This window comes from Chanodichthys erythropterus, chromosome 1, assembly GCF_024489055.1.
Source record: "Chanodichthys erythropterus isolate Z2021 chromosome 1, ASM2448905v1, whole genome shotgun sequence".
In the NCBI taxonomy this organism is placed as follows: Eukaryota; Metazoa; Chordata; class Actinopteri; order Cypriniformes; family Xenocyprididae; genus Chanodichthys; species Chanodichthys erythropterus.
In genome coordinates, this window is record NC_090221.1 from 641438 (window position 1) to 702385 (window position 60948).

A 60948-nucleotide genomic window follows, 5' to 3' on the forward strand; every position below is an offset into this window, starting at 1 on the left:
GTTGGAAATTAAAACTCAGACTCATAATTACTAGAGGCAACAATAATAATCAAAAGGTGAACATGTATTAATAAGCAATTTAATAAATGTTTGTTTAATTACTGTTCATTATTTCCAACATACTTTGGGTTAATTTTAAGCAATACAGTCATTTTTAAACAATAATTGAGTAAAATAAACCAACTCAGCAGTTTTGGTAAACATTTGACCCAGTCGCTGGGTTTGTCCATTTTCCACCCAACTTGGGTTGTCTTTAACCCAGCATGTGTGTACGAGAAAGCAATGGAGAGAGAAAAGGCACATTTAGCGTTTGATAATAGATCGCTTGGCCTACAGTAATTGCGACTCAACTTGAAGTCCAACAAGGACCCCTAGAGAGATTTTTTTAAACATTAAAAAACACTCAATCACTCGTGATGTGCTGCTGTGTAGCTGGTCATTAATCGCTTAATTCCAGTAAACCTTCGCTCCACACAATAGCCCGCTGTCTCGCGCTAATGCATGTGTGATTAAGCATTTATCTCCGCGCACGGGCGATATTAAGCCAGCAGGTCCTACAGAGACCCAGATGCCTTCGGGGGGCGACCAGCCTCATGGAGACGGGCGCTGGTTAATGACAGTGACCCGAGCTCGAGCGGCCATTCTATTCAACCATTAGAACGGCCTGCCGGCTGATTTATGAGATCGAGGCTAATAATTGTCAATTGCTTAATGTGGACAACAATGCCAGTGTGTTAAATAAAATATGCCCCCTCTCACTCGTTTGGCCTCGTTTGTACGAATGACCCCGCCGGCCATCTGAAGCCATGTTAAAATAAACAGCGATGCCTCCTAAACGCTGATAGACAACTTAAACGAGTCTCTTAAACGGAACAGAAACGCTGAAATAAACCACTTCAGATTTATGCATTAGCGTGCAACTAATGCATGTCGAATAATGCAGCATCAATAACATTCAAGGTATCGCGCAGGTGACCGTCTTCACAAGCAGAGCACAGGCCTCGGTCCGCCGGACGGTTCAGGATTCGGCGGAATCTAATGAGGTCACTGTTAAACCGGCGTTACAGCACGGGATGAAACGATGACAGGGGACTCCGATAAGAATTTAATTCCATCTCATTTTAGACAATTTTATGAATCAAATTCTTAAACACTGGCAAGAGATTAAATAATCACATCTTTTCAAAATCTTATTTGGGTCCGGTCGATGGCATTTCTTCTCCCGTTAATGTCGACTTAGAGGTTGGAGTAATTTCGTAATTGATTCCGAGCACAGGATCTCGGCGGGGCCAGAGCCGCGTTAGAGGGTAATATGTTTGCTAATACTGTCCCCGCAGAATAAGATTTTTATGCTAATCCGCTCCTCTGAAAGCCAGACATCATCGTGGTCACTCGGGAAGGCCGTGAGCGAGGAAAAGAGAAAGGGATCAGCATTATCCCGGACACACGAGCCTCTGGACCGCCGCGGTTCGGGTCTGTTCTCAGAAAGGCAAGTGATCGAATCTGCGATTGTCAATGTAGATTATTCTTTAAAATCAGCGTTATCAATATAATCGGTTAAATGTTTTAGGAAGATGTTTTCATGCTGGTTTAAAAACAACCCAAGTTAAATGACCCAGTGATTGGGTTAAATGTTTGACCCTGGGCAGTTTTATTTAACCCAACTATTGTTTAAAATTACTATATTGCTTGCTTAAAATGAACCCAAAGTATGTTGGAAATAAACATTAATCAATATGTTTAATGAATAATAATTAAACAATAAACATTAAATTGCTTATTAATAAATGTTCACCTTTTGATTATTATTGTTGCCTCTAGTAATTGTGTCTGATTTTTAATTCATTTTAAGCAAGCAATATAGTAATTTTAAACAATAGTTGGGTTAAATAAAACTGCCCAGGGTCAAACATTTAACCCAATCACTGGTTTTGTCCATTTTCAACCCAATTGGGTTGTTTTTAACCCATCATTTTTTGTGAGTGAATGCCTATATTTTATTGTATTTATATATCATCCCAGATCGGTCACAATTAACATGTCATTTATAAGAAGCTTGATTTAATGTGAAATTGTGCGCGTGAACAAAAAATCCTGCTGCGTCTCTAAATATCCAACTGCATCATCCCAGCGCGCGCTTTTCACTGTCATCCAATGACAATGCTCTCTATTTAAGTGTACATTGTAATAAAACACATTTTACAGGTGTGTCAGTATATTTGCCCTTTAATAAAGTTAGAGAAAGTCATTTTTATTTTTAGGCCTATTGCACTTATGATTGCCGGGTTGGTGAAGATCATTTAACCCACTGGTGTTTAGGAAAATAATGGCCATAAAACTTATTTACCGATGCGTTATTAATTTAAATGAATAGTTTGATCCAGGAACAAACGAAGACGCATTTAAAAATCTAAAGGCAAAATAAAAATTCAATCGGAAAAAAATAAACTGTTAAAATATCACAGCGCGTGCACATATTAATTTCCCTCTGATAATCCGAGGATTTCCTCAGCATTAAGTGAGACGTTATGTTCATCTGACAGCAGTCCCACCCCTCTGGCGTCCCCTCTTATTCACTCCTCTTTTTTCTATTCTTTTTCTGGGACTGATTCGTCTTATCCATCCTCACACAAAGGCATTTTGTTTTTCTCTTTGTCCTCCTGCCGACCCGCATTCCTCCAGCGCAGATCCTCGCGAACTTACGCCGCTTTTGTGCGCGGAGATTTAGGAGCTCGCGAGCGCTTTGATTTATTTAAGTGAAGCCATATGGACGCTGTTATTTATAAGTCATTAAATCACAAATTAACTTCTAAATTACGGCTACTGAACCATTATCGCACTGTTAATCACTAATAGCTACAGTTTTACGGTTTGCTGTTAGAATAGGGCTTCGCGCTATTGACCTGTTAACGATATTACGCTGATTTAACTGATTTATAACAGATTATAGTCAAGTGGATCCAAACACCTCCTTGAGAATAACGTGCGCGCGCGCGCGTGACTTTAAGCTCGGTCGCTCGTTCAGACAGTAATATCAAAGGTTTATCGCTGACATTTTAGTCCGCCCAACAGATCGCAGAACCAGTTGATAGTATGAAAGGAGATGTTGAAAATATAAAAGATGGGCGTTTCGGTGGCTGGTGGACCACAGAGCATGAGAATAAAGAGCTGTTTGAATGGGGGAAACGGATGGCAAAAGCTATAATTGTATTTGCCTCGGCAAAATATCAGAAAGGACTTTTCTCGGCCCTTTGTGTGTTATTAGATTAATTCCTCGCGATGCCTTCTTGTTCCTCTCCAGGCGCGTGGAGGGAGGACGGAGCACCAGTTGGTCTTTGGTTTCAATAATCAAATTAACCATTTGCTACATCTTTTAGTCACAACTCGCGTGTAGAAAGAAAATTTACATAATAGGGGCCGGGATGTATCAAGAGAGACTGAACTTTTTAATCGTCATTTATCTTTCTCACAAAAAAGACGAAGGAGGACAAAAAAAGAGAATTTAAACGGTGCAGAAATGGTGGAAAATCAAACTCGAAACGCTTGATGCTTTCATTCGAGTGACCTCATAAATTTCAATCATCGCTTTTATTGATGCATTTTGACACAAAGCGTGTTTTGTCGAGCATAACCACAGGTGCATCAGTTCTTATTATTATGCATTGATCATTTTTATGCTTGATCTTTAAATATAGAGCATTTGTTTTTGCTTCTTGCACACGATCAATAACATGAGGGCCTTGAATAATTTTTAAGGTGAGAACATTTATTTGGCTGATCAATTTAATTCTATATGCATTTCACAAGTCCGTCTTGTTATAAATAAAATATATATAGCCACAGTTAAGAAATAATTCTTAAAGGATTTTTATATAGTTTAATAATAACAATTAATTTAAACATCTGTACAGTCTTCTGTTAACATTGCGCATGATTTAAATATATTAAACAATTATGTTCTGAGGCAATTTTGCAAGATACGAGGGTTGATGAATAAACTATTTCGCGAATTTGCTATAATAAACATTACTTGCCCTTAAACAATAAATCACGGCAATAAAAACATTGCAGAATTATTTATACATTTCTCAGCATATAAACGAGTTTAATTTAGAAATTAAACATCTGCTGTAAACAAACCCTGTATTTAGTCAAATATGTATGATATAAGGATGTATTTACATGCAAACTTTTCACTTGCTCATTGCACGATATTATTATTGTTGTGCTATTACTAAAGCATCACGAACAATTGATTTCAGCAGTCACATTCTTCACAATGACCTGACTTATATAAGCATCCTGCCAAATTACGCATGCAACTTCTATGATAACCACAATCTAGTCTCTTCAGCTCCTGGAAAGAAAAAAAAAGAAAAAAAAGAAAAAAAAAAACACCCAGTGCCGAGTAAAAGAAGAGCGAAAACGAGAGATGAAAAAGTTAAAGGAGACGGGGAAATACTATCGAAAATTCAGCCCAAGGTATACCACCGGTTTAAAGGCTTAAAAGCTTGGGGAAAATTGGATCAGGGAGAATCGTCACCCAACTTTCATTATTTCCAAGTGGTGTGATTGAATTAAAGGGCAAGATGGCGGTTTGAGCGAGAGGGCTGCGCGCGGCGGAGGGGGCTGGCGCGTAATGGCGGGGTATTAAATTCTAATTAGAGATGCAGGGGATCAATGATAGGGAGGTTGGACAGCCCGATCCCCCAGTGCCAGCCCAATAGACTGATGAGTTATTGTCATGTAAAAAAGCGCTAGCAATAAGACCCAAACGCCGTGCTATTGTCCAAGCGGAAAGAGCCAAGTTTATTATGAGGACTATATGCTCTAGAGACCTGGGGCTAGGCGGCTCCTTGGGAGGCTTTTCATAAAACAAGGCTCAGCTCCTATAAAGGAGGGCAGTTTTTGAGCAGGCGCCGAGCAGTGCACATCTACCCACGGCACGAGCCTCCTTCAAACCAGTCAAAATTCAGCCGTCACGAGCTCCCCAACTCCGTCCGCGTTTCGGCTCGCTTCTTCTCTTTTTCATGTGCTCCTCGCCATTTTAATCCAATTTGAATTTGACGTTTGTGTGTCTTTTTCCTTGGGAGAGCAGCTTTCCTTCTCCACTGAGCCTTTTCAATGTATAAAATGGAGTATTCTTACCTCAATTCCTCTGCCTACGAGTCCTGTATGGCCGGGATGGACACGTCGAGCCTGGCGTCAGCCTATGCGGACTTCAGCTCCTGCAGCCAAGCCAGTGGCTTTCAGTACAATCCCATCAGGACGACGTTTGGGGCCACCTCCGGGTGCCCGTCGCTCACGCCGGGCTCCTGCAGCCTGGGCACCCTGCGGGACCACCAGAGCAGCCCGTACGCCGCAGGTAAGCCCGCAGTCACCAGCGGAGAGGCGCGAGAGCCCGGTATATAGGACGCCTTGATTGCTTTCGAAAATGGAAATGTGTTTAGTATTTACCAAACGAAATTTGCTTACACAAATGAAAGAATTTATCACGTTAGAAGCGATTGCAGGCAAGAGGTAATTCAGTTACGGGGTTACACTATCCCAGTCACACCCTAACCGCCAACAAAATTATCTTAAGCTGCCAAAATGATAGGCATAATTTATTTACTTTGCGATGAGACATAAACCTTGGAAAATAATGAAATAACCAGGGACTTAAGCTCATTATTGACAGTGAATTGAAGTTGCAGTAGCAACAATAGCAAGTATTTATGACAAGTTTCCAATCCAGTCTCCAATAACATTCAATTAACAGCATTTCGCGGATAACAGGATTACAGCTGGCTCGGGATTTTCATAACCTTATCTTTTATCACGATTTGATCTTATCTTACGACCACTGAATGCACTTAGTTTGGAAACTTTATTTGAATTATCATTTCATTTTCCTTTCTTGCCATTTGAATCAACAAGTTTTAGGCACATTTTCTTACAGTCACACCTGCACACATGACTTAGCCCATGTCTCATTTGAACAGTTCCCTACAAGCTCTTCACCGACCACGGAGGACTGAACGAGAAGCGCAAGCAGAGGCGCATTCGGACCACTTTCACCAGCGCGCAGCTCAAGGAACTGGAGCGCGTGTTCGCGGAGACTCACTACCCGGACATTTACACACGAGAGGAGCTCGCGCTGAAGATCGACCTCACCGAGGCGCGCGTGCAGGTGCGACACCCTCCACTCATTTAACACATTTACAGCAGAAAGCATTAAAAGTATTATATTATTATTATATGACAAGAGCAGCTATAGCTATTGTACAGCTTTATTTTTTCCCCTTCGTTTAAAAAATAATGTACACTCTAAAAAAAACCCAATGGGTTAAAACAACCCAATTTGGGTTGAAAATGGACAAACCCAGCGGTTGGGTTAAATGTTTGCCCAACCTGCAGCGCAGTTTTATTTAACCCAACTATTGTTTAAAAATGACTATATGTCTGGCTTAAAATGAACCCAAAATAGGTTGGAAATTAAAAATCAGACACAATTACTAGAGGCAACAATAATCAAAAGGTGAACATTTATTAATACGCCATTTAATACAAGTTTTTTCGTTTAATTATTATTCATTAAACATTAAAAAATTATAATTTCCAACATATTTTGGGTTCATTTTAAGCAAACAATACAGTAATTTTTATATAACAGTTGAGTTACATAAAACTACCCAGCAGGTTGAGCAAACATTCAACCCAACTGCTGAGTTAATACAAACCCAATCGCTGGGTTTGTTTATTTTCAACCCAACTTTGGTTGTTTTTAACCCAGTGTAGCATTTCCCAGTGTGAATGTAAAATGAAGTGCAATAGTAATAATGCCAACTTTTCTATCCTTTACGATAATTAACCATTGTTTTACTACAAATAAAAAACAAAAAAAAACATGGTTCCTGTAGTTATTCCATGGTAACCACGAACTTTTGCTACAAAATAACAGTTTAACTATGGTTTTGTTTTGGTTATACAAATGCCATTGTTTTACTATGACAAAATAATGGTTAATTATCGTAAGGGATATTAATATAAAGAGCATTCGTGTTAAATAACATTCATTTATGTATGTATGCAAGTAGCATGAAATAAAGTGTGACCAATGCGCAATCGTCCACAGGTGTGGTTCCAGAACAGGCGCGCCAAATTCCGCAAGCAAGAGCGCGCGGCCGCCGCCGCAGCTGCAGCAGCGAAGAACGGATCTGGGAAGAAGTCGGACTCACGAGAGGAGGACAGCAAAGAGGCAAAGGCGACCGATCCTGACAGCACTGGCGGGCCCGGGCCCAACCCTAACCCTACCTCCAACTGTGGTGGACCGAGCCCCACCGGCGGACAGGTCAGCGCCACGGGCAACGGCCCGGTCGAACAGGTCAAGACGTCAGTGGCCGGTATGGGAGGCACTGCGCCGAGTCAAGGCTGGGCCTCAGCCCCGGGAACCATCACCTCCATTCCGGACTCTCTGGGCGGACCGTTCGCCAGTGTTCTGTCCTCATTACAAAGACAGAACGGAGCCAAAGCCACTTTAGTAAAGACCAGCATGTTCTGAGTTCGTGCTCGATGCAGAAGGAAGCGACGAGCGCGAGATTCAACAAACCAACAAGAGTTTACTCTAGTGACTGAAGCGTGGAGAAAGATGGAGAGAGTCCTGTATCTCCACTCAAGAAAGAAGAGACCACCCGACTGCTTTCGATGCCATTGGTTTACACCACAAGCTGGATAATAATAATATCATACACATTATGTTAACATTGTGACCTTATCCGGACTGTTTAGTTTTGGCTGTGGTCAACTAATCGAGAGACTGCGATGCGCGCTCCCGCTGCAAAGAAGGACTCATGAAGATCAATGTCATTATTCAATGTCATTATACATGTCATTATATCTCGCGCCATGATTGTTTGTTTACATTGACTCTAGCGCAAGTTAATGTCTGTATTACAGAATTCTGGCACTCTGTTATATATTTTTACCTATAAATTGACAAGCCTTAGAGCCAGGGGCTCTGCAACATTCATCCACATATTTACTATTAATCCATGGCGAATTGTTCTTCAAAATGGCACAAGTACATACTTCATTGTTGACAGGAATACGTAAACGTTTTGTGTGTCTTTCTACAGCTGTGTTTTTGTGGCTCAAATTGTATAGTGTTAAAGCGTATTGACGTCCTAGATAAACATAGACCACACGATCCCCTGTAGTTCATTGAGTCTTTATAATGTTTTACAACTGGAGCATTCTTCGGAGGAAAAAGGGAATGGATGCAAAACACTGTATTTATTTTCTATATTATTTGCATGTCGTCTTCTCCGTCCGATTTTATAATGATTTTCACCTATTTTGTGAGCATAATGTAACACGTTTTTGTCCAGGATTTGAGAATTATTTATATGTAGGTAATGGATGCTTATATTTAAGAAGGAAATATTTCTACATGTGCACATAGTTTTTCAGGTGTACCATTGACATGCTGTTGATGATAAAAACGATTATGATGCTGAAAATAACACTGTCCCGTTTCTCTTTAAAGTGTCCGCTTCATTCAACAGAAAGTGGCTAAAAGATCTTTAGGTGTCTTTGGGCGAGTGTCCCGTTCAGCACCTCGGACAGCCGCGCGAGCGCGAGCGCGAGCACGAGCACGGATTCCCTCCGGTAATCGACGCTACTGTTCGGACTACTGCTGTTATAAACACAGACACACTTCATTAGAGTTTAGGCTACTTCATAATTCACATCTTTAAACATCCAGAACTATTCTCCTACATATCGATTAATTTCACACAATAGACTATTATAAAAGACAATCATGCATCCAGACTAAAGACAATTTGAAGCAATTTAATTCTTATTTTAAAAAGTCAGTGTCTGAGGCCTATTAAACTGTAGAAAAACAAGCAGATTTTATGCAGGCCCACAGGTATAAATTAAGTATATAATATGTTGGCTATACACTCTAAAAAAATACTGGGTTAAAAACAACCCAAGTTGGGTTGAAAATGGTCAGACCTGCTGGGTGATTTTATTTAACTCAACTATTGTTTAAAAATGGCTATGGCTGGCTTAAAACGAACCCAAAATATGTTTGAAATTAAAAATCAGACACAATTACTAGAGTTTACTGTTTAATTATTATGAATTAAACTTAATAAAGGTTCATTTATTAAACAATAATAAATGTTAATTTCCAACATATTTTTGGTTCATTTTAAGCAAGAAACACAGTAATTTTTAAACAATAGTTGAGTTAAATAAAACTGCCAGCACGTTGAGCAAACATTAACCCAATCACTGGGTTTGTTCATTTTCAATTTCAAACCAACTTGGGTTGTTTTTAACCCAGGATTTTTAGAGTGTATTATTAAATCATACATAGCTATTTTTTTTCGCAGTAGATACAGAAAATCTCCAAGCAATGTGCTATAACTATAAGACGATAACTATAAGATCAGTTTTATAATATAATTTAACAAAAAAACCAAACGTCTGTTTTACAAATCAGCATGTAGAAGACTTGTTATTAGGTAGAACTTAAGAGCAATAAAGTAAATGTTTGATGAAATAGCGATGCTCAACTTCATAAATGAAAGTGATGAAAAATAAATAGATGTAACTGTTTCATATACATATACAATGTATATGTATAATGACATGGCCATTATAAAGAGATCTGCAGTGACTGTTCAGATTCAACACTACAACATTATAATGATCATCAGCGCTATAAACCAATCTGAGCTTTCCATATTTACATAAAGACATGTTCATTTCTAAATCATCTGCTGTGATAAACACTATCAGTCATACAGTGTGTGTTCAGATTCTGTGAGAGTCTCTGTCTGTTCGTCAGGTGCTGAAGTCAGCCTTGATCAGCCTCATTATGGACTTAAACTTTGTGCGTTATGTCAAAAATACTCCTTATTTAATGGTCGGAGAACCATTAAAACCATTAAACCTAATTATCTAAATAAATATAATTAGAGATTATTCTATTCAAAGCAACGGGTCAATATTTAACTTTGCTACAGTGTTTTATTTTCACTCGTTGGTCAGTGGTTTGACGTCACTGCAGTGCATGAGCTGATGACGCGCTGATGACGCGCTGATGACGGAGACACCTGTGCTGCACGAGACTGAGGCGCGAGCGAGGAGGAGGAGGAGGAGGAGGTATAAAGGAAGAAAATGACCCAAGACGTGCAACATATGGCCGTTTTTCATACAAGGCAACAAACATCTCCGCTCCTCTGAATCGCGGTTATCTGCACAGTCAGCTTGTTTGTACTAATTTCGTGTAGGTAACTTTATTTACCAATCAATGTATTCGTTAATTTTCCATTCATGCACTTTATTCAGTTTAGCAAATTATAACATTAATCATCGAATAAAACCAAATAAAATATAAAGATCCTTAAATTCACAATGTATGCCAGAAAAAGCTTTAACCACTAACAGTGATAACTTTGTGTTAATTAACTCTTCAGGAGAATGAATTAATGAGTCGCTTCACAACAGCGGAGAATTCTGATTCATTTGATCGCTTTTTTATTTGCAGAACTATATTCTCTGAATGAAAATTTTGGTTAAAGTTGAATCTTCTGGTTCACATCAGAGTGTTTGCAAATTAAAAATGCTTGTCTGACAGAGATCAGATCTAAATTATTTCACAAATTTGTCAACACAAAATAAACACTCAAGGGCTTCAGGTCGGGATGGGCATTATTTCAGCTATTTGAAACACAAAATACTATTTTCTATTTAAAAGTAGGCTATTTTAAAATGTAAAATTTAGGCTAATCTGTATCTGAACACATTTAAGTTTGATTTTTTTGTATTTTCAAAAAGTCTGCTGATTTCTGTCTCAACACAAACGCTCGTGCGATATCAGTGACTGTGAGAGTGAAGCGAATTCTGTTTCTGAATATAGAGTATATGACTGCGACTCAATAAAGTGAACAGATTTGACAATTTTGAGTCATTCAGAATCGAAAGTCCATTCCAAAGTTTGGCGTGGATTCCATCCCAGAGAACAGAGTCATCTCAAATTACATCTACTCCAGACAGATAATTTCCCAGTTTGATTATCGATATAGTGTAATCTCTTATTTCACAGTGGGTCACACTGAGAAAGAGAAATGAAAAACTCTTTTTCTTTTCCCGTTGTTAAGCACTTGAATATGAGGCTAAATGTTCCTTGCATTCAGAACATGTCCAGATAAATATCAGTAGTGATACTTAAATGAATGACCATATATTCCACACATGATCTTTCATTTTATTTGGCTATATTTAAATTGGCGCAATTTGCATATTTTTATTTAAAAAAAATAGAAATCCTCATGTACTTGTGTCCATCGATCTGTGATTTCAGGCACAACAATAAATATATAGGACAGAGAAAACATGCATAACTCATGGTTTGGTTGAAAAATGTGTGTTTTTGCACTGATGAGTTTAGAAAGAACTATTAATGGCACAGACAGAGAAGGTGAAATAAAGCAAAATAAAGAAATGTAAGAATGTAGCACTGATGCTTACTGGGCAGTAGATTATTCTGGATTATCATGTTTGTTCTTATTCTGGTCGTCATCCAGCCATTAATTTCTTACAGAGAGACAGAAGAACAGAAGTGTATAAGTCAGTTTTCTCTATGGAGCACACACACTCTCTCTCACACACACACACACACACACACACACACACACACACACACATACTGGTTTTTGTGGTTTACGAGGACTTTGATGCTCAAACCAGTAGGATTGTGGTTTAGGGGGACACACCTTTCCCGATGCCCTACAGTGATGATAAAACTATCAAAAATTTTGTTTTGATCTGCAGATCACACATCTGGCTTTAAAGTTTCTTTACACACAACAGAACGGAAAATATGACAACATGACATATCAGTGGTATACAAGGACATTCCCGCCCATCCAAAAATGTTCCCGCCTATGACATAATTGTGATTTTTGGGTACAACCTGATTTATGAGGACACCTATTGTACAATACACAAAACATGTCATTTCTCTGGATTACAAGGACTAGTGTGTTTTACAGGTACATGACCACACACACACACAAACCTGACGATATGGTGTATTAGCAAGACTGAGGTGATTAATGAGTACCTGATCTTAAACACAATACACAACTGACACACTCCAACATTACAGGGACCAGTGTGTTTAATGGTACATGACCACACACAACACACAAACCTGACGATATGGTGTATTAGCAAGACTGAGGTGATTAATGAGTACCGGTTCCTCAATACAATACACACCTGACACACTCCAACATTACAGGGACCAGTGTGTTTAATGGTACATGACCACACACAACACACAAACCTGACGATAAGGTGTATTAGCAAGACTGAGGTGATTAATGAGTACCGGTTCCTCAATACAATACACACCTGACACACTCCAACATTACAGGGACCAGTGTGTTTAATGGTACATGACCACACACAACACACAAACCTGACGATATGGTGTATTAGCAAGACTGAGGTGATTAATGAGTACCTGATCTTAAACACAATACACACCTGACACACTCCAACATTACAGGGACCAGTGTGTATTAGAAGTACTTTAATTATGACTTAAAATAACAACATAAACATTGAGTTTTTCCGGTTTTAACCATGTAATACCATCATGGAATGGCATTTTAAGGGGAAAATGAAATCCACAACTAAAAAACTAGGTCAATAACACATGGACAACTGTGTAATCTGTGTAATCAGAAAGCATACAGCAATATTAATGTTTTGACATATTGAAATGGCAACCATTCAAAACTTTGAAAAAATGTGAACAGAATTGTTGAGTCAAGTCAAGTCACCTTTATTTATAAAGCGCTTTTTAAACTACATATTGTTTCAAAGCAGCCCTCATAACAGGAACATTGTTCAACAAAGATTGTTTGGGCTGTACAGCAGAAGAGTATTGTGTCATTGTTCAGCCAGAGTCAGTTCAGTGTTGATTCAATTACGTTGTAAAACTCATCAGTTATTAATTTAGTTCACTTCATCTATACAGCAGCAGCAGCAGCTCTGGAGACAACAGTCATGTCATCGTCCAGCTCAGTTCAGTTCTCATACAATAGTGTCAATGCAGTCAGATCAATAATAATGTTGAATATTAAATTGTCATGTTTTTGTGACAAACTACTGCTTTAAAGAACAGTTAAACTTTAGAGATTTACAGAGTGAAGTCTTAGTATATTCATGCTCTAGAATGAAACTAACATAACCAACAACTAAAATAATAATCCTTATACAACAGCATCAAATGAGACACAATGCAACATCACTTATTTTGTGCTTTTTTTTCAAGCTAATTCCTTGATTTCTTACAAAATCTCTTGTGTTTTGTCCACAATTTTCCTTTGGTCATATGTGCCTTAAAATGATCAATTACAGCTGTAACTTCAGCATCTGACCAGCAAACCTTTTGTCCTTTCCGTCTTGTCCTTTTCCTTTCCGTTTTTTAATTTCTGCCGAACTCTCATTCTCTGTACAGATACATACTTTATTAAGCTCCTACTCTATCAAAGCTCATGTACTTACAATGATGGTCGTACTCTAATTTAAACCTCAGGTACCTTGACAAACTCAGCAGTTTTCCAAATGGGCATCTTCTGAACATCTGCAAGAAATCAGTTACATACTGATCAGGAAACTAAGATTTAACTCTCAAATACCTAGAACTTAAAACTGGTTATACACCTGATATCTAAAAATAAAATTTCAAGTGACACAAAATATTATTCTGGAGATTAAATGTTATTAGCCTGTTAAAGGGATAATTCACCCCAAAATGAAAATGTGATGTTTATCTGCTTACCCCCAGCGCATCCAAGATGTAGGTGACTTTGTTTCTTCAGTCGAACACAAATGATGATTTTTAACTCCAACCGTTGCCGTCTGTCAGCTGTATAATGGGTGTCAATGGAAACAATTCATAAGAGTCAAAACATATACATAGACAAATTCAAATGAAACCCTGTGGCTTGTGACGGCACATTTATGTCCTAAGACACGAAAAGATCGGTTTGTGCGAGAAACCAAACAGTATTTATATCATTTTTTACCTCTAATACACCAGTGATGTCTGATTGCGGTCTAACAGTGGAAGTAATGTCTAGCACTCATTGAAGTATATGCTCGAGACATCACTGCCGCTGTCAGAGCGCGATCAGACCTCACTAACCGAGTGCTGAACGCAGTTGGACATGGTGTATTAGAGGTAAGAAATGATATAAATACTGTTTGGTTTCTCACACAAACCGATAGTTTCGTGTCTTAGGACATCAATGTGTCGTCACGAGCCGCAGGGTTTAATATGGATTTGTCTGTGCATGTTTTTTGACTCATAAATTGTGCTCCCATTGACACCAATTATACAGCTGTCAGATGGCAATGGTTGGAGTTAAAAATCATCATTTGTGTTCGACTGAAGAAACAAAGTCACCTACATCTTGGATGTGCTGGGGGTAAGCAGATAAACATCAAATTTTCATTTTTGGGTGAACTACCCTTTAAAAATCTCCAAGTCTTTTACCAACACAAAAATGATAAACTCATTTGTATCAACCAGATTTACAATGTTGGTGCAACCCTGATTCCAATAATATTCTTATAGAAAAGTTGCACTATATAAGTGCAAAAATCTCTGTATATAATAACTGATTATTGCTCATTAATTATTACAATTAATGGCAAAAGGAATGTTTGGAAATATAAACTGATATTTCCTACTGACACACTACAGCAATAGATAAAAATAACTGGCTTAAAACCATTTTTCTTTTGTGAAAATACAAATGTTAAGTTGAACTATAAATATATAATTGTATCTATGCATTGTATTTATGACAATAATCTAAAATAATAATGGGTTAAAATAATAATAAACATAAACCTGTTAGTTAACACATACCAGCATTACTGGAGACGCCTGCGCAGCTCCAGCAGGAACAACATCCTGAGAAACGCTTTCATCAGGATCACTGGCATTAGGATCCATCATACTGATCTCATCTTGAAGAAAAACAGAATTTTAAAACACAAGAACATCTTCAGTTTAACCTGTTTTCAAAAGTAATTTATGAAACTTTATGCTGTTTAATAATAAATAAAAATAAAAATAATAAAAATAATAACTAATACTTTTAGATGACTATTATTAGAATTATTGCCAAGACAGAAATATACTACTACTGTAAATGAAAAACTATTTTACAATACGACATTACAATACTTCTATCTTCATTTCTTCGCTTAAGCTGTTTCAGTGAAAACAGGTTTATAAATGCATCTTATTACAAATCAGGTGAAATACTTGAAACAACTGGCCACACAAATTTTGTAAATAATGCGAATGTGAAATGTGTAACTGGTGCTCGTTGCGTTCCCAAATGCATGTTAAACTGCTGAGATAGAGTTCACTACATTCATTCCCTGTGAACTGAGACATGGAAAACACCGAATCACAAGATGATCGAGTGAACAAAGTGTGATCTCCACTTTGAAACGGGGAGCGCAACGGACTACAGTCTTAATATAATTATCAAAATTACTTTTGCAATTTGATAAGGGCACAAAGCCACATTGTGCTGTTGATTTTAGTTTGTTTGAAATGCTTTGCCAAAGCAATGAAACAAAACACAAAGACCAAAATTTATCTTATTTTGAGGTAGTGCTGGGTGGTATACCGGTTCATACCGAATACCGGTATTTATTTTTGTTATGATATGAATTTTGATGATACCGCAATACCGGTATGTGTCGCTTAACCAACGTTCAGAACGCGGCGCAGCCCGTCACTGTTTGAGAGCGTCCCGTTTCACTTGAAAGAATGAATGAAAACGAATGAGTGAATTCGGATAGCCGTTGTGTGTGCATCGGCTGTACACTCATTGTGGTGCATTGTGGGATTGAACGAGTGCACTCAATAACGTCCACTATGGTTTCGGACGCCACTACAAATGGCTGTCGCCTCAAATAATGCCCTATTTGAGGTTATAGGGGGCGATTTCGGATTCAGCCCTTGATTACAGCTGAGAATTCAACCAGCGCGCGAGATAGAGCGGTTTCTGCGCGGAGCGCCGTGATGAGATTAACAACTTTCTCCACATGGATCATATTATATAGACCGGAGCGAGCCTGTTTACGTTTTTTATGGACCTATTTCATATACTCTAGTGCTCTAAACATGAGCCAGCAGCGTGTATTCGCACATATTTCATCACGTCTTCTTCAAATGAAATGTAACGTTATGCAAAGGACACTGAACTGTACGTCTGATCACGACCGCGATGACACGATGGGTTATTCTGCAACACAGAAATAGACTGACAATTCAAAGAAGAATGGTAAAAAAATGTAACTGCTTTATTTAACTGCTTTCTGTGTTAAACTTACGTGTGTTTTTCTACAATATTCACTCATCATGACAGTAAAACAGGGCATTCTAGTCAATCTACTGCAGTATTTCCTCTCTCAATCAGTAGAAAATGTGGTTAACGCCCAGTCATATATATATATATATATATATATATATATATATATATATATACACACACACACCGTCATATACTGTGAAACCGATATAATTTTGAAAAATACTGTGATATAAATTTTTGGTCATACCGCCCAGCACTATTATGAGGCATATAAAAATATTTTCAGCTCATTTGGTTTAAACGTTTTTTTTAAACCTGTTTACACCTGTTCACTTCATGCATTTTCTCTGAATGGATTGCTATGCAATAATAGAAAGACCAGGTGTAAATGCCCTCCAAAACGCATTCGAGACGGATTTAAATCCGATCGCTCAAATCACTTTGGACGTTGTCTAAAACAATACAGCTATGGAAAAAATTAAGAGACCACTCCAAGTTCAGAAATCAATGTTAAGTGGTCTCTTAATTTTTTCCATAGCTGTATATACATTTATACAATAATACATTTTACTCCTCCCAAAAATACTAAATAATAAACATGTGAGAATGTGTTATAGGCATGTTATAGAAAGATATGACAGCATTACTGCAGCATGCGTTGGCGCAGATGAACAGATGAGTATCTCTTCAGTAAGCTGACGTGCAAAATACCTCAAATGAAACTTAAAAAGTCGAAAACGCTCAACACACAATCATCTTCATTAAAAAAATGTGAGAATAAATGATTTGACCAGTGCTGATGCTGCTCATGATCAATAAAATGGAGCTCATAGCGGTAGCTTTTAATGATGTGAATACTGTTAAATCTGCGTATAGTACGGGAATTGAAGACAGATCGCTGTAGCGCCTCCGCTCAAGCGGCTCGTGAATCGATCATCTCTTCCTACTAGTTCATTTATAGCATCAAATAAACATGAATGAACATCAGAAGGAATGTTGTTTAAAACACAGAAAGACATCAGTACACCATTTTTCCAAGTCCACCGAGGTTAATCTTAAACTCCTGACAGCTTTGGTTGGATGGTGGATTTAGCGTTATAATTGGTTAGATTGTTTGTCAATCAAACTCCTGGTGAAGGGTCAATTAAACTAGTATACGTTCAGCTAATTGTCAGCCTCTTACATGTCTGCGTCTCGAGAGATTGCAGAATTCAAGCGTCAAATGATGTTTTATAAACAAAATTTGGGAGGAGCGTGTTCAAGCAGTCTAATTGGCTCGAGAGGAGGTATATATACACTGACTAGAGCCGATCTCACCTATAGTTTCCTCGACCGTTTTCTGCATCCCGTCGCCACCCCGTTCCTTACTCTCAGTGGAGATATGAGGAAGTAATATGGATTTGGGCTAAATTTTCAAACTCTGATCCCTCGACCGCCTTGAACAGGACGCCAAATACACTTATTACACTTGGTTTTTTACTCTATTCAATTATTTGTAAGTGTGAATTTGTGAAAACAACTGCTACAGGTAATTGGACTTTATTTATTTATTTATTTATTTATTATAGATTTTTGGCATTTTTTCATAAATTCAAATCTATAAATCCAAATATTTATTACATGTATGAAGAAAAGGTTCAGCACCCAAGGCTCTATCGCTATTGTCTCAATAGTGTTCAGTGTCTTTGGGCGGATTGGCATCAACGGCCATTAGGATTGTTTGTGATTTGGTCTTAGTGATTTAGGAGTCCTCTTGACTACTCCTAACCTTTTACAGATTTGGGAGCTAGTTTTAGCACTAAAATGTTTTGTGAAATACTCTTAAGAGCAAAAATTAGGACTGACACGCCGATTATAGAGTTTCTCATAAATCGGCATGTCAGGAGCTACTTTTAGCCGTAAGATGTTTTGTGAATATGGCCCCTGATTCTGTACAGACACATTTATGTGGCCAATCGTAAATGAAATTGTTTGAACAAATCAGTAAAAAAACACATGAAATGACCAGGTGTTAACAGGCCCAAAGATTATGTGAAAAAGTTCTCACTAGACTACCATTTTCTAAAAGGATGCAATGCTCTTTTTATTACCTTCTCCGTCTAACACCATCTTGATTGTCCATTGATAACTGGTCCTTCTCAGGGCTCACCTGAAAGCAAGGTAAAGAAAGAAAAATAAACATTCTACTACAGACAAAGGATTCAGAGATGATCCAAATGAAGCAGTACAGAAACTTAACACTGATTAACACTGACTGATCACTGTCAACTGAAAACATACAATGAAAACTATTTTACATTACAGGGTTTTCCACAATAAATGCGAAGAAAAAGTTTGGAATTTAACATATCCTATTCATTCACAAATGAAATAATTAATTCTGTCAGGACAGATGACAAAAGAAAGAGCTTAGAACAATTTTATATTTAAATATCTGTACATTTAAAAGTAAAAAGTCACTGAGTGGCCAGTTTGAACAAATGAACAAAATAATACATTACATTGCAAAAGTGGGAGGTCTATTATTTTTTTACATTTACACTCCAATACTTAATAAAAAGATCATTTGACACACAGCATCAAGATTATTTTGTTCCACCCATTGCTATGGTTATCAGCATCAATTGGATTTAATTGCACATATAAATACATTTGTCAATCCAGAAACTATGCAATGTGTAGTTAGCAGCATAAACAAATGTGTTATATAGGCCTACAGAAATCAAAGATCGCTGCCATATTAGCCACTGAAGCTATCGATTACAACACGAGAAACACAAAGCTGTACTTCTGCAGAAACGTCCGTTATAATAAATGAAGTTGTGTGTGTGTGTCTGTCTACGTTGTGCATCTTTTATTGGCATTGTGTCAATACTTTGTTGGTTATAATGAAAGGATTCAACATGCAGCACTCGCGCTAAGCAAAAACTCAGACTAACAAACGCATCCGATTGGCTATTGTGTTCACATGCTCAACACAAATGTCTTCAGGTATGATGGTACATTTTAAACCACTCCGTTTTAATAGTGATCAAACTAATGCGTTATAGTAGTGACCTACACATTTAAAACAGTGACAAGTTAACATTAAAATCATGCATATAGTTAAAACTCTATAAATATACTGCCATAACCAATCAGGGATTCATGATATATCAGCCACCATATCTTACTGGCCGATAAATGCTCATTTTAATGTTATCATTCTCAGTCCGAACTAGGCCGATATTTTAACACTGATAAATAATGGATTATATGATGTGCGTTGTTCTCCATGATAGTATTGAACTGCTTGAAGGAAGATACAGTTACGGTGAATCACAAATCTGTGAAATCAGAGCGTTGTTACACGAAGAGCACATCTGCGGAGTTACACCTTTATGACTAGCACAGTCAGTTTGCTTGTGCATTCGCAGCCTTTTGTGGAATTATAAGTTGAATTTTTTTATTTTGTGTATATATCTGATTAAACTCATATAGGATGCATTTGGTTGAGTTAATGAACGCGGCAGGAAAGCGCTTCATTGTAGGCCTACCGGTGATCATCTCTTCAGCATGCGCACTCAAACAGCAATGGATAACATTAATAACTATAGCTGGGACTGTCATATATACATAACATTATAATGAGAACACGACTGTAATAAAACGCTGTGAATTATTTTGGATTAGTTGCCGTTTTTTAGTGTGTTGTTGTGGGGAGCGTATCCAGAACACTTTGTGACTTAATTCATGTACATCTGTGCATGAGTTTGTGCAGGTATAAGTTGTAATTTTTTTGTATAAATATCTACTTTATCATATATAAGTTGCATCCCGTTGAGCGAAAACCATCTAACAAAGCGCTTTGGTTTATGGGTGTTCATTCAGCTCTTCAGGTTCATGCTAAAACAGTGTTATTTGAAACAGTAATGCTAAAGATGTTTAATAAAGATGTTTATATACACTTTTTTTTTTCAAAAACATTACAACTTGTATTGTTCTTATTTTCATCAACAATATGGTTTGAGTAAATCATTTCCCAACAGGCTTTCATTTTATTCATCCATAGCACATGTATTGTGTTTCTTTTTATGTAGCCTAAGTAATGTTGACCAATAACTTGTTTGCATTTTTATTTAATTTTATTTATTATTAGTAGTAGTAGTAGTGAGGCAATATATATATTTTTTGCAACTTTACAATAAGGTCTCATTTGTTATTGTATTAACTAACGTGAATCAACTGAGCAAAACCCTTGTAAATGTGAGTTAATAATGCACTGTGAACTAACATGAACACGCATATTTTAGGTTAACAGATAAAACACTGGATCCTAAAATGCCTTGGGAAATGTTGAGATTAACCTTAGCTAAGATTAATAAAACTTCGACAGGATTTGTCCATTCATTGTTAGCTCATGTTAACTAATACTAACAATAAACTTTACTGTAAAGTGTTGACACTTTTTTTAAATAAAGAAAATTGGCCATATGAATGTACACTACCGTTCAAAAGTTTGGGGTCAGTATGATTTTTTTTAATGTTTTAAAAGAAGTATCTTCTGCTCACCTAGCCTGCATTTATTTGATTAAAAATACAAACAAAACAGTAATATTATGAAATATTATTCCAAATTAAAACAGTTGTTTTCTATGTCAATATACAGTAAAGTGTAATTTATTTCTGTGATCAAAGCTGAATTTTCAGCATCGTTACTCCAGTCTTCAGTGTCACATGATCCTTCAGAAATCATTCTAATATGATGATTTGCTGCTCAAGAAACATTTATGATTATTATTAATGTTGAAAACAGTTATTTACATTTTTTTTATGATGCTGTGGTGAATAGAAAGTCCAAAAGAACAGCATTTGTCTGAAATCTACATCTTTTGTAACATTAAACACTACCGTTCAAAAGTTTGGGGTCAGTAAGAATTTTAATTTTATTTTTGGGGGATAGAAATAAAATTAATCAATACTTTTATTCATCAAGGATAAGTTAAACTGATCAAAAGTGGCAGTAAAGACAATTATAATGTTAGAAAATATTCTATTTTAAATAAATGCTGTTCTTTTGAACTTTCTATTCATCGAAGAATTTTGAAAAAAAATTGTACACAACCGTTTTCAACATTGATAATAATAATAAATGTTTCTTGAGCATCGCATCATCATATTAGATTGATTTCTGAAGGATCATGTGACATTGAAGACTGGAGTAATGATGCTGAAAATGCAGCTTTGATCACAGGAATAAATTACACTTTACTGTATACTGACAAAGAAAACAGCCGTTTTAAATTGGAATAATATTTCACAATATTACTGTTTTTGTTTGTATTTTTAATCAAATAAATGCAGACTTGGTGAGCAGAAGATACTTCTTTTAAAACATTAAAAATTCTTACTGACCCCAAACTTTTGAATGGTAGTGTCAAAATAATTGTAAAAGTAAAGGAATCTTATACTGGATCAAACTAGACTGCTGTACTGTATATGTTTGATTTATGCTGAAGTGTTTGGGACACGGTCTATTGTTTTTGTAATCAGGCTCTCAAAGTATATTAGAATTTGGATTTAGATTTATCTGCCAATGTATCATTTATCACCTTTCAAATATAAAAAATTATTGGTTATCAAAATTGGCCCAAATTTTCCTGTCAGCACATGCCTAATTTGATTTCCAAAAAGAAAAACAATACCTTCTGTACATCTCTGACTTCTGACTGGGACAGAGTGTTCATTTTGAGAGCAGAGGGTCCAACCTCACGGAGAGTCTGCAAACATCAAATTAGACATAAACACTGGTCTGAATATGTTAACAGCCTAGATCTCACAAGAGTCTCTGCTACATTTGCTCATTCTCTTACAGCACAACTCTCACTTACCTGGTGTAGGCCCACAGTAAGAGCACCACAATCGTCACTGATGACAGCGGGGTCTCACGGCTTATCTGAAAATAAGAAATAAAGCTTTATATACAATCACTTCAACTAAGAGTTGCAAACCTTCAGTATATATGAAATATATCAAAGGGGTAATGTACAGTTAGACAGTAATTAATGCAAATTAAACATGGACAGGATGATCAGTGTCAACCATTCACAGCTTCCGATCAATAAATATGTGCACATGAAATATTGATTTAAGATCATATACAAGATCACATAATAGATCCATTTCAAATCAATATTTCAATATTTAAAAACCCATGGTAATGTTCATGGCTTTATATATGCATTACATTATGTGTGTGTGTTCATCACAGTATGTCAGGTTGTGTGTAGCTTTACACCTGTTTTATGAGGACACGTGTTTTATGAGGACATCATGAGAACATGTTCTTCATGTTTGACTTGACTGAAGAATCTCAGTGTGTTGTTAGATTGACAGAAGCCTGGTCTATGAGGACACTAGTTTTAACGGGACACTGATAACTAGATACATTTGGATGGCGCCCTGAGTTCAGGGTTAGGGTTAGGGTTAGGTTAGGGGTATGTATGAGAGTGATAGTGGTGAAACGAGGTGTGCTAGTTGTACAGTAAGTGATCATGACTCACTTTTCACACACACAATCATAATTCAGTGACTGATAACTGTGGCAAACAATCTGCTTCTTAGAAACACTGAAATCTGTTCTATTCTTTAAAAGGTGCTAAAGAGGATCTTTTCGTCGACTGAGAAACCAAAGACTGTTACTGAGTTTTTGAAATGAGCGCATGCGTAAGAACAGCCCCCTCCTTCACAGCTCATTTCACGGGAACGCCTCCCAAAACTCCTGCACAAGTATTAGATCACGAGTGTTTACCACCGGCATTCGCTGTGTCGTGTTAGTGGATTCATTATGTCGGACTCACCGCAGGTAACTCATAATCTGCAGCTGTTACTCCTGTGTTCTGACAAAAACATTGCATGCGGCGCCTGTGGAGTTTGGAAAGTTACTGGAGCGCAGCCGCGCTCGTCTCTCACAAGGAACGTCACGGCAGTGATTGACAAGCCAGAGGGCCAACCGTTTACGCGATTGGCTGATGTTTTTAAGGCCCTACCTCGTGCACAGATTATGTATATTAATATTATTACTTTCAGTGCACCTAATAAATAGTCTTTTATCAGTTAGTAAACACAGTTTCAAGTAATATTGCAAAAATGTATAAAACAAAACATCCTCTTTACCACCTTTAAGGACTAACTCAATTATTACTTTACTTTTATTTGATACCTTTATTGTTGCTGTGTCTTATTCTTCTGAATCTGATTCTTCTCAGTTACCATCTGAAAATAAGAAAGAAAAGCAAATAAAAATCAAATCAAAATAAAAAAAAAAACAATTATTCATTGCAGTATTACTCATTGAAAGTCAATTTCAACTGAGGGTGCTTCTTTTTACCTACTTCTAAAATGATTATATCTAATCTAACAAACACAATAATGAGTTTTCAATATTGACATTTGCTACAGTGAGCTGTGAATTATGGGTTATCAGTATCAATCCCAATCTTCCATATGGGTGCACCCCAGAGTCCCGGTAAAACGAGTGTCCTCATAGACCAGGCTTGTGTCAATCTAACAACACACAGAGATTCTTCAGTCAAGTCAAACATGAAGAACATGTTCGCATGATGTCCTCATAAAACACGTGTCCTCATAAAACAGGTGTAAAGCTACACACAACCTCACATACTGCCATGAACATGCATGTAATGTGATGCATATTAGGGCTGGGCGATATATCGCATGTGATTGTCACGCGCATTTCGTCAGTAAAGCCGGTTCCCTGATTGCCGCTAAATCGCCATCACCTGCTTTCAAATTTAATAGACAGAGCCGTAGATCACTGACAAGCTACGCAATATCGCGTTCATATCGCAGATGAATCGCCTTCGATAATGAACGCGATATTGCGTGGCTTTTCAGTGATCTACGGCTCTGTCTATTAAATGGCGCTCCATTTGAAAGCAGGTGATGGTGATTTAGCGGTAATCAGGGAACCGGCTTTACTGAAGAAATGCGCGTGACAAAAGCATGCGATATATCGTGCAGCCCTAATGCATATATAAAGCCATGTAGGGCTGCACAATATATAGTTTTGTCACTGATACCTATCTGTGGGTGTGACATTGCAGTACAAATGAAGTCAAGTAGGCTATAGGGATCATAGTTGATCTGCGATCCATACGGACTACGGCTGCACGATGTATGGTTTTAGCATTGTATCCCGATGTGTGCATCCACAAAAGTCACATCACAGGATGTGCAATGTCAAGTGTAGGGATCGTAGTTGATCCGAACGGTCCAGCTGCCCCACGGTTAAGAGCGCATGTGACTTTTACAAATGTCATTTGCTTGTGTTTTTAAGTCCTGTCAATTTAAACATCAAACGCACTATGACTGGAACTCGCGCTGTTTTCTGACAGACAGATAGCACGTGAACACAGAGTTCAGTTCTCTTTCTCTTATCTTTGAGCTTGAACAAACACTCTCAGCGAAAACAGTTGGTTCTGTGTTGTAAACAATTAAGAAAACGGATGCATATAATATTGGACCCATACATGCTTTCCTCAATGTGTGTACCTCAATACAGTTAGATTAACCTGAAAAACATAAAGCACTGCTTATTTTAATTTGTATCTTATTTTTATTGTGTTTATCTAAGCTTGTAATTCGTTTATTATTCTCTAAGCAGATGCACTACCCTACAAAATGATCCCAATCATCCTAGAATGATTAATTATTTTCAAATAGTGCTATTCAATTCAAATCTGGTGGAATTGTTTTCATATCGCAATATATAAATTGCAGAAAAACTAAATATTGCAATGTCAGTTTTTCTGCAATATTGTGTAGCCCTATTTCCCTGAGTAACATTTAACCTTTAATAATAAAGCAAGTAAAATCATGACTGTAAATAACATATAATATACCTGACACAGGTGAAATCACTGATGAATCTTTGTGAATACTGTATGTCTTCCTCCTGAGATTGGGCTTTCTCCATCACTGTTTCACTTCAGCATGATCTGATGTGTCTTCTGTCATCTTCTGTTTTTAGTATAAACGTCAAAAGATAAATTATAGTAAACAGCAAGTTATTTTCATACTTTATTGTATGATATTTAAGAATTATGTATAATTGAGGATCAATATTCCTTCATAAATTTTCACAATTGATAAATTATAGACAATAATACTGACAGTATTAATTTGACTGAATAAGACTGACAGTTCTGATACATCTTATCATAGCCAGTAAATCTTTGTTTCTTAATGTCTTTAAATCAAGCAGAACTGTAGTAATATTTACAGTAGGCTGGTATGTGAGGATACTGTACTGGGTGAAATGCCGTCCCCTTCAGACTGTAGTCATGACAACGCCTTATTATGATGGCTTGGCTAGGTTATTGCATGCGATCAGAAAATGATGCAGTTACAATTATAGTTTAATCGAAAACCAGCTTTAAATGACAAGCATCGCTGATTCCCTCCTGACAGTCTTTAAACACAATCACAATCTCGCTAGCGCCGTTAGCATCGCGAGCTAGCTGTTTTATAACTGTAAAACGAGCTGCAAAGAGCTTACAAAACATGAACAAACAAGCCAAACGGACCCACAAGCATTTAAAAAGCAGAACAACTTACCTTTAAAATAATAGTAGCCTCCATCAGGTGCTCAGATGTCTTCTCAGGTGCAGCTTCTATCCGGCCCAAACAGGAAATGAACGCGAAGACTCTTATTATAAACCATACTTAATATAATATACGCGGGATTAAAATAATAATAATAAATATATGTGATGTGAGCGCACGAGTTAATGTGTGGTTGTGTTTACATGAATAGCATATGCTAACGAGCTAAATAAACTGTATAAATACTGAGTAAACAGCATTCAAGTTATTTTTATACTTTATTACATGACATTTAAGGGATATTTTTAATCGAGGATCACTATTTATTCATATATTTAATTCACAAATAAAAAATTATAGGCAATAACACTTAAATAATTAGTATTTTGCATTAACTCGCTTGTTATACAGACCTATGCTGAAGCTGAAGCTGAATGAAGCTCCGCCCACCGGCGCCATCTTGTCTCGCTGTTGTTCATTGCGTATGCAACCAATAGGAGCTGCAGAATTAGGCTCCGCCCGTCGGCGCCATCTTGTTTTCGTGATTTCCCGCCTACCAGTACCGATCTGACCAGTCACAGGCCTCAATACTTACACTTGTGTGAAAAATGCAAATTTTCGATGACGCCGGTACAGTACCAGGACCCGGCTGCAGGGGCGCACTCTCGTACACAGAGGATACACAGTGTATGGTATAAAATCAGGTTTTTGTGGTATATAAGGACATGCCGCGAAAATTGGAGAGGGTGCTTCTGGGACATAGAGAAAGGCATCTACATTGCCGGAATTACAAGGACATGGCCTGTGTCCTCATAAACCCAAATGTCCCCGTAATGCCGGTGCGTATTCAGGTCAAAAGTCCTCGTAAACCACAAAAACCAACACACACACACACACACACACACACACACACACACACACACACACACTTCTGAGAAGGGTGGGGCCGATCCAGTGTTTGAGTTGAGTTTGAGCGCCCTCTGCTGACACTGACTGTCATCACACCTGCCAGGAGAGAAAGAGATTATTGAGCTTTAGAACACAACTGTTCTGATTCATACTACATAGAAACACATAATTGTATTTTTCTAAACAATGTAAAGTTAATTCTCTATTTGTTAATGAATAAGCATTACCTTCATAAACTTTTTTGATTATTCATTGATTTTTAAAACATTAGAGCTCTTACTCTTATATCAGGCTTTTAAACAGCACCTCCTACTTGATGATGATCTACCTTCCTATTAGAAATCACCTTCAGGTCAAGACACCTTATTTTTAGAGTGCTTTATACAATACTGATGTAATATTTCAATCCAGTGAAGATGTAGGAAGGATGGGAAGATCAGGTTTAAGCTTATTTCAATAAACAAAGTAAAGACAGATAATCCAAACGAGAGCAAACACAACAAGACAGCGTGCAAAACAAAACACCAGACCTGAAAAAAAGGCAATGATAATGAATGATAATGAATGATAAATGATAATGAAACACAAATACGAACAGGTGTGATGATTAGATGAATTACCATAGCAACTAATGACTGGAGGGAACAGAGGAACAAAAGAAACTAAAGAAAACAAACTAAAAGTCCATGAAAACAAAAGTAAAGACAGGCAGAACGTGACAACAGATTGTTTAAAGCAGTTTTACGGGGAGAAACAGGACAATAATGATTCAATGATGCAAAAAGAGATCAATTCGACTGTAAAGCAGCTCTAAAAAAAGTGTCATTATTCAGCTGAAGTCAGTTCAGTGTTGAAAATGACTTGTCATGATCCTCTATAAAATGTAATGTAATCTTTTGTGCAGTACACATACAGAACCTTTGTGCTCAATCAGATTCAGATGAGGTCTGTGTCACACTGCAATGCTCTGTCATTCATTAAAAATAAAACAATATTAGTAGTATATTGTACATATTAGTTTTGTTGTTATTAAAAATGATAAAGAAATTCTATATAGTTCCACTGTACAATTCAGATAACTGGCAGCTTATACACACAAAATGTCAATTAATAGTCTTTTTATTGTGTTCAATTTAGCAATCTTTTTCTGTAGCGTAGAGTTTTTAATGCAAGGCGGAATATCTTGGAGCAATAAAGCAGAACATTTTTTTGGCCATTTTGAATGAGTTAACACAAATATAAATAATCGGCCTGGACTCTGTTGTGTTGTCCTCATCTGCTGAGCAGACGGTGAATAGAGAATTAACCAGCACCCACGAATGCGGCTTTGGACATAAGGTACACAGATCTAAGAAATCCCGTGTGTGGTCCTCGAGGGAACGCTCCCCTTGTTCTAAGAGAAGACAAACTGTAGGCAAATCAGTCTTTCTTATTTCCTCATTTTGAGGGTTTGTGATCTGTCACACTGAGTGCAACACACACTGATGGGAAATAATACTAGAACATGTCTTTAATATATTACTGAGGAGCACAGGAGATCACTAGAGATACAAAACTCAGAAACACAGGAGAATAAACCACACAGATGACATTACATGTCTAACATCATTCTAGGAAACTTTATCAACCACTGCACTAATTTTAATCAGCCTGTAGATGCAGTTTGGTGGTTTTTCAGCACATGTTCACACAGACATGTTTAAAAAGTCAGTGGCATAAAAACAGAAAGACAGAGTAGTCGAATGTTACAGTATTGTTATTGCGTCATGATGTCTGTCTGATCACAGGAAGTTACAAACAGAGGACGGCTGATGATGTTCAGATGGACAGTCACTATAAATAACAGAAAGAGGAAGAGTGACGGAGACGGACTGATGACAATCATACAGACATGCTGGGACTGATGATTCTCTGCTCACTGCTCACAGGTAAATCAGCCTGAAAACATCTGTGTCTTTGTGTTCAGTGCATTAGTAGATGGAAATGTAAATTCTGCTGACATTGAGAGTGATAGTAGTGATAGTGTGTTTAGTTCATGCTGTATTATTCTTACCAAAGCCTTGTTTTGTGTTCAGCTTCACACTGATAATGACATGATTCAGTTTATATAAAGTTCAAATACTGGATAAAATAACACAAGTGAAAACAAAATATAGAGATTCTACATTTAAAATAAAATAAGAAAAGAGCTCAGAATATGTAGTTAACATCAGTACACATTCAGGATATAATGGAGAGATTAACAGCTCACAGTGAGTGAGGGTTATTGTAAATCACTGCTAATATAGATATAGTTTATATAATGTTAAGAATTTAATAGGTAACACTTTACAATAAGATTTCATTAGTTAAGTACTTTAGTTATCATGAACTAAGAATGAACAATACTTATATAGCATTTATTAATCTTAATGTTAATCTCAATATTTACTCGTACATTATTAAAATCAAAAGTTGTATTTGTTAACATTAGTTAAAGGGATAGTTCACCCAAAAATGTAAATTCTGTCATCATTTACTCACCCTCAAGTTGTTCAAAATCTGTATAAATTTCTTTGTTCTGTTGAACACAAAGGAAGATATTTTGAAGAATGTGTTAAACTGAACAGTTTTGGGGCACCACACTCTTAGAAGAAAAGGTTCTATATAGAACCAAAAAAGGTTCTATCAGGCGCTTCATATGGAACCCCTAAAAGGTTCTATATAGAACCCTTTATTGGTTCATTTTATTGATTTAGTTTTTAATTTATTTTAATTACATTTTATGAATTAACCTGCTTATTTAGTTACTTTATCACTAGAAAACTTAAATACCCATAGTCATAACACATCAAAATAATATGCAATCATTTAAGACATTTTTATTAGCATTTACAATGACACAAGCAATATGTAACACACTGCAATTCATAGAGCAATAGTTAGAAGAGTTAAAATAAATAAACGTTTCTAAAAAAATGAACTAAAAGAGCTAGTAGAATTGTTTTTAAATTCATAAGCGTTAGATCATTTAACCTTCAGATAAGCATTTAAACAATAAAAACAAATGACCCATGACAAATTCAGTACTGAGAAGGGCTAAACAGTGCTGAATGAAAGAAACTGGCTTTTGGATGCTCCATGTTGAACAAAAAGTAGACAGCCAACAGATACTTTTGACATCTCTGTGTTCTCAATCAGGGGCACATCCATTTTGATGCAGACTCTCTTTGCGTTCAGGGGGCTTGACATCCTAAGATGGAGATGCAAGTCAGAAAAACATTTATTAGACTTATGGAGAGTACAGTAGGCCTACAAAAGAAAACAGAAAGAAATCTCTCACAATTACAACTTAAAACTTACGTGAATCATCGAGGAGTGTGTTATTTTCAGCTTATTGAAGTAATGCTGCACTCCAGAGTCCATCCCTGCAGTGAGAGTGCAAACAGAAATATTAATTTATTATTATTAATTATTGCATTAACCATAGAAAATAGAAAAAAACAAATATAAGACACTTCAGATTAGCAGATTTACAAGTTTCCCAAAGTTGGTACTGTGAGTAAAAATAATGTATTTTTTTGTGTCATTGGTATGCAGTTGAGGGTCTTTTCTTCATCTTCATTTCATAATGCATCTTCAAGTACCAAATACAGTGTTTAGCATAAATTAGGCCTTCAATTAATTCAGAAAAAAAGTGTGCTATAACTGCAAACACCAAATACTCACAGCTATATCCACAGAAGAAACATCTTCACCAGCTCCTCTCTTTGTTCTTCGGGATTTCTCTTGAATTCATGTTTTTAACAGTGCGGTCTGGCTGTGATCACGTGATTTGACTGTTCCTGAAACATCGTTTTCTTATGCGTTTTCTAGGTCCAATACAATCTATAGTAGGCCTACAAATGAAAGTGTATTAGGATATAACATGAGCTCTCGCCACCATTATTGATCAGTCCACAACCGCTTTTTAACAGAGTTTTCAGGAATTCATGTAAGAAATGACAAACCTCCTGGCGGAGAATAGCGCAGGCCCCGGACAGCACCGTAATATTATTTTCTCACTTACCAATTTAATCGTCGACACTGCGCGTGCAGACCAGTGCCCAAGGAAGTCGACCGGAAGTTGAAGTCGGCCGGGTGCCGCCATCTTGTAGCAGAACTTCACTTGCGTTAGCATCCCCATTGACTCCCATTCATTTTGGCATCACTTTGACAGTGAATAACTGTACATCTGAGGCGTTTAAAGACTCCATTTGTCCATTATTTATTTCCAAAGATAAACGACAATGTATAAAGGGCTCCATTACCTTCTATGTTACATTATGGCCCCGTAGAAACAGTTTTTGTAAAAATAAGCTAACGATTGCGTCATAACCGCTCGACTCTCTGTCGCACAGTAGAGAAATTACCATGCAGACAGGAGGAGAAGCTCGCAGGCAATCGGGGAGATTATCTTAATATGGCGTACTGGCGTTACATTTTAAAATACTATACAAAATAATTAATCAGAATACTTACTCCTGCTCACTCACGCCAAAGAACTCCCCGCTCAAGCTCGCCGTCTCTGCAAGATTAACGATGGCAGTTTGCACGCACAGCTACTAGAAGATTTACATCTGTCAGACAGGCTGCTGACGTCATCAAGCTTAGTGTGAGTCTGCGCGTCAGAAACGGAAGTGCTAAAAATCGCCAAAAATGGGCTTCACTTGACTCAATTGAGTTCCAATGGGGTCGCTGTGTCCATTTCTTTTACTGTCTATGGTGCAGACAGTACAGAACTGATCAGCGCATACACATGCAAGTTATTTGCTGTTTATGTCAAAGATCATTCAGTGCATCTGTTTAAATGGTTGAGTTATAAGAATTGACTTTCACAATCTAGTAATTCCTACAAGATTTTCTTTAACCAGCAGATAGCAGAATTCTGCCCCTAGCGCCTAGATCCAGACACAACTTATATTTAATTTAGATTTTTCCTTACAGGATAATGCAATTATTATTTTATAATAAAACTATTAAACTTGAAAATGTATATGAATTTTCTTCAGAATGAAAGGTGTGCCTAAGTAAAATTGAAGTAAAAACACAAATATAATGTTCAATAGTGTAATCATTTAAATAAAGCACTAATAATGTATATAAAGCACATTTAGCCCAAAGAACAGTTTGTGCCAAAAGGATTCTTTCACCTTATATAGAACCTTTTTGGTAGAAAGGGTTCTATAAGTTGGTTAAAGAACCCTAGAGTTCTATATAGAACCCCAAAGAACCTTTTTTTCTAAGAGTGCATTGACTACCACAGTAGTTTTTTTCCCTGCTATGGAAGTCAATGGTGCCCCAAAGAGGCCTGGTTACAAACTTTCTTCAAAATATCTTCCTTTGTGTTCAACAGAACAAAGAAATTTATACAGATTTTGAACAACTTGAGGGTGAGTAAATGATGATAGAATTTACATTTTTGGGTGAACTATCCCTTTAATGCACTGATCTAACAAGAACAAATAATGAACATCTGTATTTTTATTAACTAACATTAACAGAGATTAATACTGTAACAAATGTATTGTTCATTCTTAGTTCATGTTATTAAAACATTAACTGATGTTAACAAATGAACCTTATTGTAAAGTGTTACAATTTCATTAATATAAATCACAATATAAACACATTTACTCTGTCTCAGATGCCAGTGGACAAACACATCTCCATGTGTTCAGCAGAGATGGTGATGAGAACGTCAATCTGCCCTGTGATAATAATCTTACTGTCTGCACATCAACTTCATGGGCATATAATGGAGGAAGTTCAGGGACAGTTACATTATTTGAAAAGGGGATGAAGAAAAATGACATAAAGAGACGTGAGAGACTGAGTCTGGGGTCTGACTGCTCTCTGAACATCTATAAAGTCACAACTGAAGATCATGGAGTTTACACCTGCAGACAATATGAGAAAACAGATACTGATACCACTGTTTATCTGCATGTTCTTCATGGTCAGTGTTTCTGTTCATTATATGATAAAAGAACATAATTCTCTCTTTAAACTCAAATGTTTAGTGAAATAAATGTGTGTGATTTCTGTTTCAGTCTCTCCATCATCCACACAGACTGAGATTAGACCTGGCAGATCTTTCACTCTCTCCTGTCAGTTGTATTTATATGGTTATCCCTTTGATAGTCTCTTCCCTTCTGAGAGAATTCAGCTGGTCTGGGTGAATAAAGCTGGTGTGAATCTGCGATCAGACTCCAGATATCAGATCTCATCCTCTCCTCATCACTGTATCAGCACTCTGACTACAACACTCCTCCATGAAGATGACAACACTGAGTGGACATGTCAGGTTACTAAAGAAAATAAACTCAAGACCTCAGTCAGATATACTGTCACATACTCGGGTAAGAAAACGAAATAAGTTTTAGATTAGTATGCGACTAATATTTAAAAAATATATATAAATAAAGTATGGAATTAAATTGCATTCTAAAATAAACTATCAACATGATATATCTTAACCTTAGTATATTCTTTAATTTATCCTACCAAATGATTTAATCCTCTAAAATAACAGCCAAAGTGGACAACATCAGGGCTTGTGTCATAATGAGCAGATGATCTTCAGCAACACACACACACACACACACACACACACACACACACACACACACACACACACACACACACACACACACACACACACACACACACACACACACACACACACACACACACACACACACACACACAGAAAGAGAGAGAGAAGTTGAGAGTGTCAGTTGAGTTTAATATAAAGTGCTCATAAACGAACTAATCCTGTTTTTCCTCTTAACTCGACTCCACTGATCACCTGAAACTCTGAAGACGCCTCAACTCCAGCAACAGAATCAACTCCAGGTGCTCAATCTCACTTCAGATTTCACTTTGCAGTCCTTTATGAATATGAGATTATTGCTGCTGACTGATGGTTGGATAGTCAACATTAATACCTATTCAAGTACTAATATGTTCATATTCACATAATTGAGTAAAACTGGACTCATGCAGGTCTCTCTTCCATTGTCCACATCTTAAATGACAGAAACACATCTTTGGTTGATCGTTATAAAAGAAGAATCACTCAATAATTGTGTGAAATGTGGCAAAGATGATTGATAAAGTGTGAGTTTCTGGTGTTTGACTCTTCTTCATGTCGTCTCCTGCAGGGATTCCTGCTGTAACTGCTGCTCTAGCGGCTCTTCTTCCTCTCATCGCTCTCATCGCTCTCATCGCTCTCTGCTTGATCTGTAGAAAAAGAGCCGGTGAGTTTCAATAATGAACACACAATAACAAGATTATTATATTCAACACAGATCACAATATTACTGTTTTCACTGTGTTTTGATCAAATAAATGCAGCTTTGGTGAGTGAAAGAGACTTTCAGAAACTTTCCAACCTCATTTTTTATTTTACTGTGGAGATGTTTAAGTGTAAATGATTTATGGCAGAAAGGTAATAGAGTTAATGTTCTCTTAAGGGGCAGATAATAATCCTGCACAGGTGATTAGCAGTTTGACCCCGGTGACCCCTGCTCCTCCTCCTGCTGATGATGATGATGATGATGCTCATGTCAGTAAACACTAATAATCACAGATTCATATTTACACACATTTGACCCACAGCTATCAGAAGAATTAACATTATTTTAGCTATTCACTTCTATACCTGTTCAATATAATTTAACTTAACAATAGTCATAAAATGATTTTTATAAAATAAATATAATCAAAGATTATTGATGCTATTGCTACACATCACACGTTTCTCTTGATGTTTAGGGGAGGACAGAAGATGTGGCTTATGCTGAGGTCATTATTTCCACAAACAAGTTTACTGAAAGACACACTGTGAGTAAAGAAATCTCTTCTTTCATTTCTGTCTACTGTGTATTTTTTGGTAACAGATAATCAGGCCTTTCTTGTAACTTCTCCTATAATAGACTGGAAATATATATCTACATTACTCTGACGTCACACGTGGCAGACCCTGCGGTGTTAAATATGCAACGCAAACCAAATGTGATTCTTAGAAACATTTAGCAATCCAGTGTGTTGTAATGATGTGTGTTACAGCGGTTGAGTATATTTGTGTCTCACGCAGGTTCAGTCTGATGATAAAGTGACGTACGCTGCGATCAGAGGAGCTGAATGAAGGACTGAAGAACTGCTGATCCCCGTCTGATCGAGAATCAGCTTAAATTAATAAACAACAAGTTATAGAAGACATGAAGAGTCACAGTGATGTGAAAAAGATCAGTTTAACCATCTATACAAGTAATTCCCAGTATTTATTGAAATACTGTAAAGTTTGTCATTAAATATGTAGAATTAATTATGCTAATGCAAAAATATCAACTGATATGTGTGGAAGTTTTCATTCATTTTTGACTTCTAAAAAATATTAATAAATAAGCATAGGGAGTCCTGTTTGTATTTTATATTGATGAGCCGCTGTCACAATAAACCAGCCTGTCAATCACACTTAAAATCCTCATTTACTCTCTTCACATTTTATTAATGATACTCAACAGTTTTTCCTTATAGAAGAGAAAAGAAGCACATTGATCAGCTGTGAACTCATTCATGATTTTTGCATATTAATGCATTTAATAGTTAATGGTCAAACACATCTGTTTTTAATACTGTGCTGTTCATATCTTTATAAAAGCTCTCAGTGTTGCTGCAGATGAAATATAGCATGGGTCATATTAATTAATTGTTTTTAACAAGCGTTCAGAGAACATTGGTGCAGCTGGAAGCAATATTTTTTGAAAGGGATTTTTGTTTAAGGGTGTTTGTTTAAGGTGAGTTTACACTAAAGATTCACTATGATGAGCTGAAACTTGTAACTATTTGCAGAAGAATATGGTTTGCCGCATCCTAACTGTGTGTTTACACTGGACACATCTCACGGTCCAGATCCATTTGCTCTGTTGGAGGTAGTGCAGGCGTGTGTCAGAATGGGCATCAGTGTACTTAGTTGTGTCCCAAATGACACACTATACACTATGTACTCAGCTGTGTAGTGTATGAATTTTATAAGGTTATTTTGTCGTTCATCATCAGAGTCTGAAGTAATTAAATCTGTGACAGTCGAGAGTGTGAAGCGTCCAACATTCAACTCTTCATTTTTCAGTTAATCGAGTGCATCATCCAGGTGTTTAAAGTGCACTTCTGTTCAGTGTGAACACACCTCTCACACTATATAGACTACAACTGACATACAGTAGTGCACAAATACACAAACTGTCAACAACTGTACACACAATCATGATTATAATGAGTTCTGTGTGATTTACCAGAAAAATCAATATGATATCTGGCATTCAATTATATCACTTATTAACTGCAAAAATAAGAGGAGGAGGAAGAAAAAGAAAATAAGAACATAACTAAATATAATCTTCTTCTTAAGCAGCACTCGCATTGTCTTCAGAAAATGCCTAGTTACTATTATTAAAATAAAATCAACATTATTACTTGGGAAAGACATTTAGCCCAAATTTTTGATGGGGTCAGTAAGGCATCTGAATAATGGACAGAGGTTCACTGACCCAAAAGAAGATTACTGCATTAAATATAAACCTTTTTAAAATTAAAATCAGGTTATATATTGATTATTAATCACTCAAACTGACATGTTTTCCAGTGATATCAGCAGTCATCCGCCCACAAACACTCATGATTCATTCTTAACCCTCAAACAGAGCCTGGCGTCTCCTAACTTCTCTTCTCCTGTCCACCTGCCCAATCTTCCAAAACATATGAATCTTCTGAGAGCACTAATGTAAATTATGACCATGTATATGGCTCTTTCTGATATATTATTAAAATATTGAGCTCTTTTTGCACTTCAGTGTCTGTGCTACTGATGCTGATGATTAACCGCTGGTTGTACTTCAGTGTGATCAGCTGTGCTGCAGTGGTCTGTGTGAGGCTTTCTGATGTTGTAAGACCTGAAATACCCTGATGAAACACCATGATGTGTGCCAGTGTAACCGCTGGTCGAAACCAAGGACAGGATGCAGGATCTAATACACTAAAGATGCACGAGCAGACAGGTGATGAGCTGAATGAGCTGAAAATTGTACATATTTGCAAAAGAATATGGTCGCATCACACGGCCCAGATCCATTTGTTCTAGTAGCACAGGCGTGTGTCAGAATGGGCATCAGTGTACTTAGTTGTGTCCCAAATGACGCACTATACACTATGTACTCAGCTGTGTAGTGTATGAATTTTATAAGGTTCATCATCAGTCTGAAGCCCCTCCACTACATATTTAAATCTGTGACAGTCGAGAGTATGAAGCGTCCAACATTCAACTCTTCATTTTTCAGTTAATCGAGTGCATCATCCAGGTGTTTAAAGTGCACTTCTGTTCAGTGTGAACACACCTCTCACACTATATAGACTACAACTGACATACAATAGTGCACAAATACACAAACTGTCAACAACTTTACACACAATCATGATTATAATGAGTTCTGTGTGCTTCACCAGAAAAATCAATATGATATCTGACATTCAATTAAATCACTTATTAACTGCAAAAATAAGAGGAGGAAGAAAATAAGAACATAACTAAATATAATCTTCTTCTTAAGCAGCACTCGCATTGTCTTCAGAAAATGTCTAGTTACTATTATTATTAAAACAAAATCAACATTATTACTTAGGAAAGACATTTAGCCCAAGTTTTTGATGGGGTCAGTAAGGCATCTGAATAATGGACAGAGGTTCACTGACCCAAAAGAAGATTACTGCATTAAATATAAACCTTTTTAAAAAATAAAATCAGGTTATATATTGATTATTAATCACTCAAACTGACATGTTTTCCAGTGATATCAGCAGTCATCCGCCCACAAACACTCATGATTCATTCTTATCCCTCAAACAGAGCCTGGCGTCTCCTAACTTCTCTTCTTCCGTCCACCTGCCCAATCTTCCAAAACATATGAAGACAGAACTCTTCTGTAAGCACCTAATGTAAATTATGACCATGTATATGGCTCTTTCTGATATATTATTAAAATATTGAGCTCTTTTTGCTCTTCAGTGTCTGTACTACTGATGCTGATGATTAACCGCTGCTTGTACTTCAGTGTGATCAGCTGTGCTGCAGTGGTCTGTGTGAGGCTTTCTGATGTTGTAAGACCTGAAATACCCTGATGAAACACCATGATGTGTGCCAGTGTAACCGCTGGTCGAAACCAAGGACAGGATGCAGGATCTAATTGCAGCAGTGCAGGTTTATTAATAATAACTTTAAACAGAAACACATTGAAACAAAACACTCTTCAATAAGAATCAAACAGAACAACCGGGTAAATGCAACAGAGAACTGTCAAAGGAACTGAACACATGGGCTTAAATACAAGCAGAACAGAGGACTAAACAAGACTAATTAACAAGACTCAGCTGAACACAAACACTAATCAAATCAGAAACCATGGACACAAACAAGTGGCGGGAAACTAAGAACAAAGGGGAACATGTGATTAATGAAAAACAAACTCTAAACATGAACCAAACAGAACAAAACACATCTCAAACCGTGACAGCCAGTGAATAAGCAAATATTGACACAACTTCATCAAATTATGTTAAATCAGTTACTTTTAAATAAAACAATGTTCTGATGAACTGGAAGACCTGCTGTCAGAAGCTCTAGAACTGAGCGAGCAAACACATAAATGACTCTTATTCAGTCTTTCTTATTGAACATTTAAGATAGTTTGTTTAAAAGTATTATGATGTTGGCTTGATAAAGCAGGGTTGGTGCCAGAATTATTTTTTCCACAGGGACTTTAAGTGTAAGTCTTTGTTAAGCATTTTCTGACATGAACCAAATCAGCTCAATCACAACATTACAAACTTTGATTTGAAGCCAAAAAGTAGCTGAAAATCAGATAAAAAGACAAAAGGTACAAGACTGTGTGCTTAACAGCTTTAGTGTGGGAAAGAACTATGAATGAAGCAGTGTGAGTTACAAATTAAAAACAATGGTGACATATTAAATCTATAAAAACAATATATTTTAAAATGCAAAATATGCATATCTATCTATCTATCTATCTATCTATCTATCTATCTATCTATCTATCTATCTATCTATCTATCTATCTATCTATCTATCTGTATATACGCTTACAATATGTTTGTTTTAGTAGTCCTTATTTGGTCTTACTGAGGTTTTATAAAACTAAATATGATTTGTCATCAAAATGTGATGCAGGTCACTATAGCAGAGTGTCATTATTACACGTTAGGCTGACGATGGGAAGTTAATGACCACAAGGAAGGGCTGATGCTGTTTAAAGGAAGAACTGAGTGAATGATGAACACCTAAAGATAGACAGAGACAGAAAATGGTTAATAAGAGTAATAAGGATCTGCTGGGACTGATTTTTCTCTGCTCTCTTCTCAAAGGTAAATGATGCATGTGCCATTCAAGATATTTCAAATGTGATTATAATCATTGTTTGTATTATATGTCAGATTTGATTCCTGCAGACATTCATGCTGTTGTTTGAACACATTAACACTTGACATAATATATGACACTCTCTTACAATCAAACATCTGATGGAAAAGTCTGTCATGTTAAAATGATTTAATTTAGACTGGTGAATATAAGACCACTTTTCTTTGATATTTATGTGGTCAAAAAGTATCTGCTGTACAATATAAACACACATTTACTCTGTCTCAGGTGCCAGTGGACAGACAGATCTCCATGTGTTCAGCAGAGATGGTGAGAACATCAGTCTGCCCTGTAATAATGCTCTTAATGTCTGCACATCAACTTCATGGATATATAGTAAAAGTTCAAAGTCAGTTACATTATTTGAAAAGGGAATAAAGAATAATGACATAAAGAGACGTGAGAGACTGAGTCTGGGGTCTGACTGCTCTCTGAACATCTATAAAGTCACAACTGAAGATCGTGGAGGTTACACCTGCAGACAGTTTGTGAATACAAAGAAACATACTGATATCAATGTTTATCTGCATGTTCTTCATGGTCAGTGTTTCTGTTCATTATATGATAAAAGAACATAATTCTCTCTTTAAACTCAAATGTTTAGTGAAATAAATGTGTGTGATTTCTGTTTCAGTCTCTCCATCATCCACACAGACTGAGATTAGACCTGGCAGATCTTTCACTCTCTCCTGTCAGCTGTATATACATAGTAGATATCCTTGTAATAATCTCTTCACTTCTGTGGGATTTGAGCTGGTCTGGGTGAATAAAGCTGGTGTGAATCTGCGATCAGACTCCAGATATCAGATCTCATCCTCTCCTCATCACTGTATCAGCACTCTGACTACAACACTCCTCCATGAAGATGACAACACTGAGTGGACATGTCAGGTTACTAAAGGAAATAAAGTCGAGACCTCAGTCAGATATACTGTCACATACTCGGGTAAGAAAACCACATTTTGATCTTAAGTTTTATATTACTCTGAAACTGAGATTTCTAAAAAAAAAAAAAAAAGTTGGGAATAAAATTGCTGGCTAAAACCTTTCAGCATCAGAAGTTGAGAGTGTCAGTTGAGTTTAATATAAGGTGCTCATAAACTAACTAATCCTGTTTTTCCTCTTAACTCGACTCCACTGATCACCTGAAACTCTGAAGACGCCTCAACTCCAGCAACAGAATCAATTCCAGCAACAGAATCAACTCCAGCAACAGAAAAAACTCCAGCAACTCCAGCAACAGAAAAAACTCCAGCAACAGAATCAACTCCAGCAACAGAAAAAACTCCAGCAACTCCAGCAACAGAAAAAACTCCAGCAACAGAATCAACTCCAACAACAGAATCAACTCCAGCAACAGAATCAACTCCAGCAACAGAATCAACTCCAGCAACAGAATCAACTCCAGCAACAGAATCAACTCCAGCAACAGAAAAAACTCCAGCAACTCCAGCAACAGAAAAAACTCCAGCAACAGAATCAACTCCAGCAACAGAAAAAACTCCAGCAACAGAATCAACTCCAGCAACAGAATCAACTCCAGCAACAGAATCAACTCCAGCAACAGAATCAACTCCAGCAACAGAATCAACTCCAGCAACAGAAAAAACTCCAGCAACTCCAGCAACAGAATCAACTCCAACAACAGAATCAACTCCAGCAACAGAATCAACTCCAACAACAGAATCAACTCCAACAACAGAATCAACTCCAGCAACAGAAAAAACTCCAGCAACTCCAGCAACAGAAAAAACTCCAGCAACAGAATCAACTCCAGCAACAGAAAAAACTCCAGCAACAGAATCAACTCCAGCAACAGAATCAACTCCAGCAACAGAATCAACTCCAGCAACAGAATCAACTCCAGCAACAGAAAAAACTCCAGCAACTCCAGCAACAGAATCAACTCCAACAACAGAATCAACTCCAGCAACAGAATCAACTCCAACAACAGAATCAACTCCAACAACAGAATCAACTCCAACAACAGAATCAACTCCAGCAACAGAATCAACTCCAGCAACAGAAAAAACTCCAGCAACAGAATCAACTCCAGCAACAGAATCAACTCCAGCAACAGAATCAACTCCAGCAACAGAAAAAACTCCAGCAACTCCAGCAACAGAATCAACTCCAACAACAGAATCAACTCCAGCAACAGAATCAACTCCAGCAACAGAAAAAACTCCAGCAACAGAATCAACTCCAGCAACAGAATCAACTCCAGCAACAGAATCAACTCCAGCAACAGAATCAACTCCAGCAACAGAAAAAACTCCAGCAACAGAATCAACTCCAGCAACAGAATCAACTCCAGCAACAGAATCAACTCCAGCAACAGAATCAACTCCAGCAACAGAATCAACTCCAGCAACAGAATCAACTCCAGCAACAGAAAAAACTCCAGCAACTCCAGCAACAGAATCAACTCCAGCAACAGAATCAACTCCAGCAACAGAATCAACTCCAGCAACAGAAAAAACTCCAGCAACTCCAGCAACAGAATCAACTCCAGCAACAGAATCAACTCCAGCAACAGAATCAACTCCAGCAACAGAATCAACTCCAGCAACAGAAAAAACTCCAGCAATAGAATCAACTCCAGCAACAGAAAAAACTCCAGCAACTCCAGCAACAGAATCAATTCCAACAACAGAATCAACTCCAACAACAGTATCAACTCCAACAACAGAATCTGTCACGGAATGAAGGAAGGATGCAGATGCAAGTTAAATCTCTTTAATAGAGCTTCACACCGAAGGTAGTCAGATTCAACATACACAAAGAACATATAACAGTCAGCAGGAGAGTGGTAACACAGGGACGTCGATGGGCGGTGAAGATCCGTGAAGAGTGATGACCGAAGAGCAGTGTCCGTGAAGTAATCCGTGCGTGAAGTCCAGAGAGTAATCCAACGAGAACACGAAAACCAGGAAGCAAAGAATCAAAGTCCAGTCCAGGGAAACACACAACAAGCAACACAGGAAACAACACGCGGACACCGTACAACGATCTGACAAACAAGAGACGAAAGACAAGGCGTTATATAGGCAGATGGTAATTGCTCACAGCTGCCGCTGATCAACAATCAGCGGCGACGCCCACACAAAACAATCAGGTGACACACCCACACCATCACACAGACACCAGAATGAGACAGCGGATTCATGAACCGTGACAGTACCCCGGGTCCTCGGAACGCCTCACGGCGTTCCCAGAACTCCTTACCTGCCGATTGTAATCATCGATAAGGGAGTGATCCAGAATGTCTCTAGCAGGAACCCAACTTCTCTCCTCCGGACCGTAACCTTCCCAGTCCACCAAGTACTGGAATCCGCGTCCCCTCCGCCTCGAGTCCAGAATGCGATTAACCGAATAGGTTGGTTCCCCGTCTACGAGCCGCGGCGGTGGGGGAACCGGAGTAGGCGGATTAAGATGCGAGTGAAAAACAGGCTTAATTTTGGAAACATGGAAGGCGGGATGAATCCTCCTGTACGCCGGAGGCAATTTGAGTCGGACTGCCACTGGGCTAATAATCTTAGTGACAGGAAACGGGCCAATGAATTTGGGAGCTAACTTATTGGCAACGGAACGGAGCGGAATGTTCTTGGTAGAAAGCCACACTTTTTGACCCACGACGTATACGGGAGGCTTTGACCGGTGGCGATCAGTCTTAGCCTTGGTGCGCGCCCTCACTTGCAACAGAGTCTCGCGGGCTCTGTTCCAAGTGCGGTGGCACCTCTGGACAAAGGCGTGAGCAGAGGGGACCGCGACTTCGGATTCCAGACTGGGAAACACAGGTGGCTGGTAACCTAAACTGCATTCGAACGGAGAGAGGCCCGTAGAAGACACTGGTAACGAATTGTGTGCGTACTCAATCATAGAGAGTTGTTGGCTCCAGGAGGAAGGATTCTTGGACGCCAAACATCGCAACATACGCTCTAAATCTTGGTTGGCTCTCTCGGTCTGTCCATTGGTCTGGGGGTGGAACCCAGAGGAAAGACTAGCCGTCGCGCCCAGCAGTCTACAAAACTCCTGCCAAAATTTGGACACAAACTGGGGACCCCTGTCGGACACCACATCTACCGGGAGGCCATGTAACCGAAAGATGTGGTCTACGACAGTAACCGCTGTCTCCTTGGCAGAGGGCAATTTGGTCAAGGGAATGAAATGAGTCGCCTTCGAGAACCGGTCCACTACGGTCAAAACGACCGTGTACCCCTGGGAGGGTGGGAGGGCGGTGACAAAATCTAGAGCGATGTGGGACCAGGGTCTCAAAGGGACAGACAGCGGTTGGAGTAACCCATCTGGAGGGCGGTTGGACGTCTTACCAGTGGCACAAACCGAGCAAGCCAAAACAAAACTGCGGATGTCCCGAGCCATAGCAGGCCACCAGAATCGTTGCTTAACCAAAAATCTGGTTCGATTAACCCCTGGATGACAAGCCACGTTGGAACAATGCCCCCACTTGATGACGCAGGACCTTAACTCCTCCGGCACAAACAAACGGTTCGGTGGGCACCCGGGCGGAGGCATTACCCCTTCTAAGGCCGCCAGGACCTTCGATTCGACCTCCCATGTAAGAGTGGAGACTACTAATGTCTCAGGAAGAATACACTCGGGAGTGGACGGGCGCTCGGATGGATCAAAAATACGAGATAAAGAATCGGGCTTGATGTTTTTGGAGCCCGGGCGGTACGATAGAGCAAAGTCAAAACGTCCGAAAAAAAGTGCCCACCGAGCCTGCCTGGAGTTGAGTCTTTTGGCCGATCGAATATATTCTAGGTTCTTGTGATCAGTCCAAACGATGAAGGGCACCCCCGATCCCTCCAACCAATGACGCCACTCTTCCAACGCTAATTTGACTGCCAACAACTCTCTGTTACCAATGTCATAATTGCGTTCAGCGGGAGACAAACGATGAGAAAAATACGCGCAGGGATGCATCTTCTCGTCCGAGGGCGCCCGCTGGGAAAGAACTGCTCCTACCCCCACCTCTGACGCATCGACCTCCACCACGAACTGACGCGAAGGATCAGGGGCGATAAGAATGGGAGCCGAAACGAAGCGGCTCTTCAGTTTGGCAAATGCAACCTGAGCTGCATCTGACCACCTGAAGGTCGTTCGTGGTGAGGTCAAGGCGGTCAGAGGCGCGGCTAGCTGGCTGAAATTGCGAATAAAACGCCGGTAAAAATTGGCAAACCCCAGAAACCGCTGTAGGGCCTTACGGGAATCTGGACTTGGCCAATCCACCACAGCCTTAACCTTGTCAGGATCCATGCGAATTCCCTCGGACGAGACGATGTACCCTAGAAAGGAAACAGACTGTGCATGAAATTCGCATTTCTCCGCCTTGACAAAAAGCCCATTCTCTAGCAGACGCTGGAGCACTCGTCTGACGTGTTGAACATGTTCCTGGAGAGACGACGAAAATATCAATATGTCATCCAGGTAGACATAAATGAACTGATCAACCATGTCTCTCAACACGTCATTGACGAGTGCCTGGAAGACCGCGGGCGAGTTGGAAAGCCCGAAGGGCATAACCAAGTATTCAAAGTGCCCTCTAGGGGTGTTAAAAGCGGTCTTCCATTCATCCCCCTTCCTAATGCGGACCAAATGATAAGCGTTCCTCAAGTCCAATTTAGTGAAAACGGACGCTCCCTGCAACCTCTCAAAGGCTGAAGACATCAACGGCAAAGGGTAAGTATTCTTTACCGTGATGTTGTTCAACCCTCGGTAATCAATACAAGGTCGCAGAGATCCGTCCTTCTTCCCCACAAAAAAGAACCCCGCCCCCGCTGGAGAAGAGGAAGGGCGGATGAACTTAGCTGCCAGAGAATCAGAAATGTATTTCTCCATGGCCTCCCTCTCGGGAACAGACAGAGAGTATAATTTGCCCTTAGGCGGAGACTTACCCGGAACTAAGTCTATGGCACAGTCATAGGGACGATGCGGAGGGAGAGAAGCAGCACGGGACTTACTGAACACTTCCTTCAGGTCCAGATACTCCGCGGGCACGTTAGACAAATCCGCAGCCTTTTCCTGTAACACAGAGACAGACACAGTGGGACAAGCAGACTTAAGACAAGACCTGTGACACAAAGTGCTCCACTCGGTGATGGTGTTGAGTTGCCAGTCGATCCGAGGATTGTGCTTGGTGAGCCAGGGGTGTCCGAGAACTACGGGTGCTTGCGGTGAGTCCAAAAGCATGAACTGAATCCTCTCGTTGTGGTTACCGGAGGTGGTGAGGGTGACGTAATCCGTGATCTGAGAGATGTTAGGAAGACGTTGACCGTTGAGTGCGTTGACTGTAACCAGGTGAGTAAGTGAAGAGATGGGTAGTCCATGCTGTAGTGCGTAACTGGTGTCCATAAAGTTCCCCTCAGCCCCGGAGTCAATGAGTGCATTGCAGGTGATGTTGTGAGACGCCCATCTCAGTCTTACCGGGAGAAGAGGTGATGGTGAGGACTTCTCAGCGGAGATCCCGCCCGATAGTAGCCTCAAGTTTACTATCGGGCTTGGTCTTTTACTGGACAAGACCTGAGAAGATGTCCCGATGCTCCACAGTATAGGAATAAGCCCAGGGATCTCCGCCTTTCTCTCTCCTCCCGGGAAAGCCGAGCTCTCCCTACCTGCATGGGCTCAGGATCTGTGGCGGGACCGACCGTATTAGCAGCGCTGGCCGTCCGGCCCTCCGCTCCCTGTAGTCTGGTGCTGGGGACCTCCAAAAACTCCAGTTTCTGGAGGCGGGAATCCACCCGTAAAGCGAGATCCACCAGCCCGTTGAAAGTCTGAGGAAGGTCCAGGGTGTAAATCTCGCGGTGAATACGGCCGGCCAGCCCATGCAGGAACACATCCCACTGCGCCTCCTCGTTCCAACGGCACTCCGCCGCGAGGGTGCGGAACTGGATGGCATAATCCGCGACCGTGCGGCTGCCCTGCTTGAGTTCGGTAAGCTGTCGAGCGGCCTCCTTTCCTGCCACCGCACGGTCGAACACCCTCTTCATCTCGGCGGAGAGTGCCTGGAACGAGGAACAACATGGGTCTTTATTCTCCCACACCGCCGTTCCCCATAAAGCCGCCTTCCCAGTCAACAATGTAAGGACGAACGCCACCTTGGATTCCTCATGCTCGAATGTACGAGGCTGCAGAGAAAAATGCAGGGAACACTTATTCAGAAAAGCTCTGCAAAACTCTGGCTCACCGGCGTAACTCTGGGGCACAGGCAGGCGGGGCTCCGGTAGATCGCGTCGCTCCAGCGACGCAGGGGGAACAGGCGGTGTGGGTGGCGCAGTGGGAGCGCGAAGTTGTTGAAGTTCCCGGGAGAGCTCGGACACCTGTGTTACCAGCGCTTGGACAGCGCGTCCGGTGGAAGTGATGCTCTCCTGCTGCTGGTCCATGCGGGAGATGCTGTGGTTGATGAACTCCGTTAAAGCTGCTGAACTCGCTGCATCCATATTGGTCAGATCGTTCTGTCACGGAATGAAGGAAGGATGCAGATGCAAGTTAAATCTCTTTAATAGAGCTTCACACCGAAGGTAGTCAGATTCAACATACACAAAGAACATATAACAGTCAGCAGGAGAGTGGTAACACAGGGACGTCGATGGGCGGTGAAGATCCGTGAAGAGTGATGACCGAAGAGCAGTGTCCGTGAAGTAATCCGTGCGTGAAGTCCAGAGAGTAATCCAACGAGAACACGAAAACCAGGAAGCAAAGAATCAAAGTCCAGTCCAGGGAAACACACAACAAGCAACACAGGAAACAACACGCGGACACCGTACAACGATCTGACAAACAAGAGACGAAAGACAAGGCGTTATATAGGCAGATGGTAATTGCTCACAGCTGCCGCTGATCAACAATCAGCGGCGACGCCCACACAAAACAATCAGGTGACACACCCACACCATCACACAGACACCAGAATGAGACAGCGGATTCATGAACCGTGACAGAATCAACTCCAGCAACAGAATCAACTCCAACAACAGAATCAACTCCAACAACAGAATCAACTCCAACAACAGAATCAACTCCAACAACAGAATCAACTCCAACAACAGAATCAACTCCAGCAACAGAATCAACTCCAGCAACAGAATCAACTCCAGCAACAGAAAAAACTCCAGCAACTCCAGCAACAGAATCAACTCCAACAACAGAATCAACTCCAGCAACAGAATCAACTCCAACAACAGAATCAACTCCAACAACAGAATCAACTCCAGCAACAGAAACAACTTCAGAAACTCCAACAGAAACAGCAACTCCAGGTGCTCAATCTCACTTCAGATTTCACTTTGCACTTTATGAATATGAGATTATTGCTGTGGACTGATGGTTGGATAGTCAACATTAATACCTATTCAAGTACTAATATGTTCATATTCACATAATTGAGTAAAACTGGACTCATGCAGGTCTCTCCTTCATCTCCATGAATATTATTACATCTCTGTGTCTCATGCAGCTCTTTTCTCCTTTTAGACGATTCATCAGAAAACAAGACTTTGGGTGGATGGTCAGTCAGAGGTAAGAAATGTCTTTATATTGCAGTTCATTATACATATATCAGTGTTGATTCATTCATCATCATGATTTACAGTTTCATGGACTGAGTTTGTTTGTGGTCTTGTGCTGTAACCTCTATCTGAACATGTCTGTTTGCTGTAGTGATTATAACAATCGCTGAGATCGCAGCACTAACTGCTCCTACTGTTATTCTTCTACGGATCATCTGTGAAAGAAGAGCTGGTGAGATTTGAGACTCTTTTCACAATCATCTATGATCAGAAAGTCACATTTACACCATCTGAATGACTGAATCAGTCTTCTCACTACACGAGAGGTTTGATATAATGCTGTGCTTTTATTCACAGATAACAGAAGAAGAGGTCAGGACTCCCAGAGAACATACATGAATGCGATCAGTGAGATGAACAATACTGAGTGAACAACGCTCTATAAAATATTGATACTATTGATACTATTGTAAATACATGTAACGATGACATCACTGTTTTCTCCAGAGCTGCTGTATAGATAAATGAACTAAATTAATAACTAATGATTTGAAACTTAAGCTGGACAATGACACCAGTTTTGGTTACACTTTATTTTAAGGTGTCTTTATTACACTGTAATTATACATTTAAGTACTGAGTAATATTAAGTAACTGCATGTACTTACTATAGGTTTAGGATTAGGGTTTGGTTTAGGGTTAGTTGCATGTAATTAGGCATAATTTATAGTTATTACTATAGTAACTACATGTAACATATGTAACAATGACACTGTAAAATAAAGTGTTACCACAGTTTCTTCTAGAGAAGCTGTCCATCACTGTAAAGCTGCTTTGACACAATCTGTATTGTAAAAAGAGCTATATAAATAAAGGTGACTTGACATGTACAACAAGGACAGTGTAAAATACCCTGAACTCATAAAACAATAATATGTGGTTAATTCTGAAAATGTATTTAACATCCCAAACAAACTGAGTACATGGCAACATGAAGATTGAGTTATAAACAGAAGATGAGTTTAGAGAGTAGGGATGTAACGGTGAACGTATTTGTACCGAACCGTTTCGGTACAGGGCTTTCGGTTCGGTGCAGGTGTGTATCGAATCATTACATTGCAACATAGCCTAACCACCAATAATCACAATAATCACAGAATAATTCGTGACTATGGCAGTGGCTGGATCTGATACAGGTTCTTATCTTTTCCCAGGGACGTGGATGCAGGCAGGCGTGGAACAGACTAGACACGGTGACACTCACTGGAGACACGGAGACACTAGGAATCACGGAGAACACTGGAGACAGGTAAAGAGGCTTGGAAGGAGTCCTTAAGGTAAGCATAGCAGGTAGGTATGCATTAACGAGACCGGACAATGACTGTGTGATCTGCAGTGTCTTAAGTAGTGCAGCTGATAAGGGAGGTGATGCGTGTCAGGTGGAGCTAGTTAATACTCAGGGGAGGGAGTGCGCTGTGATTGGGTGAGTGCAGAGCCTGGCGTGTCTGTGACATTACCCCCCCTCCACGGTCCGCTCCTGAGGACCGTGGACCCCGACGTTGTGGTGGTCGACCCCTGCCACGTGGAGCTGGACGATTCGGATATCTGGCATGGAAGTCATGAAGAAGGCTGGGATTGAGAATATCATTTCTGGGGACCCATGACTGCTCTTCGGGACCATAACCTTCCCAGTCGACCAAGTACTCCAGGTGACCACCACGGCACTGGGAGTCCAAGATGTCGTTCACTGTGTAGGCCGTTTCTTCATCCACGATGAGCGGAAGGGGGGGTTCCTCGGCTTCGCCAGGCTCTGTGGAGGGAAAAACAGAGGGAGGGTGAGACTTTAATAAGGACACGTGGAAAACTGGGTGAATCGGATACTCAGGAGGGAGCTGCAAGTGATAGGTGACAGGGTTGATCCTCCGAGTGATGGTGAAGGGCCCAATGAATCTAGGACTCAGCTTCCTACAGGACAGGCGCATCCTGATGTCCCTGGTCGACAGCCAGACCTTCTGTCCTGGCTGCTAATCGGGTGTTTGGGAAGTCCGCTGTAGCCCTGCACCTGCGTTGGGCCCACTGAAGTTGGAGATGGGCTGAGTCCCAGACCCTCTCGCTCTCCCGGAACCAGTAATCTACTGCAGGGACGTCCGATGGTTCCCCATCCCAAGGGAACAGTGGGGGTTGGAAACCGAGTACGCATTGAAACGGAGTAAGACCTGTGGTGGACTGACGGAGAGAGTTCTGGGTGTACTCGGCCCAACCCAGAAACTGGTTCCAGGAGTCCTAGTGGCCATGACAGAAGGTACATAGGAAACGGCCGATCTCATGAATCTTCCTCTCCGTCTGCCCGTTCGTCTGGGGATGGTAACCAGAGGAGAGACTTATGGTCACACCTAGGAGCTTGAATGATTTCCAGACTCTTGAGGTGAATTGTGATTCACGGTCAGATACAATATCTTCGGGCAGTTCATAATATCTGAACACATGGTTGAAAATGAGCTCCGTGGTCTCCATAGCCATTGGCAGTCCATGCAAGGGGATTAATCTACATGACTTGGAGAATCAATCCACTACCACCAATATGCAGGTACAACCGTTGGAGACTGGAAGATCCATGAGGAAGTCAACTCCTAGGTGTGACCAGGGGCAGTTGGGAACGGGCAGAGGTTGGAGCTTTCCGGAGGGAAGATGTCGTGGGCTCTTGGAGATGGCACATTCCCGGCACCCCTTTACGTACCTCCTGACATCGGATGCCATGTTGGGCCACCAGAAGCGCTGCTTTAGCAGCGAGAGGGTTTCATTGACCCCTGCATGGCCAGTGCCCAGTGATTAATGTGCAGAGTGAATCAGTGGAGTGCGTCGTGTCTGTGGGATATACTTCAATCGCTGGGGACAACCCGGCAGGAGGTTGGTGGAGGCACTCGGCTCGGGGAGTGTTTCGGCGGACCAAGTGATGGGGCTGACGAAGAGACTCTTGGGGATGATTGGCTCTGGATCCTCGGAGACTTCTTCGGGACTATAGATGAGACAGAGCATCAGCTTTCACATTCTTGGATCCAGGGAGATATGATATGGTGAACTTTAACCTTGTGAAGAACGCCCCCCCTCTTTTAGCGTCTCGGAGATATTCAAGGTTTTAATGATCTGTCAGAACTGTAAAGGGGTGCTTCGCTCCCTCGAGCCAATGCCTCCACTCTTCCAGGGCAAGCTTGATGGTTGACAGTTTCCGATGTCATAATTGATCTCCGCCAGGTTGAGTTTATGAGAGAAGGCGGCGCATGGATGGAGCTTACGAGGATTCCCCTGCTGCTGTGACAACACCACTCCCACTCCTGTGGTCGAGGCGTCGACCTCCACGACGAAAGGGAGCTCTGGGTCTGGATGGACCAGGAGGGGAGCGGTTGTGAAGGCTTCCTTGAGTGTGACGAAGGCTTGTGTGAAGGCTGGAGTCCAGGACAGAGACTTGGGCTTATTCTTTAGAAGGTTGGTGAGTGAACTGGTGATGGAACTGTAACCTTTGATGAAGCGGTGATAGAAGTTCGCAAAACCCAGGAACCTTTGTAACTCTTTCACAGATGTTGGGGTGGGCCAGTGACACTTATGTGCAGCTTACATGTTTGCACACAATTTGTTATTTGATTGTTGATTATTTTATGTAAAAATAAAAAGCGATTGAATTTAGGGTAATAGTTTGGGTTCAGTTGTTAACCTTTAATATTATAGTAGCATAATGTTCAAGTAAGAGCTCCATACATAGTTTATAGCAAAGACCTTTTTTTATCCTTAAGAAACCTTTAGTTATAATTTAATATATTTAACGACAAAAACACAATTTGTACAGTAAACCAATGTTTAAAAAAAAGAAAAAGCAATTTAATCTTTAGTTTTCTCCCCACCTGCTGTATCGAAAACCGTACCGAACCGTGAGTTTTGTGAACCGTTACACCCCTACTAGAGAGAGTTTTCTGGGCTTACAGTATTGCAGTATGGAGTGACTGGCCTGAGAATGAGGGAAATCAATCACTAGGAAGTCGTCCAGTAGGTGAACTGCAGTTAACAATAATTAAATAAGATCCAACACAAGCCTTCTGATAAGAGGTTAAAGATGTTCAGGCTACTTTTGCAACAAAAGCTGAGTCTGACGTCGAAATACATCTTGCTGCACATCTAATGCCAAGTAGGTGCTGCTTGAACGGGTCGAGATGAAACTTCCAGTCTGTAGCTCAAACTTTCAAAAATATATGAAATATCAATAGCTAAGTAACCACAGCACTAGTTCATCCATGTTGAGAATATAAGATGAATACTTTTGCCACAAAAATAACCTGCGAGGTTGGAAATGACTTCAACATACAGTACACAAGAGCTATGACCAACAACCCTCTTCAACCAATGATGGCGTGCAGTAACCTAAAGACAGAAGTACGGTCGAGTCGTGAATTGTTGGACAGTCAGAGATGACCACAGACTGAGAGAGTGGTCAAAGTAAGGAAGTTTTGAGCATAACACATTTCTCAACTGTGAAAAAAGCAGAACTGATATATTTCTCAATGCATCTTTCAAAGATTCATTTTAAACAAAATTTTGGTTTCATTTGGGAACTTTGATTTAAAAATGACTGTTATTTAAATTTTTTTTTACAAGCTATGACATTTTGCAGGCCACTATATGTAAATGTGTGAAGAGCTCAATATGAGTAGGTGTTTTCTGTGAACTTCACTTGAATTGCTCTGAAGGTAAAAGCCTTTATCACAGAATTTATGTACAGCATGATTACATTAAAGGGTTAGTTCACCCAAAAATGAAAATTCTGTCATTAATTACTCACCCTCATGTCGTTCCACACCCGTAAGACCTTCGTTAATCTTCAGAACACAAATTAAGATATTTTTGATGAAATCCGATGGCTCAGTGAGGCCTGCATAGCCAGCAATGACATTTCCTCTCTCAAGATCCATTAATGTACTAAAAACATATTTAAATCAGTTCATGTGAGTATAGTGGTTCAATATTAATATTATAAAGCCACGAGAATATTTTGGAGCACCAAAAAAACCCAAAATGACTTATTTAGTGATGGCCGATTTCAAAACACTGCTTCAGGAAGCTTCGGAGCGTTATGAATTTTTTGTTCCCATTCAGTCAGTCACGTTTGACGTTACGTCGATACTGACGTAATGGGGTCTTGCTAGGGAGCCCAATCACCTCCAATGATACAAAACAAGCCAATGGGAATTGGCCTGTGAGATTTACAAGCCGGGCCCCTCCCCGGCATCCGGGTATAAATAGGGCCTGCATACTCACCTTCATTCATACTTTTGCTTCAGAGCCGATCGCATCGGATCTGCGCACTTCACCTCTAAAGAGTGAATTTCTATAAAAAAAGAGCAAAAAACAGCAATTATTATTGCTATAGGACACAGTCGGGTCCGTCCCCACGAACCTCCCACTCCTCTGCAACACCATGTGCCGTTGAGATGCCGTTGAGATGCCGTCTGCTGCCGCGGGGCCCTCTTCGGGGGTGCCCCACGTCACTTTCGGCGCTCCGGAGGAGGATCGGATGTCGATCGCTGCATCGGGGAGTGGGCTGAACGGTTCAGAGAGCGACGATGACTCCGAGCTTCCGCCCTCTGGGGTGGTTGCTCAGTCGGAGGCGGACTCTGAACTTACAGCCATGCTTGCCCGGGCCGCCGCGGGTATCGGGCTCGAGTGGAACCCTCCACCGTGTCCCGAGCGCTCGCGGCTGGATGACTGGTTTCTGGGGTCGGGGCGCAGTGCTCAGCCGCGTCCCGCCCCAGTGCCGTTCTTCCCGGAGGTGCATGAGGAGCTCCAGAAGACCTGGTTGGCACCTCACACTGCCAGACTACGGTCCTCTGCCTCCTCCACTCTCACTACCCTCGATGGGGGAGCCGCCAAGGGGTACGTGGACATCCCGCAGGTGGAACGTGCGATTGCGGTGCATTTGTGCCCGCAGTCCACGGCCACCTGGCGGAATCGTCCACGTCTCCCGTCCAAAGCGGGTAAGACCATGGCCGCTCTCACTGCCAAGGCTTACTCCGCTGCTGGACAGGCGGCCTCTGCCCTGCACGCCATGGCGATCCTGCAGGTCCATCAGGCGAAAGCTCTGAAGGACCTGCACAAGGGTAGTGCTGAACCAGGGTTGCTGCAAGAGCTGCAAGAGTCAAACGATGTCCACCCTGGTGGTCCAGGAACGGCATCTTTGGTTGGACCTGGCTGAGATGAGGGAAGTCGACAAAGCTCGCTTTCTTGACGCCCCCATCTCCCAGGCCGGCCTCTTCGGCGACACTGTCGAGGACTTCGCTCAGCAGTTCTTGGCAGTGCAAAAGCAGAAGGAGGCCATCAAGCACATCCTGCCCAGGCGTGATGATGCCACCAATCCGCCACGGGCCGTGCCTCCGTCTGCTCCTCGCCGAGGGCGTCCTCCTGCGGCTCCGGCTCCTGTGAGGTCGGAGCCCTCCCATCCTCCTCGAGCCACCCGCAGGAAGGCTACACCCCCCGCCCAGACCGCCAAACCGCCCTCCAAGAAAAAGAAGGCGGCGAAGAAGCGGCCCTGAGACGGGAGACCCGGAGGTTTCAGAAGCTGCTTGGGAGATGGTGACCGCACCGCTCCTTGTCCTGTGTTTTTTCTTTCTGTTCCGCGGCCAGCGGTACCCACATTTTCAATAAAAGAGCAATTTCCGAAACCTCTGGGTCATATAAGAAGGTCTGCGCTGGGGGTGAGCGAGCCTTTGCTCCCTCTCTCTCAGCCACTCCTTCCTTCGCCACGGGCAGGGTCTTGGCGCCCCGGGAACGCACTGCCTTCCCACGCCACCCTGCCCACTCTGAGCCATGTGAGTGGACCCCACTCACAGCCTCGACTTCGGGACGCACTGCCTCCCGAGTTGGGCCACAGTGCTCCATGCTGCCCCCCCGTGGGTACTTCTGTTGTCCGGATGGTTCCACTCGTACGGAGCTTGGGGGCGTGGCTACGCCTTGCCAACCCGTCCCGTTGGCTCCTTCGGACAATCAGACTCGGCTACGCGATTCAGTTTGCCAGGCGTCCCCCCAGGTTCAGCGGCGTTCTGTTCACCTCGGTGACAGGTCCCAACGCCTCTGTCCTGCGGGCGGAGATTGCGGTTCTTTTGGCGAAGGACGCAATAGAGCCTGTCCCTCAAGCCGAGATGAAGTCTGGGTTTTACAGCCCTTACTTCATAGTACCCAAGAAAGGCGGGGGGTTACGACCAATCCTGGATCTGCGTGTCTTGAATCGGGCCCTTCACAAGCTCCCGTTCAAGATGCTCACCGTGAAACGCATTCTCACGTGCGTTCACGCCCGGGATTGGTTTGCAGCTATAGACCTGAAGGACACGTACTTTCATGTCTCGATCCTTCCTCGACACAGACCGTTCCTACGGTTTGCGTTCGAGGGGCGGGCATATCAGTACAAGGTCCTACCCTTCGGGCTGTCCCTGTCTCCTCGCGTCTTTACCAAAGTCGTAGAGGGGGCCCTTGCCCCGCTCAGGGAAGTGGGTGTTCGCATCCTCAACTACCTCGACGACTGGCTCATTCTGGCCCAGTCCTGAGAGCAGTTGTGCGAACACAGGGACCTGGTGCTCAGTCACCTCAGCCAGTTGGGGCTTCGGGTCAACTGGGAGAAGAGCAAGCTCTGCCCCGTGCAGAGCATCTCTTTTCTCGGTGTGGAGCTGGACTCGGTCAACATGACAGCGCGTCTCACCAACGAGCGTGCACAGTCGGTGCTGAACTGCCTGAACTCGTTCTCGCGGAAAACAGCGGTCCCACTGAAACAATTTCAGAGGCTCCTGGGGCATATGGCATCCGCAGCCGCGGTCACGCCGCTCGGATTGCTCCATATGAGACCGCTCCAGCACTGGCTTCAAGACCGAGTCCCGAGGTGGGCATGGCACCGCGGCTCACTCCGTGTGGTCATCACTCCGGAGTGTCGCCGCACATTCAGCCCGTGGTCGGACCTTGCTTTTCTACGGGCCGGGGTGCCCCTAGTACAAGTGTCCAGGCATGTTGTTGTTACAACAGATGCCTCCACCACCGGCTGGGGTGCCATATGCAGTGGCCAGTCGGCGTCGGGCTCCTGGACAGGACCCCATCACCACTGGCACATCAACTGCCTCGAGTTGCTGGCAGTACTCCTTGCGCTGCGCCGGTTTCGACCGCTGTTGCAGGGCAAGCATGTACTAGTCCGGACGGACAACACATCGACAGTAGCGTACATCAACCATCAGGGTGGTCTACGCTCCCGTCGCATGTCGCAACTCGCCCGCCATCTCCTCCTGTGGAGTCAGCGCCGACTCAGGTCACTGCGCGCCTCCTACATCCCGGGCGAGCTCAATTGTGCGGCCGACGCGCTCTCACGACAGCTCACGCTCCCGGGGGAATGGAGACTCCACCCCCAGGCGGTCCAGCTGATATGGAGCCGGTTCGGGGAAGCACAGGTGGACCTGTTCGCTTCTCGGGAATCCGCCCATTGCCAGTTGTTTTATTTGCTGACCGAGGGGACCCTCGGCACGGATGCGCTGGCACACAGCTGGCCCCGGGGCCTACGCAAATATGCGTTTCCCCCAGTGAGCCTCCTTGCACAGACACTGTGCAAGGTCAGGGAGGACGAGGAGCAGGTCTTGCTAGTTGCGCCGTACTGGCCCAACCGGACCTGGTTCCCGGAACTCATGCTCCTCGCGACAGCCCATCCCTGGCGCGTCCCCCCGATGGTCAGCAGGGGCAGGGCCCCATATGGCACCCACGGCCCGATCTGTGGAACCTGGACGGGACGCGGCAGACTTAAGTGGCCTACCGCTCGCGGTAGTCGACACCATCACTTTGGCTAGAGCCCCCTCTACGAGGCGGGCCTATGCCATGAAGTGGAGTCTGTTCGTTGAGTGGTGTTCCTCCCGCCGGGAGGACCCCCGGAAATGCCCGGTCAGTGTTGTGCTTTCCTTCCTTCAAGAGGGTTTGGAACGGAGGCTGTCCCCTTCCACCCTGAAGGTCTATGTGGCCGCCATCGCAGCGCATCACGATGTGCTTGATGGCAAGTCACTAGGAAAGCACGACCTGATCATCAGGTTCCTCAGAGGCGCCAGGAGGTTGAATCCCCCTAGGCCTCGCCTCATTCCCTCCTGGGACCTCTCTGTTGCCCTCTCGGGCCTCCGGAGAGCTCCCTTCGAGCCCCTTGAGTCAGCTGAGCTGAAACATCTGTCTCTAAAGACAGTGCTCCTGACCGCGCTCGCCTCCTTCAAGAGGGTTGGGGACCTGCAAGCATTTTCGGTCAACGATTCATGCCTGGAATTCGGGCCGGACTACTCTCACGTGATCTTGAGACCCCAGCCTGGATATGTGCCCAAGGTTCCCACCACTCCCTTCCGGGACCAGGTGGTGAACCTGCAAGCACTGCCCCCGGAGGAGGCAGACCCAGCCCTTGCGTTGCTGTGTCCCGTTCGTGCTCTGCGCGTTTACGTGGACCGCACGCAGAGCTTCAGAAGCTCTGAGCAGCTCTTTGTCTGTTTTGGAGGTCAGCAGAAGGGAAAGGCTGCCTCCAAACAGAGGTTGGCCAACTGGATAGTGGATGCCATCGCCTTGGCGTACCAGTCCCAAGGCGAGCCGTGCCCCCTCGGGTTGCGAGCTCACTCCACTCGGGGTGTTGCCTCTTCCTGGGCGTTGGCGCACGGCGCCTCTGTTGCAGACATCTGCAGAGCTGCAGGCTGGGCGACACCGAATACATTCGCGAGGTATTATAACCTCCGAGTGGAACCGGTGTCCACCCGTGTGCTGTCTACTCGTAGGTAGCCATGGGTGTTCGCTTGCTGTGCCATTTCCCTCGGGAGAGGGAATGTGAGCACTTTTTCCGCTCCTCAGTTCAGTTCCCCGTAACGGCGAACCCTGTGGAGTTCCTCCTGCATCTTGCGGCGGCCAGACGTGGCGGAGGCGTCAGGCGCTAGGTCCAGTACTTGTGTGTATGCCCAGTTGGTCTGCCCTTGTACTGGGCTGGATGCCCATATGCTGTGATTCCCCTCGGGTAATCCCATATGTAATTGTCCACGGTAAGGTTTCCCTGACGGTAAACCCGTGTCTTTCCCTGGGCGGCTTCGCTTTGCCCCGTCTCTGATTGCTAGCCGTTCCTCCCGGAAGGTAGGACCTACATCAGAGATCTTCCATATGCGTTACTGTTCTCAGACCAGTCCATATGTGTCTTCCACACATTACCTCCCTTCGGGCAGGGTGTGGTCTCCGTAGCTTTCCCCTCCTCGGGGAACGCTTTCCTGGCGTTTTGTCATTGCTGAAAAACGTGGGATTGAGTTCCGAAGCACTCTTCCCTGTGGGGTAGGAACAGCAGCTTCGACTTCTCCACGGTAACACCCTGTCCTCTCCATCCCTCCGGTATGGAAGACATTCCTGGGCTTACTCTGGGCGCTGGAGGGTTGCGAGTATGGGCCGCACTTGCATTGGCACGCCTCAGCCTGCCAGCACCTGCCTCCCTAACACTCGTAACGTGGTTTAGTTGCTATGGCGTTTTCCACGGGACCCCATTACGTCAGTATCGACGTAACGTCGAACGTGACTGACTGAATGGGAACGTCTAGGTTACTAGTGTAACCCCCGTTTCCAGAAGGAGGGAACGGAGACGTTACGTTCCCCTGCCATAGCTTTGAGCCACCGCTGAGCGGCCAGATACCTGTCTCGGCTCCTCAGCAAAAATATGAATGAAGGTGAGTATGCCGGCCCTATTTATACCCGGATGCCGGGGGAGGGGCCCGGCATGTAAATCTCACAGGCCAATTCCCATTGGCTTGTTTTGTATCCTTGGAGGTGATTGGGCTCCCTAGCGAGACCCCATTACGTCAGTATCGACGTAACATCTCCGTTCCCTCCTTCTGGGAACGGGGGTTACACTAGTAACCTAGACGTTTTTCATACGAGCGCAGAAACAGTCTTTGGATCCAAACTCTTGTTTGTTCTCTTTGAGTTTCTGGTGTAGCATCTCTCCTAAGGCAGAACTTCCCAAAGCATCAATCCACTGAAGGACAGCGATCTCCATGAAAACTGTCTCTGTGTGAAGATGTCTGTTGTCTCAACCAGCACTCAGTTTACATGCATTTGTGTTTTTATCAACTCAAATGTATAAAAATACATACTATCCTCCATTAGTTAATAGAATGATTACAGTGACTGTGTTCCCATAATTACAGCTTCATCACGAGGCACTATGAATGCTAACATGTTATGTGTTGAAAATAAAGAATATAACTTGCAGACAGGAATCTCTTGATATTTGGACAGTGTTTTAATCCACTCAAAGAACACAGAAAAATAACTATTGAAAAGAAGTTCAGCTCAATCCGAATGCTCAGCCGCAGATGAAGAAAGATTTAATGGAATAAAGTCTTGTCGTCATCCAGCCATTAATCTCAGATTCTTACAGACCGTGAGAGTAACTGAGAGACAGTGAAGAGAAGTATGTATAAGCAAAGTCCCTTTAAGCTAACCCTAACCTAACCCAATTAGCAAACACTTTCAGGTTGTAACGAATCATCACTCAGACTGCGATCCATTTGCATGCTTTTATTGTAAACAGAGTCGTCGTAGAGGCTGGGTCAAACAGGGTCAAACAGGAACAACAGAGGCAGGCAGAATCGTAGTCAAACAACAGGCAAAGGGTCAGGACAGACAGATATCACTCACAGTACAATAACCAAGGCAGAAGTCAAGGGCTGGCAGCAAAGGGTCGAGAAACGGGGTCAGACGTAATCAGCAACAGGAAATCAAACAGGATACAAACGCTCAGAAATGTTCACCTAGACAAAACAAGACTTCGCGATTAACTGATGTGTGAGGCGGTCATTTATAGTCCAGGTAATGGGTGTCAGCTGAGAGTGTCATTAGTGCAAGGCACGGGCTTCTGGGAAATGTAGTATGATGTGTGTGTGTCAGTATTCGTGTGAAGACTCCCTCCGATGGTCAGAGGAGGGAACCACAGAGTTCGTCTCTGTGACAGGTCAAGTCACCTTTATTTTTATAGTGCTTTATACAATACTGATGTAACATTTCAGTCCAATAAAGATGAAGGGAGGCAAAAAAGATCAGGTTTAAGCTTTATTTCAATAAACAAAGACAAGACAAAATACACAAACGAGAGCAAACACAAGACAGTGTACAAAACAAAACAACCCCAGACCTGAACAGAAGGAAATGAGCAGCTTAAATTCACAATTATAATGAAACACAAATGCGAACAGGTGTGATGATTAAATGAATTACCATGGCAACTAATGACTGACAGGAACAGAGGAACAAAAGAAACTAAAAAACAAACTAAAGTCCATGAAAACCATTGAGCTCATCACAGATTCACATGAGGTCTGTCACGCTGCAATGCTCTGTCATTCATTAAAAATAAAACAATATTAGAATAATAAATAATGTTAGAAACATTCTATATAGTTCCACTGTAAAATTCAGATATCTAGCAGCTTATACACACAAAATATCGATTAAAGGATTATTTCACTTTCAAATGAAAATTAGCCCAAGCTTTACTCACCCTCAAGCCATCCTAGTGTATATGACTTTCTTCTTTCTGATGAACACAATCAGAGAAATATTAATAAATATCCTGATGCATCAGAGCTTTATAATGGCAGTGATAGTGATCAATGAGTATGAGCTGAAGAAAGCGTCTCAATCCACATCCATCCATCATAAACGTGCTCCAGGGGGTTAATAAAGACCTTCTGAAGTGAAGCGATGCATTTGTGTAAGAAGAATATCCATATTCAACAAGTTATGAAGTAAAAGATCTAACCTTTATTAACCCTCCGGAGCCGTGTGGAGCACATTTATCATGGATATATCTCTGAGTGTTTTTGGGGGGGTTTCTAGGAACACAAATAGGAAATAATACTAGAACATGTCTTTAATATATTACTCAGAAACACAGGAGAATAAATAAACCACA

The 60948-nt window shown here is 41.2% G+C and overlaps 3 protein-coding genes and 1 long non-coding RNA gene across 4 annotated transcripts; all 4 read left to right on the forward strand.

Annotated features, from left to right (window-relative positions):
• Positions 1–4962: 4962 nt before the first annotated feature.
• Positions 4963–8349, forward strand: phox2bb (paired like homeobox 2Bb). Its single transcript, XM_067411153.1, has 3 exons — positions 4963–5365; positions 5985–6172; positions 7118–8349. The coding sequence occupies exons 1-3, from the start codon at positions 5125–5127 to the stop codon at positions 7541–7543; spliced, it is 855 nt and encodes a 284-aa protein (XP_067267254.1). The 5' UTR covers positions 4963–5124; the 3' UTR covers positions 7544–8349.
• A 20463-nt stretch (positions 8350–28812) lies between these two features.
• Positions 28813–35309, forward strand: LOC137037331 (uncharacterized). The gene is made up of 8 exons (XM_067411282.1): positions 28813–28858; positions 32596–32907; positions 33002–33310; positions 33774–33806; positions 34115–34210; positions 34427–34518; positions 34728–34796; positions 35050–35309. The coding sequence occupies exons 1-8, from the start codon at positions 28822–28824 to the stop codon at positions 35098–35100; spliced, it is 999 nt and encodes a 332-aa protein (XP_067267383.1). The 5' UTR covers positions 28813–28821; the 3' UTR covers positions 35101–35309.
• A 4016-nt stretch (positions 35310–39325) lies between these two features.
• LOC137023820 (CD48 antigen-like) lies at positions 39326–40407 on the forward strand. Its single transcript, XM_067390912.1, has 3 exons — positions 39326–39386; positions 39670–39981; positions 40076–40407. The coding sequence occupies exons 1-3, from the start codon at positions 39326–39328 to the stop codon at positions 40405–40407; spliced, it is 705 nt and encodes a 234-aa protein (XP_067247013.1).
• Positions 40408–47938: 7531 nt separating this feature from the next.
• On the forward strand, positions 47939–48676 carry LOC137037402 (uncharacterized). The gene is made up of 3 exons (XR_010897277.1): positions 47939–47979; positions 48121–48201; positions 48327–48676. It is a non-coding gene; the product is annotated as an uncharacterized lncRNA (long non-coding RNA).
• The last annotated feature ends 12272 nt before the right edge of the window (positions 48677–60948 follow it).

Coding starts and splice junctions, on each gene's coding strand:
- LOC137023820 (XM_067390912.1), top strand. CDS start 39,326: ATGGTTAATAAGAGTAATAAGGATCTGCTGGGACTGATTTTTCTCTGC. Junction 39,387..39,669: donor TCTCTGCTCTCTTCTCAAAG/GTAAATGATGCA, acceptor ACTCTGTCTCAG/GTGCCAGTGGACAGACAGAT. Junction 39,982..40,075: donor TTATCTGCATGTTCTTCATG/GTCAGTGTTTCT, acceptor TTTCTGTTTCAG/TCTCTCCATCATCCACACAG.
- phox2bb (XM_067411153.1), top strand. CDS start 5,125: ATGTATAAAATGGAGTATTCTTACCTCAATTCCTCTGCCTACGAGTCC. Junction 5,366..5,984: donor GAGCAGCCCGTACGCCGCAG/GTAAGCCCGCAG, acceptor TCATTTGAACAG/TTCCCTACAAGCTCTTCACC. Junction 6,173..7,117: donor TCACCGAGGCGCGCGTGCAG/GTGCGACACCCT, acceptor AATCGTCCACAG/GTGTGGTTCCAGAACAGGCG.
- LOC137037331 (XM_067411282.1), top strand. CDS start 28,822: ATGCTGGGACTGATGATTCTCTGCTCACTGCTCACAG. Junction 34,211..34,426: donor GATCTGTAGAAAAAGAGCCG/GTGAGTTTCAAT, acceptor TGTTCTCTTAAG/GGGCAGATAATAATCCTGCA. Junction 34,519..34,727: donor ATGATGATGATGATGCTCAT/GTCAGTAAACAC, acceptor CTTGATGTTTAG/GGGAGGACAGAAGATGTGGC.